At 36.6% G+C, this 51,934-nt stretch overlaps 1 protein-coding gene across 10 annotated transcripts; it reads left to right on the top strand.

Annotated features, from left to right (window-relative positions):
* The first annotated feature begins 11,367 nt into the window (after window positions 1-11,367).
* LOC142351542 (uncharacterized) lies at window positions 11,368-32,413 on the top strand. 10 transcript variants are annotated; one of them, XR_012760966.1, is made up of 8 exons: window positions 11,368-11,464; window positions 13,802-13,951; window positions 16,209-16,341; window positions 17,897-17,948; window positions 22,351-22,463; window positions 28,412-28,465; window positions 30,042-30,140; window positions 32,064-32,137. XR_012760966.1 is itself a non-coding variant. In XM_075403616.1 (8 exons), the coding sequence occupies exons 1-8, from the start codon at window positions 11,462-11,464 to the stop codon at window positions 32,284-32,286; spliced, it is 804 nt and encodes a 267-aa protein (XP_075259731.1). In that variant the 5' UTR covers window positions 11,368-11,461; the 3' UTR covers window positions 32,287-32,413. The 10 variants fall into 10 exon arrangements, 9 of the variants coding, with proteins under 9 accessions (XP_075259731.1, XP_075259734.1, XP_075259733.1 ...); XM_075403616.1 differs by having other exon boundaries at window positions 30,065-30,140; window positions 32,064-32,413; XM_075403619.1 differs by having other exon boundaries at window positions 16,209-16,311; window positions 30,065-30,140; window positions 32,064-32,413.
* The last annotated feature ends 19,521 nt before the right edge of the window (window positions 32,414-51,934 follow it).

The following is a 51,934-nucleotide window of genomic DNA, read 5'->3' on the forward strand; positions in this document are numbered from 1 at the left end:
TGCTATCGTTTTCTTTCAAAAATAGAAATACTAATCTATGTATTGTAGTATCTTCTATTGGCCATCAAAAATTTTTTTTCTAAAAAACTGGCAACAAGTTCTTTGGTTTTTTCACGCCTATCAATTGTATTTGAGAATTTTTTAAACCAATATTTTTGTTAAAACATTTTGATTAAAAATGAAGTCCAACTGTTAAAGCAATATAAATCAAGCTGAAATAGTAAACGCAGCGAATAAGCGGATGGTTTGGCGGAATGAATTTTTTTTTCACTCTATTTTTAAAGTGAAGGGATGAAATTGTCTTGGAAAAACTTTGCTCATGTTGAGAGATGCTTCGTTTGTTTTTTTTCTAAGCATTTGTTCCAAATTACCTGTTTTTCAATTTTTCGAAACTTTAAATAGTATAGCCTTGATTTTTGTTTATCTTTTCTTAGTAATAATAGTGCTTTTGAACAACAGCTACCCAACACAACAAAATAAAATAAATGGAGCCAAAGTTTACAAACGGCAACCTAACAGGAAAAGTGATATTTTAAGATAAAACAATACATTCTTGGATGGAGACCCTTTGTGACAAAAACAAGACAACATTTAGCATTTTTGTTTTGTTACTTTTCTCATTTTTTTGTGTAGGTTTTTTTCTAGAGGGGTGCCAGCGTTAGAGGTTTTTTGATTTTACAGGCTTGTATAATAATAGAACATGATTTACAACTCGGAGAATCGGTCTTATTTGATGAACATTTCACAATCCAGTTCAATCTTTATAGATTTCCAGATTGAACTTCAAGTAATTGACGCACTTACTACCTTACCACTGCGTAATAACGGTGTACAAGATTTGTTTCAAACTATAGCCACAACAACTCGCAGATACATCAACACTTCATTTTGTAATGGTTAAGTGACTCTGCTTGAAATCACTGAGAACTTCTGGCGTTTATCGAGAACCGCGAAGCGGTTCGAGATATTAAGTTGGAATTTCGAAGTGACTTCTGCAGAATCAGTTAACCATGCTTAAAACACGAAACGCGTACGTTTTAAAAAGACGAAAGTCAACAAAATTCAACTTTTGGCTAACTAGTAACTTCTGGCATTTTGACTTCTGATACTGCCAACTTTCGGCATTTTAAAATGAGCACGTGAGTGTTTTAAGGTTTGTTTCAATTGCTTTTGTATCCTGAAATGAAGTTTGTTGTTAATATAAACGTGATTGTTAGTGGTTTAGTAACAACGTAGTTGTTAATTGCTCGCGTAGAGAAGCAATTATTCTAAACGTGCGTGTCTTTTTCTATTCAAAAATTTTGCGTGACCGTTTTGACTTTTCGAATGACTTTAAGCCCTTCATTTTTTGCGTCTTGCGTAATCTAAAATTCTCGCTCCATCATAATTTCAAGCAATTGAACTCAATTGGCGGCAGTTTAATTCGAGTTAGTCGTTTTTGAGCAGTTCTTCCGACGTTTAGTTGGTTATGTTTGCTTATAGTGGTTAAAATTTCTGATATCAGGGAGATTTCGGGGTCGAACCACCATCAAGTCTGTCGTACTTTACTATTTTGCTGTGGTGATTCGCGGTGCGAGTATGCAGACAGAATGTTTATGAGCTATTCGCGGAGCGAGATCTACTTTTACTTTTGTTTCGCTTACTTGCGGAGCGGGAGAACAAGAGACAGTTTTGCAAACTGAATTGAGTTGCATAAATTAAGAAGAATGAATTTAACAAATTGGAGCCACTTGGGCACAACGTGAATACGTGATCAGACATGTCTGATCACGAAACGGGAAACTATCAGACAGTGGATTGAAATCATATGATAAACAAATTGAACAAAGTTAGTGAAGGTGAAAGTAAGATGAAAGTAATTGAACTAATTTAAAGACATCAAATAAATTTTACTGCAACAATTAAATAAATGAATAAATATATCACCAGGTATCACATACCCTTCACAGCAAGAAGAAAAATTGTAACATACAATTTTTCAGATATAATTAATAATAACAATATTTACAAATTAATACAAGGTCCCCGGTTAGATAAATAATATCAATACATTTGCTGGTTATCATAACTAAAAATACGATGATTAATACAATATAAAATGTCTTTTCAGTTTTCGAGTTTTACAAGCTCCAATCTTCATTTCCAAAATCTTGTTCCTCTGCATCAAGAGCAGTCACTGTTCTAGCCAATGTCGGGGTGTCCGTCTCTAGCAAAGGTAAATTTCGTACCGCGGGAGGCGAGACAGAACCAATCTGGGGTGACACGTTTTGCTCTTCGGGTTGGGTTTCCAAGATTTGTTGCACCGATTCGACAACTGTGGCAGGTGGTGCAAAATTTGCGACATCAACCGCTCGTCGGGGTCGTTTAGGTGGTGGTAGGATGTCTGATGTTGGAGGTGATGTTTCGAAACCATAATATGACGGGCTTCGCCTATTACGGTCTGATGATCGTGTTGAAGATGCTGTTGCGGGTGGATTGGTAGGCGCATTTGTAGTCGGTTCGCTGATCGCGAGTGGAGGTTGTGGGTTTCGGATCGCGGCGAAATTTGGCACTTTTGGAACTCGCCCCCGCATCGCGCGTGAAATGTTTGAACGTTGTGAAGAGACTCCGCTGCCCGGCTCTCTCTTCCTGCGTTTCATTTTTTTATCACCCTTTTGCTTCCGGGTGAACTCTTTAATGTGGCTGTGGATCAGCTCTTCGACAACTTTCTCCCCAGAACGTGGCCCGCGTCTGTCAGCATATACTTTTAATGGAGTCTGTCTCTCCTGTTGGGTGCCGAATTTGGCAATATCGCTATTGCGGACGGTAACAATTTGTTTGCCCGGCTCCTTGATGGTCAATGTGGTCGGGCTTACTTTGAGGATGTGCGACCCCGGGGCGAGAACCTCATAAAGACCTTCTAGTTTCTTCTTGGATCGCCTTTTGCCGTGAATTTTGCGAGCCAAGTTTAACTCTACCGATCGTTCTTTTAGGGGAATGGGGCGGATTGCTTTTGTTTTGAGGAATCTGGATTCGCCATCCGTGCTTGCCCTCTCTCTTGCGCTTGCTTCCGTTGTGACGCGTGTCATGCCCTTTTCGACTTCAATATCGCTTCGGTAGCCACTTATCCATTTGTCATCGGGCAATATTTCCTCCGGCATCACTGTTTCTTCGTCTAAATAGTGATTTATGATACCCTTATACGACAAATTCATCAAATTCGGTTTAGTTGCAATCACGCTTAGCGGGGTATTAGGATTTCTCCCAAAATGTGCTTCGAAGGGCGAGATCTTTGTTGTTCTTTGTTTACATTTTCGCAATTGGTGAACGATTATCTTTAATGCATGCTTTACATGAAAGGCGTGTGCAGCTAATTTCTCTTCTTTGATACATGCGAGTCTATTCTTAATTGTTTGAATTAACCGTTCCACCAACCCAATAGCACGGCGATCATTTACAGGCGCTTCAATAATTTCAATGTTGTTTTTATTACAAAAAGTCTTTACTTGATGTCCAATTAAACATTTAGCTTGGTCTAAACGGATAGATCTTGGAATTCCGTGAGTTTCGATGTACATGTCCAAAAATTTTAGAACATTTGGTCCATTAGCTTTTTTGTAGATATATGCAGTTGGATATTTAGAAAAACGGTCAATTGCTGCCAAAAAGTATACTTCATTGTTCTTTTCATCAAAAATTGGTCCCCCAAAAGCGATTTGAATTTCCTGATTAGGTTCAACACATGGTATATGAGGAGTAAATTGCTTAGCGGGAATAACGGATTTTAGATTCTTACCAATTACTGTGCACGGTTTGCACTCAGTGGCCTTGACTATTAGCTCCCGATGCATGGAAGGCCACCAGCAATGTGTTGCCATACAAATCATGCCCCATGTACCCGGATGGCTGGCATGAATATCATCTGTGAGTGCTTCGCGGAGCACGTTGGGGATAGCTACCTTCTCATCTATACATACGCGCCCGGAGCGCACGTGAAGGTCCCTCCAGTACGAATGTATGTACGGATTGATGGCTTTTAGTCGGGCTTCGTTATTTGTCAGTATTCAATCCCTGACTTCTTTTAAGACGGCATCTTTGCTAGTTAGAGAAGCGATGAGTGTTTTATTGAATATCTTTGATACTATATAGTCGAACGTGGGGACGTGCGGGCTCGGCGTTAACGGGGTACTAGCATTAGAAGAATGGGTTGGGGATGTAGGGGTTATGTTGTGTGCCATGCTTGTTGCCGGCGGAGTACTAATGTTTTGCGGGCTTTGATTTGCTGTGCGGGGTGTAGATGTTGAATTAGATCGCGTACTCGCGGTGCGCGTGACGTTGTCACTGGTTGAGGGTTGATCCGCTGCGCGGGATGTATCGTTGAATCGTACTCTGGTTATTCTTTTCTTTGACGGCATACTGTTGGCTATTAAATTGATGTCTTTAATTATGGATGATGATTTAGTTAAGTTTTTGAGATTAGAAGGATGCGACTGAATTCTAGATCGACAAGGGGCAAAAAGCACTGATTTTAATTCTGGGTGGTGACTTTTGGAGTTATTTTCGGAATGTGATTCGATTGGCGGGATTTGTAATTGAGTAATTTGATACTTGCGCTGCGCGTATGTCACTTTATTCCTAATTTGGATTAATTGTTTGTTATTACTGGTATTTTGCAGAGCGAGATGAGTTTTAAGTGGATTTTGAGACGCGACTGGTGCATATTTTAAATTGTTTAATTGGTAAATACTATTTGAGGCATGATTTCGCTGAGCGAGTGAATGACTAAATACATGTTCGCATACTTGCATAGCGCGTGTGCTAATTGAATTTATTGAGTTATTAAGAGACTCAAATTTAGGTGTGATTTGGTGTGCGGAATTATATGTTTCAATTTGAGGTGTGTTTTGCGGGTCGAGCGTGTGATTTTTTAGTAACTGGTGTAAATGTGATGCGGGGTGTTCAGTTTTTAATTCTAATGTGTTAATTGATTTCGAGATTAGTTTCAACTTTGCGACTATAAATTCTTCATCATATGTGGAGACCTTTTTAGCTTTTTGAGATGGATTGCGGGAAATATAATCTACCAAACCCATTTTTGCCCCAGGAAGGTGTTCAATATCAAGTTGAAAATGGAGAAGACGATCTACCCATCGGGTTAATCTACTGTTGTAGGATTTATTAGATCTGTGTTCTTTCATAATTGAGAGAAGTGCTCTGTGATCAGTAATTACTTTAAATTGTTTTCCATACAGATAATTTTTGAAATATTCTGTTGACCAGACTACACCCAAAAGTTCAAGTTCGTTTACGCTATAGCGTTCCTCGCATGAGTTTAAAAATCGAGACGCGAACGCAATTGGTTTCCACCCATCTAAAGATAATTGTTCGAGTGCCGCACCAAGACCTGACCGAGATGCGTCGCATTTCACACGTGTTTCGAGTTGCGGGTTCTAGTGACTATTAGCAGTAGCGTTCGCTATGCGAGTTTTTATTTCTTGGAAACAATTTTCATGTTCAGTCGTCCAAATGAATTTTGAGGACTTTCTCAGTAGCGGACGAAGGGGATGGCTTATTTGGGCTAAATTTGGGATGAATTTCCCAATATAATGAACGGATCCCAAAAATGAACGGAGTTTTTTTAATGTTTTCGGTGCATCAAGAGCCAAAATTGCCGCAGTCTTAGATTCGAGAGGCGAGATACCCTCTTGTGATATATGATACCCAAGCCAGTCAATTTCTAGTTTTCCAAAGTGACATTTAGGTAAATTTATCCTAAGGTTTTCGTCATCTAAACGTTGTAGGCACTTCATGACATAATTTTTGTGATTATTCAAAGACCCTTTGCTAACAATTAAAATATCATTCAGAAAGCAATATGTATTTTCCAAGCCAATTAAAGTATAATCCATAACTTTTTGAAATTCTGCTGGCATATCTGTATGTCCGTAAAATCCTGTTTGAAATCTATACGTGCCAGTCATATCACCACTAATTATATTAAAATTGCAATGATTAGCTGTATTAACATCCAAATTCAATTGACTGTATGCGTATTTCAAATCGATCGTAGAAAAGTAAATTGTGTTTTGCGAAGCCGGAGCGCTTATCTGTTGAGAAATGGATTCAATGAGCGTATCAATATTCGGCATTTGATATTTGTTCTTGTGGATGGCTTTATTTAAAACTTTTGAATCCAATGCAAGCTTTATCGTTTGGTCTTTTTTAACAGTCACCACAATAGGTGAAATGAAATAATTATCTGGGCAGTTCGACAGTTTTATAATGTATTTTTCGGCTAATAATTGTCGAAGTTCTGTATTAACTTTGTCTTGGAGATTGATAGGAATTCGTCTACCTTTTTGGTGTCTAGCTAAGAAATTCTTGTGAAATTTAGATTTTGCTACATGACTTTTTGATCGTCCGATGCGTGATACCAAACCAGGGAATTTTGTGGCTATTTGCTCTTTAAATTCCGAGGATGCAATGTTATTGACATAATTACCTTTTTGAAGTGTAGATTGTGTTACTGCAAGTCCAAGTTGGTCGAACAAATCACGACCTATTAAGGACTTTAAGCCGTCAGCAACAACGGTGAAGGTTGCTGTGTCGCATACCCATCCTTTGCTTGTGATCGGAGCTTGGATTTTTCCCAGTACCTGTATTGGCTCGTTAGAGAAATTTCGTAGTTGTGCTGGTGACGATTCGTGGACCCAGAAAGCGCGGGGGCTGGTCTGTACTACTTGCGACGCGAGTGAATGGTGCAATATACTGCATGCACTCCCGGAGTCCACGAGCAGAGTTGTATTAACGTTTCCAATCTTGAGTGGCATATTGAGGGGTTCAACTTTTTCTACTGCGAATTCAATCATGGCAACTGTGTTGTCCTCTTCGCCGCTGCTGTAATCAGATTCATAGAGTTTTGGCGGTTGAACAAAGTTTACTGAGTCCTCTGGATGTGGATCTTCTTCCACTAGCTGAACCATCTTTTTCTGGGGATCTTGCGTTTTGTGTTGATGGTCCTTTGTTGTTTGTGGCAGACTTTCGCAAAGTGATTTAGCAATCCGCAATTGTTGCACGTCTTTCCTTTTGCGATGCATTTTTCGCGATGATTTGGGAGCCAAACTCCGCCACAGTTGGAACAATAGAGTGTTGATCTATTATTCTGTTTTGCAACATTGTTATTGTTGTTCTGCCAATACGGTCTTCGTGGCTTGTTGTTGAATTGGACGGCATTTACGTTCGCCGGGACAACAATTTTGTTATGCTGTTGAATTTGGTGTTGATTTCGCATTCCGAGTTCCATGTTGATTGCTAATTCCAATGCCTGACGTGGTTCCACAGTTTGTTTTAGTAGCTCTTTTTGAATCTCGGGGTCGATTAGGTTTGTGATGAACTCATCGCGTATCAGAGTTTCTTCTTTGTTCTCAAAGTCGCAGTTTTCCGCCAGTTCTTTTAATTTACCGTAGAAGTGTTCAACAGTTTCCCCCCTGAGTTGTTTTGTGATCAGAAAGACGTTTCTATCGATTGTTATGTTACGCGGGCGGATGAATGCTTCTTCTACGATTTTCCAGAAATCAAGAGTTGATAGTGCATCTATCATAATATGCGGGTTCTTACAATTTAAGATACGGCGTCCCTCTATTCCAATACTCGAGTAGAGAAGGGATACTGATTTTCGGTCCGCCAACGACCACGGTTTGTCACCACACATTATGCCTATCTCGATGAGTCGTTGGCATTTGTTTTGCCAATTCATCTTTTGTTGCGCGTTGCGCGCGTTCCTTTCCCTCTCTGATTGTGCAGATGCACCCACAATAGTCTCTTCATAGATGGATTCCAAGGGTAGCTCCACCATTTCAGGCTTTGTGCCGAGTAGCGTGTCCAAAATGATATTCTCTTTGGCTAAGAGTGCTAATTTGTATTGAACTCTCCACTTCTCCCAGCGAAGTGGTGGGTCCGGTGTCGGTTTGTCCCAGAAAGGGTCGATTCCAAGAGGTTTTCTTTTCGTTGCTGACTGCGCCATGTCGTACTTTACAATTTTGCTGTGGTGATTCGCGGTGCGAGTATGCAAACGGAATGTTTATGAGCTATTCGCGGAGCGAGATCTAGTTTTACTTTTGTTTCGCTTACTTGCGGAGCGGGAGAACAAGAGACAGTTTTGCAAACTGAATTGAGTTGCATAAATTAAGAAGAATGAATTTAACAAATTGGAGCCACTTGGGCACAACGTGAATACGTGATCAGACATGTCTGATCACGAAACGGGAAACTATCAGACAGTGGAATGAAATCATATGATAAACAAATTGAACAAAGTTAGTGAAGGTGAAAGTAAGATGAAAGTAATTGAACTAATTTAAAGACATCAAGTAAATTTTACTGCAACAATTAAATAAATGAATAAATATATCATCAGGTATCACAAAGTCCAAGTTTTGTTATGTTCACGTTAGTTGTTTATGCTTTTGCTTTTAAAACAAAAAAAATTAAGATTAGATATTGCAAGGGCCTCAAGGTCGAGTAGATAATGCTGGAGTCTATTACGTAGTAAGTCGGGGCCTCAACACCCTTAAAAAAATATCTAAGCTACAGCTTCCTCCGAATTAGATTACACTGCTTGTCGTTCGAGATCAATTTGTCTGACGTTACTCATTTCCATTTTTGTAAGAAAAAAGAACGGATTAAGTAGGTTGTTAAAAAGTTGGATTTCCACCTAATGTACCTGCTGAAAAAATTTTACGACTTGATTTTTTCTGTAGAATATATTAAGTTGGCAATTTTTCACTTTTTAAGCTATAGGATACCAAACCAATGGTTTGGGTTTTTGCAATTTAAGCATCCTACGATATTTGGATTCATAACGTTACTTTTTCAATTAGAGATGCCAGCTTGTGTCAAGTTTTTGCAATCATTTTTTAAACATTTCGCTCAAAAATTCTTTCAATCTTGGATGTTTTTCTATTCGATAACCGTTGCTTCTCTCCTGGGTTGGAAAACTGTACGGAAAGTGCGCCAACGGTTCAGAAAAAGTGCAGTTTTACTTCTAAAAGCTGTTTTATTTCAGCTGGCTATTACTGTGCGCCATTTTCTTGTCAAAATGAAGAACTTTAAGTGTATAATTGGGGCACTGTCGTTTTTGCAATTCAGTTTTTTTTTTAATTTTCTGGAGAGCTATCTCTTATTTTTACAGTTCAAACATTTTGGAGTGTAAATGTGCTCTTTTTTTTCTGACTCCAAGAGAAGTTGTGGTGATCTCCGTTTTTACAGTCTATTTTTTAAGTAAAGGGATAAAGTTGTCTTGGAATAATTTTTCTCATGTTGACACATGCTTCGTTTATTTGATTTTCTCTAAGCATTTGTTCCATATTGCCTGTTTTTCAATTTTTCAAAACTTTGAATAGTATATCTTTGAGTTTTGTTATTTTTTTATTCTACTAATAGTGCTTTTAACCAACAGTTGCCCAACACAACAATATAAAATGAATGGAGTCAAAGTTTACAAACGGTAACCCAACAGGAAACATGATTTTTTAAGTTAAAATGATACATTCTAAGATGGAGCTCCTTTGTGACAAAAACAAGACAACATTTAGCCTTTTTGTTTTTCATTATTTTTCTCTGTTTTTGTGTGTGCTACTTTCTGCGGGGGTGTCAGTGTTGGACGTTTTTTGGTTTTACAGGCTCGTATAATAATAAAATCTGGTTTACAACTCGGGGACTCGGTCTTATGTGATGAAAATTTCACAATAAGGTTCAATCCTTATAGATTTTTAAATTGAACCTCAAGAAAATGACGCTCGGACTGTCTTCACACAGCGCAATAAAAGTGAACAAGAGTTATCTCAAACTATGGCCACGACAACTCACGGATACGACATATCACCGATACAACAGAAAATCTTCATAATTTCAACGTTAAGTACATGAAAACTATTATGATCTAACTGAAATCAGATCCATTTTTGGCGGTCATAACATCACAATTAGTTCACTTCAAAATCAATTTAGTTGGATTTTCAAGGACAGTTTTTTTGAGGCTCGATATCTCCCAAATCTGCCTGATTATTAATATCAATGTTATGGCGATGGTAAAGGGGAGGTAACTAGAAATCAAATAAGTCCAGTATTGATTATAGTAACTATAAATCAATTAATGCATGCGAGGTTGAAGATTTAAAAGAAACAATTTAGCACACTTACTCAGAACATTGAGCAAAACTGTGCAAACATGGAACTGCGAGCCTTAAGAGATGAGTCAAAAACTGTTTGGTTCCTCTCCAACAGTTTGCCCAAAAATGCGCAAAAATGCCCAAAAACCAAATGAGCAATCGGTTTTTGATCTAAATGTGCACATCGAAGTCTCAAAACCAAGTAGCCAGGATGAACAGACTCGATCACGATCACGGACAATCTGACCGCCCGCTTTTGTCTCTAAATTTCATCGTGTTTTGGAATTTATAAGAAAAAAAGGAAACAACCAATATCAATTGACGAAGTAATGAGAATGCTTTTTATACAAACCCTGAGACGGCACACAAAGTTGAAGCATAAGAAAGGTTGGATCTTTTCCGTTTGTGCCCCCCCCCAAGTACACTATGCACCCCCAATTACAGAGCTCGTGTCATTACATAGTAATTCGTCATGTAAAAGTATAGCACGTGCCTCTGGGGGCGCGAATAGCTGGGGGGGGGGGGCACAATGAAAAGATCCGATTATTTTTTTTATTATTTTTCAATTAGGAGTTGACATAATCAGAGGTGCATTTGCATTAGTCTTACAGCCTCCTCCTCCTCCTCCTCCTCCTCCTCCTCCTCCTCCTCCTCCTCCTCCTCCTCCTCCTCCTCCTCCTCCTCCTCCTCCTCCTCCTCCTCCTCCTCCTCCTCCTCCTCCTCCTCCTCCTCCTCCTCCTCCTCCTCCTCCTCCTCCTCCTCCTCCTCCTCCTCCTCCTCCTCCTCCTCCTCCTCCTCCTCCTCCTCCTCCTCCTCCTCCTCCTCCTCCTCCTCCTCCTCCTCCTCCTCCTCCTCCTCCTCCTCCTCCTCCTCCTCCTCCTCCTCCTCCTCCTCCTCCTCCTCCTCCTCCTCCTCCTCCTCCTCCTCCTCCTCCTCCTCCTCCTCCTCCTCCTCCTCCTCCTCCTCCTCCTCCTCCTCCTCCTCCTCCTCCTCCTCCTCCTCCTCCTCCTCCTCCTCCTCCTCCTCCTCCTCCTCCTCCTCCTCCTCCCCCCCCCCAATAATAGTAAACATGCCATGTGAATGGGGGCTATAATTTCGTGGGGGGAAAGACTCCCATAGGAGTTGTATTCAGCATAATTGGTTACTTTATAAAGAGACACGCACGTGCAAATTTAAAAATATATAATAGGTGAGACAGCAAGTTGAACCACGTAGTTCGACTTGCTATCTCATCTATTATATATTTTTAAATTTGCACGTGCGTGTCTCTTTATAAAGTAACCAATTATGCTGAATACAACTCGAGCATAAAAATGGTAGGATCTTTTCCGTTTGTGCCCCCCCCACCAGCTTAGTGGGCGCATATTATTTGCACCCCCAGATGCACGTGCCATATTTTGACATAATGATTTACTATGTAATGGCAGGTGCTCTGCAACCGGGGGGGGGGCACAAACGGAAAAGATCCAAATAGTGATATTGGATTTCCTAAAAATACACTTTTTCCATATTCCGGGTACTGGAATATTGCCACATTTGGTTAAACTCCGGGTTGATCAGTCGGGTCGGATCTTTTCCGTTTGTGCCCCCCCCCCCCCCCAGCTTAGTGGGTGCATAATTTGTGCCCCCCCCCCTGAAGCACGTGCAATATTTTTACACAATGATTTATCATGTAATGACACGCGCTCTGTAATTGGGGGGAGCATAACGTACTGGGGGGCACAAACGGAAAAGATTCGTCGGGTATTTCCCATTATAGCCCCCCATGAAAATGAAGCCCCCATTATGGTATATTTTCAATGATTGGGGGGCTATAGGTTATCTGACCACTAAGCTGGGTGTGGGGGGCTATAATGGGAAAGACCCGATTAGTCTTTTTTAGTCCACTTATGCGCACAAAAATTGGATTAATACCCCCAGGTGAATGTGCCATATTTTTCATAATTATAATGGCATACGCTCTGTAACCTGGGGGGGGGGGCACAAACGGAAAAGATAGAGATTGTGGGTGTGCTGTGTGTGTATGTATGTATGTATGTGCGTGTGTGTGTTTGTTTGTTCGTTTGTATCTTTATGTGTATGTATGTGTCTATGTGCGTTTGTATAAGTGCGTGTTTGTATATGTTTGTGGAGGGGTTCTCCTGTACTATAACACGCTTTACCACCTTAGATCAAATATTTAAAAAATTGGGGTTTTCCATCCATTGTTTCCTCCCACTCTCCCCAGTGTGTTTTATGCACTTCAATTACCGTTTAGAAATTGTTATATAGCACAAAACTATGTAAAAATAGCGCGTGCGCCTGGGGTTGTAAAAGTTGTAGAAATTATGCCCACTAAGAGGGGGTGGCCAACTGTTGTAAGCAACTTTTTCTATTATAAACCAACCCACAAACGGTAATTGGATCTTTCCCATTATACCCCCCAGCGTAGTGGTCATATAACCTATAGCCGCCAATTCATGATAATTTTAATATAACAGGGGGCTATAATTTCTTGGGGCTATAATGGGAAACATGGGATAGAGCCCGATATTTGTGGAGCTAGACAGCAAAAAGCCCCCTCTTTACAGTATTTATGATAAGATAGGGGTACACCCAACCTACTGCACCCAACAAAATTAAAGCCCTCAGTTATGATAAATTTACGGTTTTGGCGTGGGGGATCGTATTTAACGATAATGGGGAGAAGGCTAGGGCATTGAAACGGAACTTGAAAGCCCTGATAAGAAAACTTATCAAAAATATCTTGACAAGATTTTGCCATATTAGAGGAGATAGAACATAGACCTGCTGAAAAAATATTTGAATCAAGTGAACAAATGTAACTTTATTGAAGAAAAAAACATATTTGGGTTGAAGTTGAAACATATAAAATTTTTGACATAAAGCGTCCTAACGCTCTGATGTGTCTTTTTTGTTACTGAATTGTGTCCAACAGCAGACCAGGGATCCGGTGGGGAGCCTTTTTGGAGATTTTAGCAGTGAACTATTGAAAGTTTTGCTCATTTTCTTTCTACTAAAGAAAAAATATGAGACTGACTTGAAACAAAATAATGTGATGACGAAGCGAAAAAAGTTAATATTCTTTGCATTATTTTAAGACCTTGCCGTCTATTTTAGGTTTAAATAATTCATTATAATAAAAATAGGATCTAGTCTGTTTGCCCCCCCCCCCTCCCCCCTGTTACAAATTATATGTTTTTATATAGCACGTTACCATGAAAAAACAGCACGTGCGCCTGGGTGCTTAAAAGATGTAAGGCCACTAAGCTGGGATGGGGGGGGGGCAGAATAGATCCGGAAAACAAATGGTTTTGGGGTTGAAAATTTGTCAAGAGCTGTCAAGAAATTTTGGGTCTTTCCCATTATAGCCCCCCCATCAGGCAGGGGTTTGCACACTATCCTGACATGGAACCTTTTCCGTTTGTGCCCCACTCCCCAATACGTTGTACACCCCCAGTTACAGAGCACGTGTCAGTAACTTTTTGCGTAAAAATATGTCGCGCGCGTGGTGGGGGGGGGGGTGCAAATATTATACATCCAATAAGCCTGGGGGGAACGGAAGAGATCCTAGACTTGTGTAGAACTGTAGATTCTAAAAAAAACTCTGCTACATTTACGAACATTGTCCAATTAAGCTATCATGTTATGAGGTTGCTTCTTCTGGGCTCATTATGACGACGTGTTCTTACTTTAACGGACTTATTTTACAATTATTTGGGTTATTAGTTCTCCTGCATTGCATGCGACCTGCTTCCTGTGAAAATGAGTTTGTACGAGTAAAGGTCGGCCCAAAAGCGAAGGTACAGACATTCTCTACATTAATAGCGGTTAAGGGATGCATCCCTTCATTGCCATTTATGATCTTCGTAATTATTTGTTGTTGGATGAGTTTGTACGACAAATCCCCCAGGATGGCATGTAATTATATCTCTATGAGGATCAATTTAAGGGGTAGGACTTTTTCCGTTTGTGCCCCCCCCCCCCCCACAGCTTAGTGGGTGAATATTATTTGCACTCCCCAGAGGTACGTGCCATTTTTTACATAGTGATTTACTATGTATTGGAACGTGCTCTGTATCTGGGGTGGTCATACTGGGGGGAACCAATGGAACAGATCCCAGGGGTCTTTCCCATTACAGCCTCCCCAGAAAATATAGCCCCCCTTTATGGTATAAATACTGTGGTTATGGTATAAATACTATAAATACTATGATTATCCTTATGCCGGTGGAATAATAGGAAAACCCTTATTATAATAACTGTATCTGGATCTTTTCTGCTACTACCCATGTTACGTTACAACACTCACGTACACATTTAAAAACGCCGAAAGTCTGCAGTGCCAGAAGTTAGAATACCAGAAGTTGCAACTTAGCCAGAAGTTGACTTCCGTTGACTTTCGTCATTTTAAAACGTGCTCGTTTCGTGATTTAAGCATGGTCAAGTGACTCTGCAGAAATTCCGACTCAATATCTCCAGAAGTTCTTAAAAAACGCCAGAAGTTCTCAGTGACTTCAAGCAGAGCCACTTAACCAATACTTATGCGACAATATAACGGAGCTTGAGAACGCGTGTCATTACATTGTAAAATTTTATTAAAAATAGCTACGAGACTGACATACTATAGAAAGGTTGGATCTTTTCCGTTTGTGCCAGCCCACCCACCCCCCCCCCCCCGCCCCAGTACGTTATGCGTCCCCAGTTGCAGAGCACGTGCCATTACACAGTGAATCATTATGTAAAAATATGGCACGTGCGTCTGCGGGCTGCAAATAATATGCACCTACTAAGCTGGGGGGGGGGGGGGGGGGGTACAAACGGAAAGGACCCGAAAGTTTCCTTTTTAATAAAGCTTTTTCAATCAAAATTAAGCAAGTTATGTCTTCATAACGTCAAAGCAAAAAGCACTGCAACGGGTGAAATTATAGCCCCCCATTAAATTATATTTAATGGGGGGCTATAATGGGAAAGACTTGGTGCAACATAAAAAACCTTAGCCGGAAAAAAGGTCTTTTGTTTGAGCCAACATTCGGTTCCCATGGGTTATCGATACATTTTCAAAACCTGAAATTGTTTAGCCTAAAAAGGCGATCGGTTTAGCTCAATAGTAAGTAAAATGAAAATTAGGTTATTCGAACACTTAGTGGTTTTTTGCACGAATTTCGCAACAATTTTGACGCATTTTTAGATACTCAATTCTGATTGTTCAATCGGATATTTTAAATTTGTGAACCCCCGGTCCGTTATGCAATCCCAAAAACATAGCACGTGTCATTGCATAGAAAATCATAATCTACTAACAAGCCACATGTGTCTGGAGAGTGCAAATAACATCAGGTCAATCTTATTCGCAAGATTGGTAAATAATAAGATTCTCTCGCTGAATAAATCAGTTAGTTAATAACATCCTGTAGTCCTGCAAAATTGCGGGCGGCGTACGAAAAACGACAGAGCTTGACACACTGTTGGAACAGTACCAAAACTCTTCAATCCGATCATTGGGTTAGTAAACATTAGGTTTGCTTTCATTGACCTTACAGACAAAATCTTGAGGAGCTGCTACTTAAAACTACGGTCCAGAGCAGTTATTCTGGTTTTGCAATCGTGACCAAATTGCATTGGCTGAAAATTACGATTAAGTGAATTTGCGTTGCTTAGATAGCAAGTAGAGTTTAATGAGAAGTTTCTATTATTTTTCACCACCCCCCTAGCCACCAGCTTAGTGGGCATATAATTTTTACGCACCTAGGCGCACGTGCTATTTTATTTCTCGCAGCTATGTTACAAAAAATAATTTGTTGCTGGGGGGCACAAAAACAGTGGGTCACAAAACACTGGGGGGATAGAGAATAGAGACTTTTTCAGTTTGTGCTCTCCCATCTTTAGTGGGTGCATTTTTTTGCACCTCCTAGACGCATATGCCATTTTTTACACAATGATTCTGGGGAGGGGGGGGATAACGTACTGGAGGTGGGGAGGAGGGGGCACAATCGGAAAGATCTGAGAATAGATTTAATTTTACTTTTTAAAGTATTGACTGTGATGTGATTTTCTGAGCTGCCTCTGAACGAATCAATTGGAGTGTGTGTTGGAGATTTCACAGACAAAGTCCAGAAACTGATGGATAGTTCAAAGCCACCAAAAAAGAACACTGGAAAAGGCAAGAATTCAACAAATAACATCACCCAGGGTTCGTAAGATCCCGTTATTGGAACATTGTTGTTGAAGTCATTTAAATGGATTCTCAGCTTTTGGAAATTGAAATTGGATAATTTTGTTGTCTCCTCCCTCCCCCAAAGAAATAACATTCCCACAGACTATGGTTTATCTGTGGCAATGGGGGAGGGGCTATACGTTAACCACTTTGACTCTGCTCTGTTCGGATCTTAATGTGAGTCTTATCGGAATTGATTCCGTTTCCCGTGAATTTTCCTTTAAGTACTGGTGTTCGTTACCATGTCGCAATTTACATCCTAATTGTCAGATTTTACGTGGCAAAGTTGCGTTAAAGGCTAGGACTAAGCTTTCAAATTTTGTAAGCAAATTCCAATAAAGTAGAAAATGCTGCGAGCATGAGGATTGAATTAAGTAAAAATAAAATTTCCAAAATCTCTCAACCTCTCTTAAATTGCGGACTGTAAATGCAAGTCACTTCAATTACGGATTTCAGCTGCAGTTTAAAATTCTCATGGACTTCTCTTCCAATTTGCCAAGTGTTCGGATTATCCAAAACTGCAATTCAAAATTGACTCGGCAGAACGAAGAGACTTGTCTCTTAAATTTGTCTTCACTTGCATGTGAGCTACAGAAATTAGCAGTTAGAATTAACTTTTCTCCTGTCTTGGCCCTGAACTTTGACCAAAATAACAGAAACAAAAGGAAAATTTCAAACTCATGTGTGCGTTGTTTATAAGACAATATTTGTCCTGATTTCAAATCGTCATTCTGTTTGCAAAAGAACTTCAGCTAGTGATTTACAATAGAAGTTTCTTTTTGATACAAGTAAATTCAGCGTTTAACCAAAAAGAAAAACAGAAAAACAAAACATATTTTATTTGAAAAAATTAAACTGTTTATAATTAATTAAGAAAAATTTATTTGAAAAATAAGTGCTGCGAAAAGACTTATGATGAACATTCACACAAGTCATGAGAAGAATAGTTTTAGATGAGTGGCTCAGTTTATAAATACGCATTCTTCTCATTAAATAATGATGAACATGGACACACTTTTTCACCAGCCTAGTATGAAAACTTTTTTTTATATCTATTCTCTTCCCCCTCCCCCTCCCCCAGCTCAGTGGGCATATAACTTCCTAGTGGGCATATAACTTTTACGCACCCAGGTGGAGGTACTATTCTTTTTACATAACTATCTGCTATAAAACAACATATAATTTCTAATTAAAGGCAAAAAAACGCAAAAAACCTATAGGGGAATTGGAACAGAATAGATCTAAATCTTCAACACAGTTTTAGTATAAAGCCCCGAATTTTCTTTTTTATCTAGTCGAGTCGCAATAGTGTTCTACAAATTTTGGATCTCTCTCGTTTGTGCCCCCCCCCCCCCCCCCAATACGCTATGCAATTACAAAGCACGTGCAGCTACATAGTATATAATTCTGTAAAAATATAGCACGTGCGCATGGAGGGGGGGGGGGGGGGGCAAATAATATGCATGCACCCACTAAGATGGGTACACAAACGGAAAAGATAAAATTTTTTAATTGATGTTATGTTTTTCAGAGCCTGTTACCAAGTCCTCCGAAGACCAAAAAAGGCCAAAAAGACCCAAGAGGTTAGCATTTCGGATCTGTTTCATCCTCCTACTCCCAGTTTGGCAAAAAGACGAATCTGTTCAGTTTCGATCTCAGTTTAGTGCGCTTATAACTTTTCCGTTTTCATGTGCATGTTCAACTTCTACACATGTTCATGTATTGCAGAGCAGATAAATTGTAACTAGTTAACGGGGCATGTGCAAAAAAGATTTGGAAGATCGTAAAAAAACAGCCAGCGCCTATATTTGGTGCATAGATGAGACTGCAATTTCGTCCTAAATTGAACTCGGCTGACCCTGCCCTAGCGTATTTTGGTTACGCTCAACTGCTGAAAGTAGGCTAAATCCTTTGTGGTCTAGTTTCCGAAAATGTGGCTCTCTCTCCAATAACAAGGTGGAAATGAGTTGCATTTAAAAACAGAAACAAGTACTAAAATACAAGAACTAAAATCGAATTAGTTTGTCACAAATTTTTATCAGTTATAGACGGTTAGCTACTTATAACTGTAATCTGATTAAATTATCAAACGTGTAAATGTTAATGAAACAACTTTTTTTACTTTACTTTATATTGCTTGATATTTTTTGTGAGAAGTTGGCAATACCTAAGAAAATTTGGGTCTTTCCCATTATAGCCCCCCCCCCCAGCTTAGTGGGCATGTAACCTATAGCACCCCCAGATGAAAATTCATAACCACCTCTTTAACACAAAATCGGAAATCGATGTAGGCGAGCCACTGAAATTAATAACCACTTCTTTAACACAAAATCAGAAATCGTTGTAGGCGAGCCGCCGGATGATGACATGGGCTTGCCCATTATAATTGATTTTAGTTGACTTCTCATAACCGCATTTCAGCTGCTACAGAGATAATACGAAATGGCTCCTATGAACTTAATGCAAATTGTAGAAACCTGGACCCGTTCCATGAAATAATGACGGCGATTGGAAAATTCCAGCATTCGATACTGGAACAAAACAAAAACTTGTAACCAACAATTGTAAGCATAAATGATGAATTTAATTGTATGCTATAACTTGATTTTTGGGGGGCTATAATTTTCTGGGGGGGGGGGGGTGGGGTGGGGCTAGAATGGGAAAGACCCGAAAATTTAACGATGAATCTTAATGACCAAAATCTGCATATTGAGATCACATCACAACAATTCGTATTACAAAATTGGAGTTTTTCAATGCCTAGAAGCTAATTGACTATAGATTTAATAAAATAATAGATAAAAATTTAGTATTGTGACTATTTTTTGAAAGTAACCCATTTTTTTTTATCTCTTGTTAGTCGAATGTATTACTCTAGAAAAGCAAAATTCAGTTACGCGCTTAGTCGGATGTGATTGTGAAAACATAAGTCTGCTTCTGCGGTGTCATGCAAGTTTTTCAATACACATCTTGCACTTGCAAAAAACGGGTTTAATTTATTAGACTAACATTAATTTACCATTTTTGAAATCTATACTAATAAAAATGCCATCCGCAACCACAATTTTCCACGAAAAAAAATAATTGACAAGAATTGGCTATGACAAGACTTTGTATTGATTTTTGCGGGACTCTCAAAATTATACAGTCCAAGAATTGATCAACCTGGGTGCTATATTGACCACAGAAGAAAAACCCACACAACGTATTGCCAACTAAGGAAAACGCCAACAATGAATTGATTCAAAAAATTTTATCAGGACCGTGATAAGTCTTAGCATGTCCCAGTTCAAGGATTTTTTATGTCTTGAGTTTTTTTAACACCTCTCCAGTTTATCCTTGTCTTGTCCTGGTTTTTGTCAGCTCCTACTTAAAAAAATCAATAAGATTCTTTTGCAAAATATGGTAAAATTTTCAACAAAAAGAAAATTGCTCTCAATTAAAATAACCCGCATAAAAGATCTCAACTACACTAAAAAACAAGTTCTAGCACAGCTATTAAAAGACTATTTATTTTGTCACAGCAAAAAATTAAAAGTTAAGAAAAAGTGTATGCTTATTATTCACAGTAACTCGCGCGGAACTTGCATTCATTTACTTCGGGTAGTCCCTCTGTTACCGAAATTGGGACTTACAATTCCTACTATTCCCACAGGGAAATTTAGAACTCTCAGTAAACTTGCCAAGAACCCACTGGGAGTGGCATTGGGATTTCATAATTAGCCCCATATGTAAAGATAACTTTTAGCGGTTCAAAATGTGCGCGAATACGTATTTGAATACAGGCTCTGAAGCCGAGAAGCTCTTTTATTATCAACGTTATTATTATTATCGTTTATTGACCCGTGTCGAATTTTGACCCCAAAAAAGATGTAAGATTGGGGGGGGGTAGTCGTGGGGAATTTTTAGCCAATTCCCCTCAAAACTCTTACATCATTTTGAGGGTAAGGGGGGGTAATTCGATGCAAGGGGGGTAATGGGGTAATTTTGGGGGTTTGGGGGGTATAATGGTGTAAGAGTAGGGGTAATTCGGGGGGGGGGGGGGGGTAGAATGACGCAGGAGTAGGGGGGGAGGGGCAATGGGGAGTTAAAGCGATGCAAAATTACTCCCCATTACCCACTTACCTTCCATCATTTTACCCCCTAAAATTACCCCCCCCCCCACCAATCTTACATCTTTTGGGGGTTAAAGTCTGATATTTCCCCCGATTACCACCGATTATCACCCTAATCTTACATGGTTTTGCCCCCTATAGACAATTAACACCTACTCTTACAGGAGTAAGGGGGTAACTTCGACACGCGGAGAAATATGGGAGGGTTGTGGCGCGGGTTTTGCATAGAAAAACAATTAAAATCATACCAACTTTCCCCAGCATTTTCTACACTCTAATAACCAGTCTGGCAATCTCTTATAAAGTATATTAGTCACAATTTATAACTCAAACTCAAACTCCTTTAACCAGTCTTTTGAGGATCGGCAAAGTTGAACTGCTGCTGTTTTTTTTTTCAATTCGATGCCATTCAGACAAACGCTGTTGATCGATGATCTTCTTAATGAGTTTCCTATCGAGGATAAAAACTAAGATATGAAAAACTATTTTTTTACAACTAATCAAAGATGGTTTTCAGGACTTACTATTTTCCTGCAAAGATAACTCAAAATTATTGTCAATAAAGAGAAGACAATGGTATTGTCGAAAAAAATTAGCGTCTTGTGTCTCAACAAATTTAATTGGTGAAAATTTAGGGTTCTTGAAAGTTCCAACGACTGGGTTAAAAACAAGGGAGGAGCCTTAAAAATGTTTATTCCACGTAACCCTAAATTTAGGTGATAAGCACCGATGTTGTTTTTATATTTTGAGTTGAGGAGACCATCAATTTTTGGAATAATCCTTTATAATACTCAGCTGAAAAGGAACATTTTTAAAATCTTTTTATAAAATTTCCTTTAAACAATTTATATCAAAACTACAAACATTCCAGAATCAAATCAAATAGGTCTTGGCTGAATAAACTAGCCTTTCAAATAACTGGACGTCATGGACAAAACGCATTCATTTAGAAGAAAATACAATCATAAGACCAATAACTAACAAATAATGGCCAAGAAATTAATTAACAGAATGAATATGAAAACGTCAATTACCAATTAGCTTTTGATATAGTACATGTACATATACCAACAAAAAGACTTCTTTCATGTAGTCAAGACAATAAAATTGCTCACAAAAAGTTTGAAAAGCAATAATAAGCTCGTAAAGAATTTTGAAAACGAGAAAAAACTGTTAGAAAGGAAAAAGTCATAACAAATTTTTCAATTTTCTCTGGCAAAATTCATAAACAAGAGCTTCTTTTCAACAAAAGAAGGGCCTGCCTTCCTTCCATTCGTCATAAAAAGCCTGTGAATTGTACGCTTCGATTTATTCAATAAACACAAAAGAAAAATGCAATGGACAATATTTTGCTAAAATACATAAAAAACCCCGCGAAATAGTTAAAAAAAGTCTTCAAATTACTTTCAAACTCCCTTTAATCACCACAAACTTTCAAAACGATATCAAACCATCCTCATTATTATCATTACTCTAGGCAAAATCAATCTTCTTGAGTAATATTAAAATATGGAACTGGAGAATTATTGCCTGAAAAAGCCGCACATGAGCAAAAATACTCGCTCGCTGAGTTAAAATTATTTCACTCCTAAAGTTCTCACTCTGCAGTAAAGACATTTGGTTAATTTAGAGGTTAAATTTAGCAAGAGTTGATGTTTTTAGCGGTGAATTTTTTTTCACCGAATTTACCGCTAAAAACGGAATTCTTACATGTTTCTAGCGCCTTCATCAAATATATTATATTTTATAGAAATTTTTAGCGCCATTACCTCGACCCAGGTGCAGTTATAATTACTGATTTTTTCACTGCAGCTGTTACATTTTTTGGATTGAAAAGCCCTGAAATCTCTAGCCGGGTGTTTGTTCTCAGAACTGTGGAATTCGACGCGGGCATCCTGGAACCACAACAGCAAAACATACTCTTTGATACTGTCAAACGGAAGCTGGACCAGCATCAAAACAATGTTCGCAAAAAACGACCAGGTAATTTATAGTTTATGTAATTTTATATTGCTTCAGTGATCACATCGAACTGCTTCACTTCTTGACAAAAAAGCCTCTGAGCTCTACTTACTTTGTATTTCTTGTTTTCGATTTTTTTTCTTTGGATTTAATTTATGTTGGTGTTTTATTCGTAATGTATGAGATTTATTTTCATAATGCATCAATATTTGAAGAAAAATGTTCTGAAACTAATATAAACCTCAAGAGTAAGCTGCTGCAAAAAAATCTATTGCTGTAAAAAAATTGTGATAACCAAACTTGTTGGGAAAAATTCCCGAGGAGCTCCGGGACAGTTAACTTATATGATTAAGTAAGTTTCATACAACGGTTAGTTAACTTGTGAAAAGATGTTGTCTGTTTTTTAAACGTGTAAGAACTTATAGTGTTGAAGTTGTTTAAGAGTTTCCAAGTCGAATGTTTACTTTGAGAGTTTTATAAAATTTCACTTTCGTTAGAGCTCTCATTTGTGGTTTATGGTGCACTATTTTTACTTAAACCCACCCACATGCAGACAAAAATAATTGAGTGCTTGAAGCAATTTTACTGATAAAGTGCAAGTTTTCATGAATAACGTCTTTATGTTCGTCAGCTAAGCTAACAGTGTTTGCTGTTTAATTTCAACTGCTATTTTTAATTCCAATTTTTTTTTTCCATCAAATGTATTTAAAGAAACAACTTCAGTTCATTCCAATGTTCTTTGCATTGATAAGAATTTTTAGCTGTCGATAACTTGACAAATTTTTTAAAAAGTTTTGAGTACTTTTTCCATTTCGATATATTGAAACGCTTACGGGATGATGATTTATCTTTTTGAAGTTTCCTGTAGGTTGAATTCTTAGAACGTACAAATTGAAAGGTAAAATTTGGATAATTTTCATTTTTTGAGGGCAATTTTTTTTTAAGTTGATGCATCGCTTTGTAAGAACTAGCAAGCATCTTGCAATCTGCTGTAAGTTAACTCTCCTTAATAGACGTGTGCGAAACTCAAAGCTCAAAATTAAAACATCAGGTAGGAAAATCAATTTTAAGAGGTTGTTGTGGCACCATTTTGACAAAAAAAGTTGCACTTGAAAATGTTTGTGTATGTGAACTATTGAGCTAGAAAAGAATTGAGATATTAAGTCAGTTCGCAAGATTTAGTTTTGCTCTTTGGTTAAAGCCAACGTACTTATTCGAGAAGTCATTACACAATGGTGCCTGAATTTTGCTTGTAAGAAAGCGTCTCTTAATACTACTTTTTAGCAGTTCGAAATAATAGAATACCAATAGACCTTTTTAATTTTTGTAAGAATTTAATAAGTTATGCTAAATAAAAGTAAAACTTGTTTTCAGGACAAACCAGTTTGAAAATCATCTTTTGAATTTGAAGTTCTAACACCTGATTCATCCATTTTTTAAGTCAATTGTATCACCTGGAACAAAAAATTGAACAAAAACTGAATGTTTTCTCCCAACCTGAAATAATCCATCAAAATACACCAGTGTATAATATCATTTAGACCAAATTCAGAAAAAATAATTGATCTTAAATGATGCGGTAAAAATTTTGAAAAGATGACCAGTTTGCTGCGAACAAAAAGCATATCCATCATAACTAAAAAAAATCGACACTGATTTTGTTATAACCGCGAACCCTAAAGCTTTGGCACGAGTTAATGACCGAGTTGAACTTTCGAAACTGAAAAATTGACTGACGCTTAAGAGCGTCCTTCATTCTAAACAATTGAAATGGAAACGATTTAAAAAAAATATTCAGAGAAAAATACAGTGCAAATTGATTTGATTCATATTTTATAATTCAGAACTTCAAATAGACAACTAAAACCAGCAAACAAAATAATAACAAATAATCTCCAAAAACTGCAAAATAAACTTATTTTCAAACGAAAAGATAATATAAATAAAACATATTATGTCAGTTGACAATAGAGCTTGAATAAAACAAAGTTTTTTGTAATGTTTCGTTGTTCACTGAAATAAATAATTACCAGAGAATCATACTGGAGGAGAACTTGAAAACTGTATGTTAGATAGCAACGAATTATGATTAAACTTTTCGCTCTTTGTGGATATATCTTCACAACTAAGTTTTTTATCTTCACTAACTCCGCGATTATTTAGCAACAATAGCGCTGATACCAACAATTTCAGAAAGTTTTTTAGTGTGATGTTTTTAGATTTTTCAAAAGATAAAACTTTTCAACAAACGCAAAGTTTCCTTGACACACGGCTGCTTTGCAATCGATTTATTAGTTGCCTTTATATTGGTTTTCTGTGAATCCAAAATAAAAGAGTAGTTCAATCAGTTTCTGACAAAAGCAAAAATCAAACATGTCTCGATTATCCAAGAACGGGTCGCAGAAGAATTTAATCAATGCAACAGCTTTTTTGTTTTTAATCCATTCCGACCAGGAAATTAACCAAAAACATTGCGATAGTTGACGAGCTGATTGCATCAACTAAAAAGGATGACATTAAGTTTTCTTAAAAATTAAGAAAAAGAAACCAATCAATGTATCAAAAAAATGAATTTCTTCAATTTTTTCACGGAAAAAGTAATGAAACATTTGTAAACAGTCAGTTCAAAAATATCCAAATCTGGATAGCAAGGAAAAAGTTGCTTATTGGGGCTAGAGAAAACACAACGGAAAATCAGAAATTTTAATAGAAAAATTTTAAGATTGTTTCCTTTTTCGTCTTGGTTACCGTAAAAATATAATTTAGAACAGTGAGAACATTCGTTATTATGAAGAGGCAGGCATGACCAAAACTGCCGATTTTCGCAAACATCTCAATTATAAAAATGAATTTAAATTTGAAAAATTTACATTTTAATTTTTTTGTAGCTTGTTATTGCTTCAGAAAGCTCTGACAATCTTAAGCAGGTCTTTGAAATAATATGTAGGAAGTCAAGCAGGATGGAAAACAATCAGTAATTCTTGGTCTTATCTTCTGTTTTAATACGGTGACCCGTAAAGGTATTTTATTGCTCAAAAGGAAAAAAAATATTATCGCCCAATCACTAGATTATAAAAATTGAAATTTGAAACTATGAATATTTTTGCGTGAAATTGCTGCCGTAACTTTCTGTTGACCTGCATGAATTTCGTTTGGCTCTAGGTTTTTCCTTTCTTTTTCTCGTTTAAATTTTAAGTAGACAAGGCGGCTCGGTAATGTGCGATGGCACATAAGGTTCCGACCCCGCCCATCCACAAATTTGGCATAATTGTCTACCAAATGAGGAACAGATAAAAGAACCCAAAAATTATTTTTTGCGATTCCCAAAAAAGCCCGTCTTTTTCAACAAATTCTGTATCAACGATAAGCTAGCCTCCAAAGCAAATAACTCAGTGGAGTAAAAATTGATGCATTAGATTGCTGTAATATGTCAATATTAAGAAAGCGAGTCAAGACGAAAAGCAAAATCAAACAACAACAACAACAAACATTAATTACATCAAAAAATTTATGTCCCTCTTAAAAACTAAATTTAATAACAAAATCAACATACCGTCAGATAAACCCAAAACTAAACAAAAATAACTTATAAATCCCCAGAAAACATATGGGACCAGTCCATAAAAAGGTTTGGTAACAATTATACAAGAAAGAACAAAAACAGTAAAGTAAAAAAATTAAGTTTTTTTTAAACAGTTAACTTCAAAGTAATAAATACCATTAGGAATCAATTAATATTACCACAAATTTACGATTTCCACTACTTCTATAGAAGGGCATTAGGATCTGTCCTTATTCATTTTTTAAAGCGGCTAAAATGAACAACAAAGAACAAACAAAATTTCAATTGAAACTTGCCAGAAAACGCTGTCAAAACCGTCAAGCCAATTTATAATAAATACATTTGATTGCGCCTTCTCCAAACAGCTATAATTTAGTACGTGGCTATTCATTAGTAAGACTAAGTAACAAGCAGACAAAAAAGCGAAGTGCTAAAGTATGTAATTTTTTTTCGAAACAAAATTACATTTAATGTCATGAAAGGCATTAATAACAAAAAGAGCATAGGGTCGTTTATTCAAAAAAAGCCGTTGAGACCTGTAATTATCCAGAATATTTCTTGCATCTACAAAAAGAACGTCAAATATGACAAAAATCACATTAGTTTACTTTATTTTTTGTGAAAAACCGGTGTGGAAGCCAGTAAGGTCATAACAAATTCTTTAAAAGATTTTGGGACATCAATCCCTCTTATTCCGTTGACACCCATAATGTTATATTTGACCTGTAGTTAACTAACGAGATTAGGTAACAAAAAGAAACATGAAAAGAACAAAATTGCGAAGTTGAAAAATTTTTTTTTTTATATTTTGGAAAACGATTGTTTTGATCGTCATGAAAGCCATCAGCTATCTACTAATATCAGAATATCGGTTCTTCTACTCTTCTATGAAAAGCAATTGAAAGCTATCACTATACAGGAAATTTCATACGACCGAAATGATAAAGTATAAATGACAGTTAGAGACAAAATTAAAAAATTCAATTGATTTCTTCAAGAAATAGGCGTCGAGGCCGTTAAAACGATGATGTATATCTTTCAGAGTTTTAATATGTTCAATTGTGCCTTATTCTGAATGCTAATGAGGTGACATGAGAACCGTCAAAAATGTGATAATGTGACAAAATTAGAAAACGTGAAAAACTGGCAAATATCAAAACAAAAAAAATCTGAAATCTTGTGGTATCAAAGCCAGCAAACAATAATTTCAGGCTTAAAACTGCAACTGAGAATAAATGTTAAATAAGTAGAAAGAAGAAGCGGTCATTTTTTTGCTGACATTTAGCTGGAAGTTGTACAAATTAAGAAAAAAAAGTAGAGAAAATGTTAATTAAGCCATTATTTATTGAAAGGTCAATTATTTTTATAAAAAGAAACGACCATAAATTTTTAATTAAAAAACTTAATGCATTAGCTTGGGGCTGCTTAACAAGCAAATCGATTGGACCTATCACTCCTGAGCTTTGATTTGATATGTTCTGTTTTTTATTATTAAAAAAAAAGTTTTTTTAAGTCTTAAGACTTAAAAGTCTTAAAAAAAGACTAATTAAAACCCTATTTTTTTGGATTGTAACAGTCCTAGAATGGCCAAAAACAAGCCCTAATAATACTTATTGTCCCTTGGGAATAACTGATTTTTCGAATGTTGTAGATATAGATAATTTGTTAGTTGAAAACTCAAAATAAATTCTGCATTTTTGATAATCAACGAGTAAAGTTGGCAAAAAACGGCAAGGTTTTAACTACAGTGCACTCTCAGCGGACTCTGAAGTAGAAATAGCCCCCCTCTGAGTCTACAAAGATTTTTTGAGTGTTGTTTGGGGATGTACTGTCGGCAAATTTAATCAAAGTGGACTAAATTAGCTTATTTCGTGCTGTTTTTGATGAAAAAGTCTAAATTTTGAAACGTTTATCCAGATTTTTTGACCAAAAAAATTAAATCAAAACAATCAACAATGCTTGTTCGTCTTCAAAAATAAAATCAACGACACTATTCTTAAAAATTATAACAAATTGAGGAAAATTTAGGCAAAAATTCCGGAAAATGTGAATAAAAACAACGTGAATTCACTCTTCTTTTCTCAGAACTTTAAACCTCGATAACTCTCTGTAGAAATCGAAAATTGAAAAAATCTTTTTAATTCCATATTCTACGCTGGATGAGCTTTCTAATGATACCAGTCTCAACTCTCTACGATGAATATATCGAGCGGCGAAAATTCACGGAACAAAAAAAACCCAGTTGAGTATATAGTTCCTCCCCCCTCAAGAGGGTCGGAACAATTATTATTTTAAAGATGGTTCCTTTTTCGGTATAAATGGTTGGTGTCTCGTATTTCACAACTGTTCTAAACAATTTAGACCCTCTTTTTGTGAGCTTCATAATTATAATTCTGTGTTTGTTTAGTGTATTACGAGTTATCCAAATCGGAGATGTGTGATTGCGTCGCAAACAGAATGGGCAAACCTTCCTTCTTTATCACAACAAGCATAGGAAAAATTACTTTGACAATGGTCATATTCCCAAAATAATATTTTTAGTTATGAAATTCGATTTAACAAGAATTTGGCTAATTGAAGATATTTACATACATTAATGACTACCCGGACCATAGTAACATAGTAAATCAGTGCCGAATCTTTGTATTTCCAAGTCTGCGTTTTTTCTGTGAACATATTCTGGTCATGTCGCCTTTTGCTATGAAACGGTTACTTTTTTATCATAATCTTTGGTGTATGCGTTAACATCTAATTTGAGTAGTAAGTCATAACACAAAAGTTTAAAGGGGTTTGTGGTAATTGCCTAAAAAATAGCTTAAGTATAAATAGTGTGTATACAATATATAAAGTGCACAATATACAATATACAATATACAGTAAAAATAGTGTGTATACTACTATAGTATTTACCAGTTATAAGCTACAAGAGTATGACATTATTCCGCTCAAATTCAATTTTAGAGAATGAGTAGTTTTTTGACTATGCAGGATAAGTTTAGATCGGGCAAATTGGTGACGTCTTAACAATTAGACATACCAAAATGTAGACATTTCAACGAATGTGATTGGTTGAGAAATTTAAAACACTGTACTGTTAAGTGTTCAATTAGCCTAAATTGGACATAGCCTAATGCTAGATTGTAATTTTTACCGCATCTGGCCATGCCTCGCGGGCCATGGCCATGCCTCAGCGGCCCGTGGACTTGATATGAATCTATCACAACCAAACGTGAGACCAGTTTTCCCCAAAAAAGTATACTTTTGCTTTTTCGGCTTATCGCAATTTCTGAGCAATTTTGCGTTAACACGCATATCCTATTTTAAAACATGGAGAATTTGTTGAGCAATCCGCCAATCAGAAAACAATATTCACATTTTCTCGATTGTCATCGGCCAGCAATAAAATTTCTATATTTTGGTACGTCTGCCATTTTCACTAGCGCCGGGCAAATTCTATGAGCTCAATATAATCATAATGAAGGAAAACTGCACATGAAAAAATTTAAAATTTTCTAAAGAAGCACTGTTGCAATAATGAATTCAGTTTTTACACATGGAATCTGCTAGTTCAGCACTGAAATGCTCTGAAACTCGAGTCCGGAAGTATAGTATTGGATTATCACGGAATCAGTATTGGTTTACTATGACACTAGCTTCCAGTAGCAACTACAATAAAATGAACCAGTTTTGGAATCGAAGCACTGTCTCTTACTTGGGAACCTATTACAATTAGTCTTATGTTCTCGAACTTTGGCATCTCATATAACCCATTCTCTCTTCTTTCTTTCTTGCACCTCAACGTTTCATTCCACTAGCCAGTTATACCTTGATCAAGCAGAGCTCCTTGTCAAGCTTCTCTTACTCGCAATTTACATTAGGTTGCTATCACAGACGTTACGATTAAGTTAATTTTCTTGTAATGAAAATACAAGAGTTCGGAATATCTATTGAAAAAATCTTAAAAAGGATTTCTTTGATTAAAATTTTCAACAAGATTTTTATTGAGTTTTCATTTGGTTAAAGTTATTTGTTTTAAGAAGGGAGTTAGTGGGCCTCACAGGATTTTATGACATCGAGAGGGAGAAAGTTTTCGAGCAGTGTTGTTATCAACAGTACGATCAAGCTGCCAAAAACAGGTATTCAATTTATGATTTTGAAACTTCCGATATAGTTTTTCTATCTTATGCAATAATTTCCGCTGACGATGAGAAACCAAGTTTTGAGATAGTGCTGTTGTTAGGAAGGTCAATAGTTTTGAAAATTTGACTAAGTGAAAATCGTCTAAGTGTCAAATGTCATCCGCAAAGTCCTCCCATTTTGTAAGAGTGAGGGGTCAAATGCATCCGTAAAACGATGTGAGGGTGGGAGGGCAATGACTGTTTTTGGGAATTGCTCCTCTCGCGCCAACTCACCCCATTGGCAGTGCAAAACAGCCCAAAATAATATAAACCTTTAAGCTGATTTTTTAAAAATCCGATTCATTGCAGCTCCACTTTTTCATGTTTATCACCTGGAAAAACCTGAAAAGGTACTCCAAATTAGTATTCCCCTATTTACTAAAAAAGACTTGATTTTCATTGAATGATCAGAAACGGTAATAGAAGTCCTAATAATGACAATTCAGCTAAGGTTCCTGGCCATATCTCTTCCAATTACCAGCAGAAACAAATTATTTTCAGTTTCAATCCAAGAAAAACTACTGTGGTATCACTCATGTTGAATGTTAATTGATATTCCGCGGGCTCATAAGGAGAGTCATGAAGTGTTCGGTTGGTCTTGAAAAGCGAGTTTTGAGATCTAAAATAGCATCACATCTCAGGTTTTTTCCAGGGTAAAATGCATCAAATTAAGTACCTGCTTTTCATACAAGTATTTCATTTTGTTTTTCCACAAATTCAGACATAGCGTGATATATTTTCAAGCGCTGGTGGTTCAAGCGCTAAACAAGAGGCGTATTTTTTATGGTCTTGTGGTTTTCTTGAAAAACCACAACTTTTGCAGAAAAGTCCAACCATTTGTTATGTAATTGTTATACGCAACGAGGCGGTTGGCAACACAAAACCTTGATTCTTGCATTTGAGGCATCATAATTATCTTCACACTATTTAATCAGGGCAAAAGTTAGCCATTGCACATTTTTGATTGATTCCTCTTTGCATTTTGGGCATTACGAGGCCAATCCTACATATTGAGCAAGCAAATTTGCGTGCTAATCTCAGCGTTGTCCGGCCCCATGTTTTAAGATTGTGCGTTAAAGGCTGTCGGGGACAACAGTGACAGTAAGGTAAAGCATTGCAAATTCACTCAAAATTGGGAATATCGTCACTGATATAAGCGATTGGTTATTTTCTATGTATTTGCTTTGAAATTTTACTATATTTCTTACACGCGAGAGTTGGTGACAAAATGTCGTCACTCTTGTTTGCAAACTTGAACTCTGCTGAATTTGTAGGATTGGCGTCGTAATGCGAGTTTTTTTTCCGGAAATCTGTCCAAATAACTCCTCATAGTTGATTTTAATTTTGACTCAAGGTCTTCTCATCATGCTTTGTATTTCAATTCTACAATTATGAATCAGAAAAGCAAAAGTTTCAGCTGCTCTTACTCGCCCTCGTTGTACCAGAGCTTATGACAATATGAGTTCACAATTGAAATAATCTTTGTTCAGCCCTAAAAGTTTTGCTTTATTGTTATGTGTGTTAAAAATGCGGTTAGGTTTTCTAGTAAGAATTGTCGGTATATTATGGGCAAACGCGCTATACCGAAACAAAACAGTAGTGGCTCCACTTCTTTTAACCCTGACACATATCCCTCCATATATTATTATTAAATCTTTTTAACCTTACATCAACTAATCTCGCAAACTTTACCACAAAATAATTTCCCCAAACACTACACAAACGGCGTCAAATTATAAAGTTGGAAGGGGGGATAATGATGGGGGGGAGGTGATCATATACATGGAAAAATAATAGGGTAGGAAAGGTCTTATACCCGAGATATGCCCTAATATAATCGCTGTTTGCCCAGTTGTCAACTTTTTCAAAATATAATTTCAGCGCTGTCGGACAGTTATCTCTCAAATGCTGGGACACAATAGTTCAGAACTGCGACGATTCACCGATACAAAATTTCAGCATGATAGTTGGAGTCAATTGCGATTACAAAATATACCCTGAACCTGCAATCGGCAGGGTGCCCGAAAACACATTATTAGCCTACCAATTGCAGGAACAATCAATACTGATTTGGTTTCTCTTACTGTTTATGGTTGTTGGTTAAGTAAAATTTATGCATTTTGTAAGTAATAGAATGTTTGTTCAGGTATTATCGTGAAACAGGAGAGTTATGTAAATCTAATTTTTAATTGCTCCCGAGCGAAGTTTGAAGCAATTAATGTAAACACGTTTTTTTATGCAAAGCTTTTGCTTCACCGCTTTCGCCCTTTTGTTCTAGAACATTCTGTGACTTCTTGAACGACTTTTCACACTTCGTTTCTTCATTTTTGAGTGATATAAGCTGCTCTTGTTCTGAAATAAAGTTCGTTGATAAAAGCTATTGTGAGCGCAAGGAAGCCAAAATCATTGTGGATGAGTGGTTAAGATGTCAGGCTACCAACGTGGGGTTCGACACCCTGTGGGGTCATTTAGCATAGAAATGTCTTTGTCCAATTCAGAAACATTTCTCAGCTACAGATCTCTATAAAATTTCCCGTCTGTCTTTTGAGAGCAATTCATCCGACGTTGGTTTATGATTAATTGCTCTGAAACGAAGCTTGTAGCGACTATATTAATCCTGTTGGCCTTTTTTTAATGCGATTTTTCTTCTTGACCAATTGTTCGTCTGATCCATTTGACTTTTCATCCTCAAAAACGGGATAAACAGGGAGCGCCCAGAGGGTATTAAGTGCTCTTAGAGGCCATCAGATCACTAGTCTTCAAGTATGCGATTCACAGAAACTGTTTGGGAGACTCATACTTATGGTATGAAGGGCAGTTCTGAGAGGGTAGCCCTCACAGCCCCGCCCCCAATCCGCAACCCTGCACATCGTTCAGGCCGTAATGGCCCCGTACAGCCATAGACCTCCCACCATTGCCCCCAACACCACCTCCCCTCCGCTCTGCTCACATCACGCCCCTTTAATTAAGCCCAAGCTAGCCTCACACGTAACCAGCTACTGACAAAGCCAACCTATCGTTTGAGAGCAATTCGCCCGACGTCAGTTTGTAATGTTTTTTTTCTACCAGAATGGTAATGATCATTGATTGTGCTCATGACACACAATTAAAGTGCACGCAAAAAACTATAGTTCTTATGAATGAAAAAGAACTAGGTGTTTTCCACCGGCTGAAATCCCACCTGCCACGTTGGTTAGAGTTTTTTGTCATTTACTAATCAATAATCGCCTAAGTTCCCTTCATGACCATAAGAGCATAAGAGATCGGATACAGGCTACTTTCTATATCAAATATTGCAACCCTAGTGATGCTGTAAAATTTGGTAAGATGTTTATTAATAGCCGCGTCAGCAATTCCAGGCGGCTATTTTTGCGCTCCTATTTTTTTTTACCGTCTAACAGATTTTTGTTTCGTCTTACCCTGACTTCTTGGAATTGAACTTTTCAATGACTTCAGTGACTTCTACCGTTTGGCAGTTAAAGTTTGTTTTCGTGACGTTATTTCTCCTATTAGGTCAATTGCGTGACTTACCTCACTCAAACAAAATGACTTCTGCACTCACTTTTGGAACTTTAATTTTTATGAACATTTACTAATTAAAGGTCAATAGTGTGCATCTAAGTAGTGCCAAACTTTTATGCCCCAATTCCTGAGTAATAGAGTCTTGAGTTTTAATATCGAATACTAATTTTGAAAAACTCCAGTGTCTCATAAAAATGACAGTCCGAATCTAACCCAAAAAGTCTAGTGGTCAATTAAAAAGCTGGTGGTCGATCTGTCAATTTTAATTCTTTAGTTGTTTCAATTCATGGTAGGCCACAAGCGTCTGTCGCGGCAATTTTCCAGCAATCTGCTGTCTATGTTTAAGAATTTTTGATTTCTGAGATCTTAAAAAAGTTTAACATAAAATTTTTATATTGCACAAGATCGCTCGCAAGATCTGCTAAGATGAAGTTTAACTGTGTAAGATCTCACACTGGTCCTATAAGGTCAAGTACGAAGAGGCATCACTTACAGGTTTCTCATTAAAAAATTCTGTAGGAAATGTTTGATAAAAAAAATATCCTGAATCACTGCGTAAACCACCGCCTATCTGAAAAAACGTTGAACAATATTGACCAACTTCGCAATAAATTTTGTAAATACTCTTCTTCTCTTTTTTTCCGATCAAATCACAGCTCTCGACAGAAACGAAAAAAAATATTTAGTTGTGGCAACTTGTAAAGCATGCTTCAGAAAAATTAATTCTACGGTCAAAATCAAGCATTCGGAGGCTTTGTTACTTTTAAAACCGTTTGTCATTTTTTTTAAATTTTTATTTTGTTTTGGTTCTGTCTTCTGGACTAGAGCAGCCACCCTGATGCCGCATATCTCAAGACAACTGCTCTTATTAACGATCTTGTATTCCCAAGTCTAGAGACGCTTTTCATTTGTGATTTCATTGATTGAAGCTCTTAGAACAGCAATAAGTAAAAAAAAAGTAAAAAAGCATCAACAGAGGGGGTTGCATGAATAAAGTTGTTCAAGCAATACGTTCAGAAAAAAGAAAGAAAGAAATTGTGCAATTTTTACATAATTTTTGTTTCAGCGTTTACAACATTGGAGACGTAGTGTGCACTACATACAAGATTCATAAAAGCGCGTGAAAATTTAGTGGTCAAGTTTTTTTTGTTGGTTTATAGTCTTAGCTGATAATTTGGTTCGAATAAAAGGCATCTTTTTCCGTAAATACAAAGTTAGTGAATATGATTATTAAGAAGAAAAAAAATTGCAACTCTTTTTAAAAGAAAAATGGACTATTTTGTGATCGGGAAATTGAGCACGTAGATTGAGCCAGAAAATCCAGAATTCTGGTACCATTATTTCGAGCAAAAAGTTTGCATTATATCATTATGCTTTCATCCCGAGCAAGGAATTGATAAAAATATATAATAACAACTTCTTGAAGTTCGTATGCGCTAACACAGTGGCCAAAAATATCAGTGGAAAACAAGGAGATGAAAGGAAGATCAGTTTTGCTTTCATCAAGGCTCTCGCAGCAATTCAGTAAAAACAACATGTCTGCTCAGTTTTTTGAGACTTAGGGATGACGAATACGTACTCCGTACCTAACGGCACCGTGATTGACAAGAATCACTTTTTACCTTATCTTGCATCGTTTGCTTTCTAAGTTCCGATACCTGCTTAGTCCGATGCTCAGTTCGCATATCTCTGGCAAGAAAACCCAGGTCGAGGCTTTACAGAGAAATAAGTCACTATTTGCCGTAAATAGTAGCGCACGAATTGAAAACTTTTTTTGCACAACACATTTAGCAAGGAAGGCTGTACTCTTTTTGTGACATTTGCGGTTTGCAGTCATCAAGATTTTGTTTTGACATCATTTTCAGCGCCAAAATTGCCAAATTTTTACAACCATTCAAGGCAGTTGTTAAATGTTTGAACTTTTTTAGCATTGATATCTCGACCTGGAACGTTCGAGGCGTTACTCAACTCAGGCGGATGTTCAATTTCTGGATTAAAAATTAAAAACAACTTCTGCAAGTCTTGCGTGGCAAAGAATTCAACACAATTGCCCCTCAGAGGTTGGATTTATAAGGCAAAATATGCCAAACGATTTTGTTTTCTCTATACCAAAGTTTGCCACAATTTGGATTATTGCTTTTCGACAGGGCACCAGTAAATTGTTGTAACGATAGGCAAAGATTCAACTTAGAAACACATAAACTAAGGGGCACAGTTTTGTCCCCTGTTTTTCAGCCTTCCTATTGCGCTCCTTGGCTTCATGAATACGAAAATTAGAATTGAAAAACGGAGATTAAGGCAATATTGTGGTTGTGTGAAAAAACAGATTGCTATTGAAGTTAAAGAAGACAAGCGGAAAAGGAGGTTCTCTCTTCAAAGAAAATTGCTAGAGTCTGAAATAGCTTTAAATATAGAGAACGTGAACGTAGCAAAAGTTCTGGTGTAAAATTTTTACTAAAATTTATTGCGCAACATCTTTGCAGCGATCACAAAAAATTTTGACCGGAAACATTTACTTGATGCAAAATTGTACTCCTCTGGATAACATAAGGCACAGAAACTAAAATTCGTTTCTTTTTGATGCATTACAGAATGTTGTATTGTTCATGCGTTTTGAAGAGATTCATACTTGGTGATGCTTCGAAAGCCCAAAGAGTCTTAAACATTGCTAAAAATTGCGCTTCACCTCAAAATATTTGTGGTTGACTGAAGAGTTCAAAGAAAAAAGGGATTTTTGTTCATAGATCGACATAATTATTGAACGAAATCGTTAAACTGGACATATAAGTCAAAACTTATTCCAAAAGCAACCGAACTGAGATTTTCAATACATCTTTTTTCAAAATCAATGCTTTCAACCAATCAATTAAAAGTAACCAACTTTGTGCATTAAGGTTTTTTTTACTGCTGCTGCTACTAATAATGGTAGAACATATTGGACAGGAGAGTAATTATGAATACACAAATTTTTGTTTGAAAAAGCACTACTTCATTAAAATGCAGGGCACCTTCGCGAATTTAATTTTTACTCAAAAATTTTCTTTAAACCCACAAAACAAAAAAAAAAACAAAGTTTTTAACATTTTAATTGGAAAAACAAATTTGTCCATTAACTTCAACTTTTTATAACAGTACTAATGATATTGGAAATAGATTTTTGAAATTAAGAAACGTCAGTAAGCATTGAAAACTGTATTATCATAAAGAAACTGCAAAGCCATAGAACGTTTTCAAAAAGAACCGCGGCTAATTGGGCTCATGTTTCGAGAACAAACATTTCATAATTGAGCCCTGAGTCTCAAACAGAAGAATCATAGAAAACATTGAAGCTCTTGATCAACAGTTCATGGCTTTTCATATCATAAACTTTCTTTCAATCAAAGAATGTACGTAATATACACCCGCATTGAACTGAGCATCAGAGGTTGTATCAATTTGAGAAAATAAATAATTTCACAATTTTCAAGAAAGAAACGCAGATTTTCAACATTGAGGCCGCATGACTTGTGATGATTATGTTGTTAGTTAACCAGCTTTTGTTTAATGCGGATTTCAAAATTTTACTGAGTTTTAAAATTTAAAGGGATTCATAAAAAAACTAAATTGAGAAAACGGATTAAAATAGGTTAATATTGAAAAAACTAAAAACCAATATTGAGAAAAAAAACAACACGTTATGGTAAACAACGTTTTCAAATTGAACAATGAGCAGAAATTTTGAAACATGATTTAAATTATTCAATTATTAAAACAATAAGTAGTTAAACAATTGAAGCAAACAACAGATGAATAAAACGATCTGAGTACTTGACAGCTACCTTTTATGATAAAATTATCGTATTAAAAAGCACAACACGACAGATCACAACAATAACAAAAAAAATTTAATTTCCGATCCAAAAAAGTTAAGAAATAGTCTTGTTTCAAATTTTAAATCTTGAAAAATGAAAGGATGCTAATTAAGAAGACAGGAGTAAGTTACAACAATTTGTAAAAGCATTTTGCAAGAAAGACAGATGAAAACTTTCTTTTAGCCTTCTAAAATGTTAAACAACGTATAAAAATAAATTGATGGTGACAAAAATTAAAGTGTTTGGCCAAATAATTTGTTCACTTTTTAAAATGAGAAAAAAAAACAAATATTATAAGATTACATCATAAGATGGAAAAATTTCAAATCTATCTTTTTTGTTGCTATGTTTTGGCTTTAATGGCTTCTAAACTAAATATAACTTTTTGAACTGCGGCGTACAGCAAAAGTAAAAACTCAAACATTTTAGTTGCTCTCTATGTGATAACAAAAAGCAGTTCGGACAGTTCATGTAAAAAAAAACGAAAATGTAAACTAACTTTTTTGGTCAGATTTGCTTATGGTTTGGGTGGAACTAATGAAGATTTAGAACCCATTAGTAGCAACGTGAGAGAAAAAATTTCACACAAGTATTTTGTTTTGAAAATATTGAGTTCAAAAGCAGACTTTCTGCTTGTTTTTTTTTTCAAAATCAAGCAAGGGTAAACAAAACATTTTCTCATTTTTGTGCTCATAAAATGTTGCACACACACAAAAGTATATTTTCTCTTCCAAAGGTGCGTTCCGAACTTTGCTTTATTGTCTTTTCTTCTCACACACAAGTACACACACACACACACACATACATACACTAAACACACCCAAACACACTCATAAATCATTGATTTGTTGTTAATTGAGATTTTCTCTGTGTGAAAAGGTAAAAAACAATGTCAAATAAGAATTTTTTCTAATTTGAGCAAAGTTTCATTATTCTTCATCGCCAGATTTATTACTTTCCAAGAGTTTTTATATGACACCTGGATCAACTCTCCGCAATAGATAAAAATTGAGATTACGGCGCTCTAAAAAAGCTTCTTTGGCAGAAAAAGCCAACCCGCAAAAATGGGGGTTACTGAAACAATAAATCTGATTTTCGCGTCTTGAGAAGATACGCCGGTTAAAAAGATATTGAAAGATTTTTTTCCGTGGGACTAAATTCATTAGTTGATTTGGTATTATGAAAACAATGTCGTCTCTGTTTCTGGAGTTTTTTTATCTAAAAGTCTTTTTTACCGCCTAAGTTTTCAAGAATCAAAAATGGCCCACTGAATAGTAAGATAGAGCACTCCGCCATTTGAAACAAGAACAAAAATCAAGAAAGAACGCAGATTTTCAACATTGAGGCCGCATGACTTGTGATGATTTTGTTGTTAATTAACCAGCTTTTGTTTAATGCGGATTTCAAAACTTTACTGAGTTTTAAAATTTAAAGGGATTCATAAAAAACTAAATTGAGAAAACGGATTAAAATAGGTTAATATTGAAAAAACTAAAAACCAATATTGAGAAAAAAACAACACGTTATGTTAAACAACGTTTTCAAATTGAACAATGAGCAGAAATGTGAAAAGGTAAAAAACAAAGTCAAATAAGAATTTTTTCTAATTTGAGCAAAGTTTCATTATTCTTCATCGCCAGATTTATTACTTTCCAAGAGTTTTTATATGACACCTGGATCAACTCTCCGCAATAGATAAAAATTGAGATTACGGCGCTCTAAAAAAGCTTCTTTGGCAGAAAAAGCCAACCCGCAAAAATGGGGGTTACTGAAACAATCTGATTTTCGCGTCTTGAGAAGATACGCCGGTTAAAAAGATATTGAAAGATTTTTTTCCGTGGGACTAAATTCATTAGTTGATTTGGTATTATGAAAACAATGTCGTCTCTGTTTCTGGAGTTTTTTATCTAAAAGTCTTTTTTACCGCCTAAGTTTTCAAGAATCAAAAATGGCCCACTGAATAGTAAGATAGAGCACTACGCCATTTGAAACAAGAACAAAAATTTGTACTCAGAATTCAAATCCTTGAATGATCAGTATTTAGCTCAATGATGATCAGAATTTAGCTAATTAATTGTCACAGTTCAACTCGTTTATGACAAGGAATTCGCTCATTCATGATCTGAATTTAGCTTCTTAATGATCAGATTTCAGTCATATTTTAACTAGAAATTCGTTCTACACGGTCTGGAAACACGAATGAACGCATGAAAACGTGAACATAAAAGCATTAAAACTTTAGTGTTGGATCGCACAATTTTTTTGGAGCACATTATGGTCTGGACATGAACGTACGAAAGTCTGAACATTTATGCGTTAAGCGTGGGATGGTCTGAACATATTTGGTTTTAAACGCACAAAGAATGAACTAAAATTTTTGAACGCTCGATGATCTGAACATAAGCACTTTCCATCTAGGATGATGTGGACATAGGCACTTTTCATCTGGCACGGTCTGGACATAGGCACTTTTCGTCTGAGACGTCTGGTCATATGCACTTTCTGCCTGGGACGGTCTGGACATATGCACTTTTCGTCTGGCACGGTCTGGACATGGTCAGTTTTTGTCTGGGGCTATTTGAACTTATCTACCTTTGGTCTGGCACCTCAACATGGGATGATACTCGTTCACAATTGGGCTCATCAAAAAAGCACTATACCCCATGCGTTTTTAAGAGTCACAAGCCTCAGGTTATTAAGTGAAGCAAGATTTGGGGAAAACAGAAATGTCATTTTTTTCATTTATTAAAAATACATAATCAGTATGTTACCCATGTCGATCGACATGGGTAATATACTGAATCATACATTTTTGATAATTCAAAAAATGGCATTTCCGTTTTCCTAATCTTGCTTCACTTAATAATTTGGCGCTCACGTGAACTTTTTCTTAAAATGCGTTTATTCAAAAATTTTTATTGACGGGTTAAGAATATAAAATTTTGTGGGACAGAAAGAACTTTATTCAGCTGATAGCTGCAAATTCTTAAGCTGTAAAATATTTTTTATCTCTTTTCCACTTTGCATTTATCTAACAAAGATTGTTTTAATTTTACAAGCCAAGTTATGAAGAAGTGATCCAACAGCTACGATTGGCTGCTGAAATGGACGAATGAGAACAATGAATATGAACGAATTCGCAACTCCAAACACCAGCCATAGGCAATTATTGGATATTTCTATAACTTCTACCACGACATATAAGCCAACATTGCATCTGATGTCAGTAGTTTGAGAATTGCAACTTGACAGGTAATGAAGCTGGGCAATTTTGACACCCAGTTCAGTGGTACTGTGTATGAATTGAATTAGCAGGAACAGAACGCATATGAGTCTGAAGGAGATTGCAAGAACCTGGTTTCGCGCTCGATAAGAGTGTGATCTCGAGGGCGATGACTTGAGAGTTTTAATAATGCGGCCATATAGAAAGAACGACACGAGACCAGAGCTGAATATGAGCAGAGTTATGGCTGAAAATTGAGCGACAGAGAAGAAGGTGCTTCTCCAAGGATTTGGCGATAGGAATCCCTCCGATGGTAGTCCGTCAACCTAGAAACCAGAAGTCTGTTATGGTTTCACACACATAGAAAACCACACATATGCGCACACATTAGCACATACACACCTACACTCACACACACACACAGACACACGCAAACACAAGTAGTATGCCTAATTATACGCTTTGTAACGGGGGGGGGGGGGGGACGTCCCCCCCCCCCGTGATGATCCGTGAGGTATATTTTTGAGGTCAAAAAATTTTGTCTCTCAATTTTCGCAGAGGGACAAAAACTTGTAAAAATTTTCTCGATTTGTGCCGGGGACAAAAACTTTTAAAATTTTTGTCTATTTTGTGCGGTGAGAAAAAATTGTGAAATTTTTGCCAAATTTGTTCGGTGTGCAAAAACTTACGATATTTCCAGCTATTTTGTGCGGGGGATAAAAACTTCTTAAAATTTCACAGTTTTGTGTAATTATTGAAAAATTTTGCAATTTCTTGGGGTCCATTAAGTTGATTTTAACGTTTAAAAATTCTTAAACCTTTTTTAGTCAAACAGATTATTCGTGGGTTTTTAAAAACATATAACTGACTTACCTTTTCTTTATTTCAATCTCTTGATAAGTTTTATGTATTATATCTACATTTAAACCAAAATGGAGTCCAATTTTGGTTGTTTTGATCCAACATCTGGTTTTATTTTGATAATTTTATTGACCATATGTTATCCCAGATTAAAGCGTGTGGGCAGATTAGAAAACCAATAAAACATAAGTGCCAGGGCTCCAAATTGAGAATTATTGTGTCTGGTATGAAATTTGCAGCGTCAGAGGTGCAAAAAAAGCAACTTTGCAGAGAATAAGGAAGAAATATACGTATGAAATGGACCAAATAAACGCTCAAAGCTATGTGAAATGCTCCAAAAAAGTACTGAAAAATTGTTTGAAAGTGTGCGGTAAAGCAATTCATCTACCGTGTTTAAATGACAGGAGAGTTAGAAATCGAGAAAAACATTGTTTATTTTTAGAGTAAAAATTGTTGTTTTTGGACAATTTTATGCAAATACTTCCTCAAAAATCAATATATATATATATATATATATATATATATATATATATATGTATATATATATATATATATATATATATATATATATATAATTCAAATGTTATCACGTAATTCCTCTCTCTCTCCACCTCTTCCTCTGTCTCTCTCTCTCTCTCTCTTTTTCTCTCTGTCTCCTCCTGCTCTCTCTCTCTCCTTCTCCTCTTGCTCTCTCTCTCTCTCTCACTCTCTGTCCAACTCTCCATCTCACCGCCTCTTCCCTTCTCCCTCTCTCCATCTCTTCCTCTCCCTCTCTCTCTCCCTCTTCTCTCTCTCTCTCTATGAAATGGACAAATTAAATGCTCAAAACTATATGAAATGTTCCAAAAAAGTACTCAAAAAGTTTTTTGAAAGTGTGCGGTAGACCAATTCTTATACCACGTTTGAATGAGGGGAGAGTTGAAAATCGAGCAAAAAATTGTTTATTTTTAGAGTATAAATTGTTGTTTTTAGACAATTTTAAGCAAAATACTTCCACAAAAAGCAATTACATTATGCACAAATTGTTTTGCAATGTGATGACAACAAGTGCAGACCAGTAAATTGTGTAACACAAGGAGTTTGAGGGATAATTCAAATATGATCACGTAATTCCTCTCTCTTCCTCTCTCTCTCAGTCTCTTCCTCTTTCTCTCTCTCTCTCTCTCTCGTTCTCTCTGTCTCCTCTCTCTTTCTCTCTCTCTCTCTCTCTCGTTCTCTCTTCCTCTCTCTCTCCACCTCTTCCCCTTTCTCCCTCTCTCTCTCTCGCGCGCTCTATCTCGCTCTCTCTGTTTACCTCTCCCTCTTACCGCCTCTTCCTCTCTCTCCCTCTCTTTATCTTTTCCTCTCCCTCTCTCTCTCCCTCTTCTCTCTCCCTCTCCCTCTCTCTCTATGAAATGGACAAAATAAATGCTCAAAACCATATGAATTGTTCCAAAAAAGTACTGAACTAGTTTTTTGAAAGTGTGCGGTAGTGCAATTCACATATCACATTGAATGAGGGGAGAGTCAAAAATCGAGAAAAAATATTGTGTATTTTTAGAGTAAAAATTGTTATTTTTAGACAATTTTATGCAAAATATTTCCACAAAACGCAATTCCATTATGCGAAAATCGTGTTGCATTGTGAATGACAACAAATGCAGACCGGTAAATTGTGTAAGACAAGGTGTTTGAGGGATAATACAAATGTGATCACGTAATATATTGTAAATCTTGGGGAAAAATAAAAAAAATGACAAAATTTTAACGGGAAAAACTGATGTCCGACTGAAGTTTACTGCGTAACTTGATGGCAAAATGATAGAATGAGCAGACTATTTCCCTTAAATACTCAAGAAAATTAACCTGTTTTTTGTGAAGGAGATTCTAATTTTTTCTTTACTTTAATGAACAGTTTTTCTGTTCTGTTTTTGTTCTCCTAATAGTTTCATAGCACTAACAATAAATATAGCTGTATGTCTAAAGTATTCATCTATTTTTTTCCAATCTGGACTTCTTTTGCCGACCTCTGATTGGTTGAAAGCTGACAAGAATATTTTTAGACTGGTGCATATGACAAAATATGGTTTTGATGTTTTTGTTTCGCAAGTTTTCGTCTCGGAGATTGTGATTGTTTGGCCAAGTTTCAGGAATTATTATGTCTACTACATTAACCAAAATGTGTCTTCCATTCCCATAAGCGTTTCAGTATGGCCGTCTCAGCTTCTTTGATTGGTCAGTCGAGTTTAAGCTTTATTACCGTCTTTAACATATTTGAACACGTGTTGATTTATTATCAAAGACAAGGTGTGGTCACAAGTTTGAATTTGTGTTCAAAAAGAAAGTAGTATGTCCTTGTCTCAAAATTACTTTGATTTCCATCACGATATCGCATGTTCAATAGAATGTGCATACTGTTTACTGTGTATAAACTAAAAGTGCAGTGGAAGCAAAAATTCAATTTCAAGTGGAACAATGTGCGTTGAGACAAAAATAGAGATAAATGATAGACTATATAACACGGAACAAACAATACTAACAAAAATTTTTACACTAGAAGATCTCAGAAACAAAAAATCAATGTCCTTAGGCAAGTTTTAGAAGTTGATATCAAGTTTTCGTTTCTTCGGAGCAAAGCTCAGACTCAGAACTCAAAACTATGCGGTCTGTGTTGCATCTATATTGCTGATATTATTTTTGAATCCCACTATCCATTCATTTTGTACATGAATGATAATGATTTGCTACGATTTGCTAAACAAATGCTCTAAGTAAAAAAATGTTTTTTGAAAAAATTTTCTTTCGAACAGATTGCTATGAGGCAAACAAACTAGCATACAAACTTTTTTTAAGAACAAACGTTACAAACAACGCATTAATATCAACAAAAAGCAAGTAAAGAGGCATGGTACATTGTAGGAAGACAAACTTGAGAGGTGAGGGCATTCTTTTACGTTCTGGTTTTCTATCAGAAGGTGAGAGTGGGGACACTCGATGATCGCTCGTACAAGGTTTCTACCATCACTAAAGTTGGGAGTTTGATTGGAAGATTTTTTTATTTTAGAAATTAAAGTTTAGTATTCAACCTCAGTGTCCGTGTCTTCGGGTTCTGCTTTGTGTTTTTTGTTCGCTGATAATTTTTTTGTGGTTTTCTGACCAATTTTCTTTTCGTAACTTTTTCCTTTTCCTCGGAATTTGTTAGTGTTTTGGCTTCCGTTAGATCACGCATTTTGTCAAATTGTGAAGAAATTTGTTCCAGTTCTAATAGCGTTAAGGTTATTTTTTGATTCAGACGGTATCCGATGCTTTCAGCTTTTTTTTTTGAATAATTTGATAGTAACATAAGAACCAGTTGTTTCATATGTTTTAACATTTAGTGTAACTACGCGTTTCTCTGTCGTTGAAATAACACATATCACAATACTCATAGTCTCTGGACAAAACATTGCTCATGTCCATTTTCTGAAACTAAGCAGACAATTAGATATAGGAGAACAACTTAGTTCTAAATCAGAAAATAGGGAAATAATATTTAGTACTTTATTGTTTAGCTCAAAAATGGTAATAGAATACGGTTCAATGTAGTTGGCATCCAAAGTGGTCTTTGTTACATTGAACAGAAGGAATCAACAAATCTTGCCATAACTTTTTTTATGGTACAGATTTTTGTCTGTTATCGGTGACCAAAACCCTTACTCTTAGTCGTTCAACACTGCTTTTTTTTAGCATAAACAAGAGGGGTCAGACGCAGTTTTAAGCATGTAAAATTTAGACAAGTTAATGCTTTTGTAAAGTCTAAGTGTTATGCTTTTGCCAAGTATAAGTATACAGTTTGGTGTCCAAAAGCAACAAAATATTTAAACAGTAGGAATAGTGTTTGGCGGGGGCTTGGCCACACCTATTTGCACACACACCAACCACTGAGTCATTATCAGGAAAGGTCACATAATTGCTTATTTAATCCACTCATTGAATGAAACCAATAAAATTTGGTATACAAGAACATATTCAATAAAATTGGAAGAAATTGCCAAGTTCACTTTATTTTTTTTCCGAATAACTTTACACTTCCTGAGTAATCTAAAACAAAACTTGGATTGGAGAAAATTCTTCGAGATTTTGAAAATGTGTCCTATTGTCATAATTTTGAAAGATGAAAAAAACACTGATTCTTGAACCTTTGCATACGAGTCATTCAGAAAGGAGATCTTAGTCATCATACAGCAGCAACTTACTAAAAACGGATGGGTTACAGTGAACCATATGGCTGTTCCCATTGTAATGTTTGACAACATACAATGTTTCCGATTTGAAAAAGCCCTACTTAAAGGATCAAAACACACGTTGGACTTTGTAACAAATTATATCAGAGAATTCATATTTGATCCAATGGTACTCGAGGAGAATGTGCGAAAAATACTACACGACTATTACATAAAGGATATTCCCCTCTACGAGAAATTAGAAGGATACTGGCGAGGCCTTGAAATGATTGAAAATTTGGTGAAGTTGCCAATCATTGAAAGTCCTGACGTTTCAATCCATGAAAACTACGAGTCAAGCGCTCCTGTTACACCGGCAACAAAAAAAGCAACAGTCCTTGAACCGGACTCTACGACGTTGGTGACACCATCAGTCAGCTTTTGCTATGCACCCAAAAAGCGAAAAATCAGCTCAAAGAATCCATTGTTGCAGTGAAGAACTCAGTTTGATAAGAAACAACTGAGCCATTTTCATTTTATTTTACATCTGCTGCTTTTAACATTTGCTGATTAAAACTACGTGCGACAATGCATTTGAATTGATATCCTTGTAAGATTATAAACCTGATAAAACTTTGAAAAACTATGATAAATTTACAACTTGAAAATTGACCAATTTCTCAGAAACATTCTCATTCCTTTGTAAACATAAAATTTCATCAACTTATTTTTTGAGCTCAAAAAAGGATGAAGACGTTGTCCTAGAGAGCTAAAAACACGTTTTTTTTCGGAATCAGCGACCTCAAAAGCAAGGCGTAGCCGCCGTTTTTGACCCGTTTTTAGCATATCTTGCAAATGTTTTCAGGGGTTTATCAAACCCTGAATTCTTTTTTTTTTAAAAAATCCAACCTGAATAAGTTTTTAAAATGAATGATACAAAGCTCAAAATCAGTCCAAAAGCACTATCAACCCGCTTGAACTTCTACGGATAGCATCGGCCAACAACCGGGACAAAAAACTTTGATCTCCACAGGTTTTTTCTGGCTCTTAAAAGAGTGTTTTGTGAGTGTTTCAAATTCTGTAAGCACCAGACTGAACTTCATTTGCTCCGGTGCTACCATACAAATAAATGTATGACGTGTTCTAAGTACCTTTATTTTTGTGCGCTGAGGAAGAAAGTTTTGAAACAAAAATAGGTTAGATGACATCAGAATAAGAAAATTTTAATAAGGAAATTTAGAGGGGGTCAGTTTCTCATACGGGGGAGTTCACTGGTGCAATTAAATAACTCCGGAGTTCTGTGGCTCCAGGTCATCTTCCTCCAGAACAGAGCTAACATCTATCAGCAACTCTTTGGGTTGCAGATGCTCGTCCCCCCTCTCTGAACAATAAGAACATCCCCATTTTGACTATAAAGTCTAATGTCCAAAGCGTCTGGATTTTTAACCTCAAAATTATTGAAGCACATAACTTCCACTCTATTATTAGGGACCTGGTTCCAAAAACAAAATTCTATTGTAGCTCAGCAAAATTAGACTGGAGTTCATAATTTGCAATCTTAAAGGATATTGTAAAATCAAAGAAAGAAGGTTTCGACAGTTTGCCTGAGCTTTTTTAAAATTTTTTGAGCTTTGGTTAAACAAGGAGCCGGCCTGTGACGCTTAGATTCTGCTAAACAGCTGAAAGCTCTTAAGGGCAAACCCGACTCGATGAAATCAAATTATTGCAGACAGTTTTGGCCGACCCTTATTTCTTTGAAGTTCGAGAACAATGAACAGATGCTCTAATCTTACCAGACAAAAACCAATATACAATCAAGCTGTGAACCGAGAAACCAATTAAAAGCTAACTTGCGGGGCAAATACAAAAAAGTTGACAATCTATCCGGCTGAAGACCCCGAAGTATATCACTTAACAATTATTCTTTTTACATGCTGCTAAGACATAACCAATATCTAGTCTCAAGCAGATTTTCAAAGTTCAGGAAAAGCTATGGGTATTCCTTGTGATGTTTGTCAAAAATCGTTTGCGAGCGACAGGAGTCTACGCAGACACCGAAAAGATATTCACAATAGTTCAAAAAAGTGCCATTGAAGTGTAATGAGTGTCAATTTCGATCACCTTCAATGTTTCAAATGAGACGACACTGTCAAACAAAGCACCGTAAGAATGCAATTAAGGAATGTGTTTACTGTCGTATGGCGTTCAAATCAGAGGTGAAGTTCCGAGAGCACTTGAAGAACCAACACGAATTGCCTGACTTCCAATCTTCCGGATATACAGGACCCTACTAACGCAAACGGCTCTCCGGGGTAACTCCAAAGTCATTCAGTTGCCTGTTGGAGGGAATGAGCTCGATTTATTGGATTATTTGAGCAACCAGAAATCAGAAATTCAAACAATAGTCAAAGAGCAGGCGAGAAGTGGTCCCGTGAAAATAGGCATGAGCGCATGTGTGAAAATGATGAAGGATCTGGAGACAAGCATTGGAAGGGAGTGGATGGAGGTTCGAGAGTTTTTCAAGATTTGAGATAAAGTTCGCAAGATTTGCGCCAATTCGTCCTGGTTCCTACATTGCGCTACCACCAAAGTATGAATAAGAGCAATCACTGCTCAACATTCGCAACTATAATAATCCAAACTGTTTCCTCTATTGTTTTACAGCAGCTTATCACATACTTACTGGAAAGCCGCTGGCTGGACCAAAGACATCATGGCGGGTAAAGAAAAGCCCGGAGCTGTATGGCCCAGGCAACAAAGCGCACATCAGTCTCTTGGCGAATACAAAATGCCTATGCCTATGAGTGAAATAGGAATATTTCAAAAGAGAACGATGTTCAAGTTAACATTTTGCGGTAAGTGTCTTGAAGATGATCCCAAAAACATTAAAATTCTATTTGAGCAAAAAGTATTCACTACAATTTAACCACGTAGAAAAGACCTCATTTGTTGTATAAAAAAAAAACTATTTTATATAGGTTGAACGAACGAGACGAGCTAATTCCATATCGAATTTCGAAGAAAGTCGACAAACCCTTTATATTGGACCTTCTTCTGTTGACCGACGAAAGCACATTCCATTATGTCTTGATAAAAAATTTGGTGAATCTAGTTCAAAAAGTCAGAGGAAAAGTTGCCAACAGAAGAGGTGAGATATGCCAATACTGTTTCCATTTTCAAAGCGATTTAGATGTATTGGTGAGGCATCGCGAGCTCTGTTATCAACATGACGCTGCGAGAATCAACATGCCGACCAGATTGAGCATAAACCTTAGATTTAGGATATTACAAGTTCGCTATTTTGCTCCCATTATTCTATACTTTGATATAGAATCATTGCTACTACCAATTGAGACAGTCATGAACAGTTCTGATAAAAGCAGCAGTAAGAACGTACAAAAAATGTACCATCTGGTTATTGTCTTGTTGCTATAGAACAGGAAACTGGTAAGCAACTTTTGTTCGAACTGAATCGGTCCGAAGATTGCATGATAGAGTTTGTCAGAACAATTGAAGTTCTAGCTTATGATAAATACAACAAAAAACAACAGTTTCGGAATTTAACCAGCTCTATCAGGAAACAAGATAACAAAAAAGCCGTAGCATGCGGAGTGTCTGAGGAAAAATTCGATGAAGCAGATGTAAAGTAGTAGATCATTGCCATTACTCTGGCCAATTCATTGGGTTTGCACACAACCAGTGCAATATTCAAAGGCGATCATTGAACTTTACTCCAATCGTTGCTCATAACTTGACCCATTATGACCTCCACTATTTATGTTTAGCCCTGCATTCTTGCAGTCCGGAGGGTTTTATCAAAATCATTCCACAAACAGATGAAAAGTATGTTTGGTTGTCGCTGAAGGTGCCAATAGGAGAATACAGGCGGAAAAATGGCGAGAAAGCCACAATTTGTGAAGAAATGAGATTCATCGACTCACTCCGATTCATGGGTATGGGACTCGAAAAACTCGTTTCATTCCTTCCGAAGGATGCATTCGAAATACTTGATACACATTTTGCATCTAATCATTCAAAATCAGACATAGAGTTGTTGCATCACAAAGGCTTCTATCCTTATGCGTACGCAGACAAACTGGAGAAGTTCAATGAACCTGAATTACCACGAATTGAGAAGTGGACTGATGCATTGCAAGGAGGAGATATATCAATAAACGATGAGAACTTCAGGCAAGCAAAAAAAGTGTTTGACATTTTCGGTTGCTAAAATTTCGGAGCATATCACGACTTATATTTGACAAGTGTCAAACAGAGACTATTTGGACATCGCAGAAAAGCTTATGAGGGGAGGAATGTCCTCTGTATACTCTGCCCGTTTGTTCACAGCCAACAACAGGTATCTAAAAACATTCGACGAATTTCTACCCAGTTCGTTTGGACTAATGGTGGATGCTAACAATCTCTATGGAGGAGTTATGCAGCAGAATCCTTTGCCTCAGAACAGTTTCGAACTAGATGAGGACATCATTCTTGACAGTATACTATCGACTAGTGAAGATTCTATAGTTAGATACATTGTGGAGTTGGACCTGGACTATCCTGAGGAGCTGCGTAATTCTCACAGTGACTTTTGGTTAGCACCCACCAGAGAGGCCTCAAAACTAGAGTGGCTCGGTGAATATCAAGAAGAACTGCGTGAAAAACTTGGCATGCGGTTAGTCTCGAAAACCAAAAAATTTTCGCAAACGTTGTTTAATAAAGAGCACTACACTCTTCATTACATAACAGTAGAGTTATACGTTAGCTTGGGTTTGAAAGTGAAAAAAGTTCATCGAGTTTTAAAGTTTCACCAAAGCAGATGTATATTTTGAACTTAACACAAAATGTCGGAAGGAAGCGAAAAATAAATTCGATGAAAACTTTTATAAACTAATGATTAACAGTGTATAATCAAATTTTGAGGAAATCCAAGAAATGGTGTACAAGCTTACCTAATTCGGTCCGAAAAAGAACTGTTGGAGCAGACAGTTAAGTTCACCTTCAATTCGTTCAAGCTTTTCAATGAAGGTTTGGCTGCTGTTAAGCTGAGAAAAACTCAATTCACCTGGTCCAAGCCCTTGATTGTTGTTGCAACCATTCTTGATTTATCCAAGACCTATATGTTGAAATTTCATTACAACATAATGAAGAAGAACTTCAATTGCGAGCTTTTATATAGTGACGCAGAATCACCAACATATAGAATTTATACAGAAGACTTATACCACGACTTACAAGCAAACACAGAACTTAATAAACACTTTTTTTCAAAATACCCATCGCATTCTCCTCTTTACAGCAACAAGAATAAGAAAACAGTTTTGAAGTTTAAAGATGAACTGTGTGGTTGTGTGATGAAAGAATTCATCTGCCTGAAATCCAAAGTGTACTCCATTGTCGCTGAGGGTAAGTTACTTTTCCAGATATTTAAAAAGCACTGCACAAAAAATAAAAACTAATGCTACTATATATCTGATAACTCTTTTGGTTATTGTCAAAAAAAAATTTCATATGTTTTTGAAAAGCAACACGTAGTTACACATTTTTAGTATAGGAGAAGACAAGAGAGGCACGAAAGGCGTTATGAAAACTGCACAGAAAATGTTCACGCACAACAATTTCAAAGAATTTTGAACTAGCAGAAGTATGCCGCGAGCCATAAATTATCGAATTAAATCAGAGAATCATGAAATATATGCGTCCAGAACGAACACAATTCGTCTTAGTGCTTATGACGATAAGCAATTTTTGTTCAAAAACGTCATTGAGAGCCTAACTTACGGACATCATGCTGTTGTTGACGATGTAATTGTCCGTCAGATTGCTGCAAATTGGGATGATTGCATGGAGCAAGTATTTCAATAATCGAGCTGAGGCGAAACAATTGGGTATTCAAATCAGGAAAGCATGCACACTAGGACGGAGCAAATATTGTGTAACAGCAATATGGAGGGATCAAATGAAAGTAATTTCAAAGCAGTTGATTGGGGTTATTTACAGCGTGAATACACGGCAAGCGAGTTAGAATCAAATGGCTCTAATTACGGTTTGTCAGAGGAAAGTTATGTGAGAATTCCAAATGAATATATTCTAACCGAAGCTGAGGAAAGCGGC

Source organism: Convolutriloba macropyga, chromosome 13, assembly GCF_964194025.1.
Source record: "Convolutriloba macropyga chromosome 13, txConMacr16.3, whole genome shotgun sequence".
Classification (NCBI taxonomy): domain Eukaryota; kingdom Metazoa; phylum Xenacoelomorpha; order Acoela; family Convolutidae; genus Convolutriloba; species Convolutriloba macropyga.

What these genes read in the sequence shown, in the direction of transcription:
- LOC142351542 (XM_075403616.1), top strand. An exon ending in AGGTCGGCCCAAAAGCGAAG is followed by an intron (nt 13,952 to 16,208) that starts GTACAGACATTC and finishes TGATTTTCTGAG; the next exon opens with CTGCCTCTGAACGAATCAAT. An exon ending in TGTTCGCAAAAAACGACCAG is followed by an intron (nt 22,464 to 28,411) that starts GTAATTTATAGT and finishes GTGTTTGTTTAG; the next exon opens with TGTATTACGAGTTATCCAAA.